Source organism: Dunckerocampus dactyliophorus, chromosome 6 (assembly GCF_027744805.1).
Source record: "Dunckerocampus dactyliophorus isolate RoL2022-P2 chromosome 6, RoL_Ddac_1.1, whole genome shotgun sequence".
Classification (NCBI taxonomy): domain Eukaryota; kingdom Metazoa; phylum Chordata; class Actinopteri; order Syngnathiformes; family Syngnathidae; genus Dunckerocampus; species Dunckerocampus dactyliophorus.
Window position 1 is genome coordinate 322571 of NC_072824.1, and position 72089 is coordinate 394659.

The window sequence follows — 72089 nt, forward strand, 5'->3', positions numbered from 1 at the left end:
CAGGCCAGAAACCTCCCGTTGCCGTGAGCGTGGCTTCTCGGCTTAGTGAGCAAGCCCGAGCTACCATCTTGTGCACACTGAGTTGGATCATGGTGCCTGCCAGTTTGTGTTTGTCAGCATGTTGCCCATAATATCATTTTGCAGAAACATTTTTTACACACGTTTCTCCAGGCCATGGAAGGTTTTTAATGTATCATCCTGTAGACAAATGTAAGGCGGGGTTCTCAACAGGTTTGATTTGATTTGTCTATTTATTTTAACATTCTTCTTTTCCACATTCTTTCCCATCAGGATACCTCTGATATCACAATTCCAAATGTCCAAAAGGAGCAGGAAGAAGAAGAGCTTATTCAATCCTAGCCCCTCTTTGTTTCACATCCAATAGCTAATACATGTCACAGTTGCTGATACATGTGTTCATTTCCCATTCAACATGGTCCCTTTACGAGTTCTGAATATGGTAAAGCAATAGAACAATGTGTTACAAAGAAGGTGAGGTTTGTAAATCTGCCTGGACAAGGTGTCATATGGCTAATTAGCATAACATCTCTCTGCGGTTCATCAATCTTCCTTATATTTTCTCAACATTAACTGCTTGTAGTGTCTTTTGAATTGGGTCGTTTTCATGCATTGTTTGAGTTCTTCACTCAGCCTGTTCCATACGTCGATTCCACAAACAGATATGCTGAAGGTTTTTAGCGTTGTGTGGGCCTGCAAGTGTTTTAAGTCCAATTTTTTCCGAAGATCATATTTCCTCTCTCTTGATGAGATGAATCGTGTTACGTTTCTGGGTTGCTTGTTATTTTTTGCTGTATGCATAATTTCAGCTTTGTGAAAGTTTACCAGATCAACAAATTTGAGTAGTTGTGATTGTAGGAACGGGGGTTTGTATGTTCTCAAGCGCCTTAAGGATGACCCTAATTGATCTTTTTTGTAGTACGGTTAGTGAGTGAAGGCTGCTTTTGTAGTTATTTCCCCATATCGCCGCACAATAAGTTAGATACGGAATACTGGAGTACAAAAGAGTATGGAGTGATTTTTGGTCCAGAACAAATTGTGCCTTATTGAGTATCGAAATGTTTCTTGCCACTTTATGTTGTATATTTTTCATGTAATCTATTATAACACCTAGAAACTTATTTTCATTCACTTTCTCAATGTCCACACCATCTATTTGTATTTGCACACAAGTATCTTTCCTGCTATCACCAAATAGCATTATTTTAGTTTGACTTAGTTTCAGGGATAATCTATTTTTAATCAAACCATCTTTTTAGTATAGTCATTTAATCTGTGATGATTTTTATTAGCCTTTTTGTGCTATCTTCAGAGCAGAATGCGGTTGTGTCGTCTGCAAGTTATACTAACTTCAGGTCTTTTGTGACATTACAGATGTCATTTATGTAAAAGTGAAAGAGTTTTGTCCCCAGTATTGACCCTTGGGGTACACCACATGAGATATTTAAGCATGCAGATGGATATTCTCCTAGCTTCACATATTGCTTTCTCTTTGCTAAGTACACTCAGCAAAAATCTAAACCCAGCACTTTTGTTTTTGTTCCTATTTTTTATGAGATGAACTCAAAGATGTAAAACATTTTCCACATCCACAATATCAGCATTTCTCTCCAATATTGTTGACAAATGTGTCTAAATGTGTGATAGTGAGCACTTCTCCTCTGCTGAGATCATCCATCCCACCTCACAGGTGTGCATATCAGCATGCTGATTAGACACCATGATTAGTGCCCAGGTGGGCGTTAGACTGCCCACAATAAAAGGCCACTCTGAAATGTGCAGTTTGATCACGCAGCACAATGCCACAGATTTGAGGGAGCGTGCAATTGGCTTGCTGACAGCAGGAATGTCAACCAGAGCTGTTGCTCGTGTATTGAATGTTCATTTCTCTACCTTAAGCGTCTCCAAAGGCGTTTCAGAGAATTTGGCAGTACATCCAACCAGCCTCACAACCGCAGACCACGTTTAACCACACCAGCCCAGGACCTCCACATCCAGAATGTTCACCTCCAAGATCATCTGAGACCAGCTACTCGGGCAGCTGCTGAAACAATCGGTTTGCATAACCAAAGAATTTCTCAGGGCAGCTCATCTGCATGCTTGTCATCGTCGTAACAAACTTGAGTGGGCAAATGCTCACATTCGATGGCGTCTGACATGTTGGAGAGCTGTTCCCTTCACGGACGAATCCCGGTTTACACTGTTCAGGGCAGATGGCAGACAGCGTGTGTGGCAACGTGTTGGTGAGCGGTTTTCTGATGTCAATGTTGTGGATGGAGTGGCCCATGGGGGCGATGGGTTTATGATATGGGCAGGCGTCTGTTATGGACGAAGAAGGTGCATTTTATTGATGGCATTTTAAATGCACAGAGATACCGTGACGAAATCCTGAGGCCCATTGTTGTGCCATACATCCAACATCACCTCGTGTTGCAGCAGGATAATGCACGGCCCCATGTTGCAAGGATCTGTACACAATTCTTGGAAGCTGAAAACGTCGCAGTTCTTGCATGGCCAGCATACTCACCGGACATGTCGCCCATTGAGCATGTTTGGGATGCTCTGGATGGGCGTAGACGACAGCGTGTACCAGTTCCCGCCAATATCCAGCAACTTGGCACAGCCATTGAAGAGGAGTGGACCAACATTCCACAGACCACAATCCACAACCTGATCAACTCTATGCCAAGGAGATGTGTTGCACTGCATGAGGCAAATGGTGGTCACAGCAGATATGATATCACAGTTTGTGTGCAGTTAGCGGCTGACACCAAGGATTTCAGAAAAGCAGTCAGTATCTGCTGTGACCACCATTTGCCTCATGCAGTGCAACACATCTCCTTGGCATAGAGTTGATCAGGTTGTGGATTGTGGTCTGTGGAATGTTGGTCCACTCCTCTTCAATGGCTGTGCCAAGTTGCTGGATATTGGCGGGAACTGGTACACGCTGTCGTCTACGCCCATCCAGAGCATCCCAAACATGCTCAATGGGCGACATGTCCGGTGAGTATGCTGGCCATACAAGAACTGGGACGTTTTCAGCTTCCAAGAATTGTGTACAGATCCTTGCTACATGGGGCCGTGCATTATCCTGCTGCAACACGAGGTGATGGATGTCCTGCCAAATTCTCTGAAACGCCTTTGGAGACGGCTTATGGTGGAGAAATGAACATTCAATACACGAGCAACAGCTCTGGTTGCACTAATCGTGGTGTCTAATCAGCATGTTGACATGCACACCTGTGAGGCGGGATGGATGATCTCAGCAAAGGAGAAGTGCTCGCTTTCACACATTTTGACAGATTTGTCAACAATATTTGAGAGAAATGGTGATATTGTGGAAACGAAAGTGTTGTGTTTCTATTTTTGTTGTGTGTATATGTGACAGATTGAATAATAAGCACTATGCGGGTGTAGCAGTCATGTTTAATAATTGCCTTAATACTCATATGGTACCTATTTCATGCTTAAAATGTTGTTAGTTGCAGCAGTAAGAGTACAGTCAAATGTTTTGGCTTAATGTTATTGTAACAGAAAAAGCAATAGTTATTGTAGTACTGGAGGGCTCCAGCAGGGGGCGGTTAGCGCTTTTGGGTCACACTAAGAACACCTCACTTCCTCCTCCTCAGTCATTACAAACGTGGCTTGAGGAAAGATCGTGTCCGTTTGTCCTGGTTCAATAATTCCCCTTTTCAGGGGGCTACATAAACATATCACACAAGTCAATGACAATGCAATTAAACAGTTTATTTTTCATTTTAAACAGTTTAGCAAACAAGAACCGTCTCAGTAAATCCACATTTGTCACATTTTTCAGCCAAATGGACCAGAATGTTCATACAATACTTTTCTACAAGAGAGGATAAATATGATCTCAGGTAAACATGGAAACTAAAACACTCACACGTGACAACAAGGCTGAAAACCCACAGCGTTTCAGTACATCACGTGACACATCACTAGGCCTGTCACGATAACACATTTTGCTGGTCGATCATTGATTTAATCCAAACACATTTTTTCGACCATTGTTTCAATAATTGTCATGAAGTGTAGTACACATTTGAGCCACTAGATGGTAGTCCAGTATAGTGTACGGTGTAGCTGCGTACCACAGATGTCTCCCGTTGAAAATGAATGGGGAATTTGTCAAAGTTCATATTTCTCTCATTTCTCAACCAATTCAGATCACCTCCAAGACTGAATGTTCGAATGGTTGGAGATTTATTTTCTACATAAGTGTTTGGTCTACGCCATACGGTGTGGGCCTTTCTTTGAAGAGTCCCCCAGGTGCCCCTCCAAAGCTGTCAGTCGCTCCTCGGCTGCACGTCGTGATGGGTCAATCGCGAATGAACCGGCTCTTAGAGCCGGATCTTTGAAGTAAACTACAAGAGCCGACTCGCATCGTTGGGAGCCGATTCATTTTTCCTCTTGTTTTTTACTGATACCTCCACCATTTGGTTACCGTTGAGGGTGCTATCATGTTAAGATCATGTTAAGTGGTAGTGTGCTAACGTTAGCGTGTTAGCATTGCAAGCCTGCTAAAATTAGCATTTTATATATATATATATGCCTGTCGCACAAAGTCAGCTGGGATAGGCTCCAGCATGCCCCCGCGACCCTAATGGGGATGAAGCGGTATAGAAAATGGATGGATGGATGGATGTTTCCTTTTATAGTAATTTTTTTTGCTTATTTGACTTTTCCCACCACCAATGTCTTCAGACGTTGCAATCATCTAGTTACTTGACTCGTTTGCCGTTAATAGTAGGAGTGCTGGTGGAGAAATCAAGGCAGGCAGTATTCCGTGAAAGGATGATTATTGTGTGCGCATGAGTCAGTGTCCTTTCTAGCAAACGTGTCAAATGTGTGTGGACATCACCCACTGATGAGCGAGGGTCAGCCTGGCATCAGTCGGTAGCGATGGCAGACCAGCCGGGTGTCCACTCGTCCCGCCCGAGACGTGGAGGTCCAAAACCAAGGCCACGCCCACACCCTCTGCGGCGCCGGTGTTGTGCTGAGTTTTGCACACTCAGTTAAATCCTAAACCGTGTGACGCTGTGCTATTCTTCCGGCACAGTACTTCATGATAACGGAGCGATGGTACGTTTTGTCAGCTTTATGGTAACTATACAGCACCCAAAGCACACAGTATATGAAAGCTTGAATTTCTTGGCTTTATATTTGTTAGATATGTCGAAGCATTTGATTCTAGCATATCCAGAAACGCGGTGAGAGGAGCAGGTTAGACATTCACAATGTAGCTGTGGCACTTTGTTCCACAGTTGTCCCTCGATTTATTTGTTTCTGTAGAACAAATGACAAACTAGAAATGTGCACGTAATTACCTGTTGAGTTTCTGGTCAGCAGCTGGTGAACTTTTACTGCATTACAAATGAAAGGAAGCAAGTGTGACCAAGACACCAGGAAGAGTTGTTAGCAGACAGTGAATGAGGCGTGATGCAACAGTCCTCACCTGTTTCATATTCTTTTGTTGGGCTGACAGACTCCCCACCAGTGCCTTTGTGGAAAATTACAAATAAAGCTGTTGCACTTGATGGCGCTCTGCTCATTCACACATCAACAACCTAATGCCAAAATATTGAAAAAATGTACAAAGCTCATTCATTTATAGAAAAGAGAGGCATGCATGCAGGATTCAGTAGGAAGGATTTTGGACGTGCCGAGATTGGCATGCACCCCTCCTTGGTCAGAGATGACTCCTACATGTGTGTAATTCACACCATGTGCTTCAGAGACACCCACCTCTCACGTAGTTGGCATCATTTCATCTGAAAAGGTCCCAAACAGCAAATAGGAAGGGAAAAATGTTTTATATGAAAACTTTATTACAAAATATATAAATAGTGTTTTCACAGAAGTGTGCTTATTAGTGGTTTTTGAAAATGATATACAATAGATAAATATATATGAATTATAAAAATGTAACTGTTGTGGAATAATAAGCACAACATGTTACGGTAAATAAAGAAGTGCAGGGCGAACACCATCTTGAAATCGGTTGTAAATATTGTATCCAATATACTGTATGATGTGTGCATGAGCTGGATTGATTCCGTCAACATTGAAGGTCTACCTGGAAGAAACCACTACAGTGCTCACTTTCAAAGCAAAGACACCGCATGATGTGCCATCACTCTGAAGTCCATGGGGACACCTTGCAATCCCTCTTCCGCATGAATGCCCTTGAAGAAATGATAAATCTTTGTCTATACCAGTTTTATGTTTGCAACTGCTTTTTTAACTTCGTTACCTTGTTGTTTCCAGGCATCTTTTTATTTTCGTCTGGGATTCTCCGAGTGGATCCACAAACAGCCACGGCCCGCTTTTCATGAGGATAAATAACCTTTGCATTTTGGAAGGTAACAATAATTTGACAACTTCTCCACTACTACCACTGAGTGAGACAATGAAAACAGATGCATTTTTGTTTAAAATGTTTCCTAAACTGTAATCCTAAACTTCATGTCAGTCACCAATTAAGGACTGTTTTGCAGCTTTTCAAAGTGACAGTCAAAGGTTTACCGTTAGCATCCAATGATGATGTTCATTGAAAATCCCCACAATTATCTTGAATTGCATTGGATCCATCTGAAAATCAATCAAAACAAACAACTTGAAGGATAATAAAGTAAAATTTTCACAATGCAAAGCAATGATGGAATCATTACTGAATTAGAAAAAAATGTTCTCTACGAACTTTGAGCTTGGAGGTATTTTTAGTCCAGATGCGTGTCATTTCGTAGCTGTCAGTGACAGCAGCTTGATCCACGTTGTTTTTGTTGTACTGTTGTACTAGCAATGTCAGGTATGCACTGATCACCTTCAAGACAAATAAAGAGCACATGGTATTCCCACACAACACATAAACACGTTTAAACACAAATTTATATCCTCAACGATTAAAATATTGCCCAGTAGTGCCTAGTGAGACCAAGTAATGAAACAACAAATATATGCACACGCACGCATTCTTCCATCAGTACTTTCAATAAATAAATAATGCATCTAAAGTCAGTCATTCAAAAGTAAAGAATTTGACCTTGCTTTCGAGCTCTTGGTCAGGAGCAATCCTTGCAATGTCCCAGCAATACAACCTGTCATTTCCTATTTTCGATCAAATGATGTGGTCACTGGAGTGGCTCCCTGTCCACACCGCTGATCTACAAAAGTGAGAAGTACTAGTTCATCATTGTTACAAGACCCAACATTGATTGAAAAACATTTTAACATCCATGCATACCCAACACACAACACTACATGTATTCATTTTGTTTGTGAAGGCAAAACGTGAAATAAACATACCGGTACATTTTTTTATTTCTGTGTCTGTGTATGTGTCACTTTCTCCTGAGGAGATATTTCCTGCAGTTGGAGAGGCGTTACGTGCAGGTCCTATTGCATCGGGGACAGTGACTGCGGGGACAGTGGCAGCTGGGACGATCACTGAAGGTCTTGTGGCAGCAGGGACAGAGGCACGTGGGACAGTGCCTCCAAGTCCTGTGGCAGTGGAGACAGATGCTACAATTTTGTGGGGAATCCGGGGATTCTGCTGCCTGAAATGTTTCAGGTGGTCAATACTTATTTTTTTACTAACCACTCCAATGGCCCCAAGGAGATCAGCACTGTTGCCATCAATTGAAATGATGGTGAAGGGGCCAAGAAAACTGGACTCCAGCTTCCCACCCTTACGCTGCTGCTTCCTGACATTTTGTCGCCACACTCTGTCACCAGCTGCAAAGCTGACTTTGCTACCTTTCACGTTTATTTTTTGGACTGTTCTCTGCTGTGATCTGGAGACGTTCTCCTTGACAATGGACCTGAGCTCATCAAGCCGCCTAATGTCATCACAAATCGTCTCCTCTCCTATCCTTTCCTCCACACTGCTGTCCAGCTGTAAAATAGACAATTACTCAAGATACACTTTCATGATACAGATATACAGTAATCCCTCGCCACTTCTCACTTCAGTGCTTGGTGGGTTTTTTCAACATATTTATGAAAAAAAACAAAATCATCAAAAACTAAAAATGGAAAAAATACATCCATATCGGCAGCCATATTGCGGGAAAAGGCGTTGTTTCATGTTGCTGTGTGAGAGAGAAGGTTTACCTGTTTACCAGTTTGCCAGACAAAGAGATGAGTTGACTTAGAGGCTTTACATGCATGTACTGTACTGTAATGTACTGTACTATACTGTGCATTTAAGGAAATAAGTGTACTGTTGTAATCTTTGTAAAAATACTGTTTACATATTTGAAACATTCTGGTACCCATATACACATTCATGAAAATCCCTGGGGGGGGTCAAATCCTACTTTTTCATCTTTTGCGGGAGGTTCTGGTCCCCGTTAACCGCGAAAAATGAGGGATTACTGTAACACACAAAACAGACTGGAAATATATGACTTATTTAATTTCATTATGACAACATTCAGTCTTCATAATGCAATAAAACCTAAGACTGTATTTCACGAACCTGAAAGTCCTCAGGAATTTGTGTTGGGTAGCGGGCTTCCCGACCAAACATTAAACAGTAGGGGGAGAACTTTGTTGTTGTCTGTTTTTTGGTTGGCAACCCAAACATCACAGCATCCAAATATTCATCCCACATTTGTGGTTTGGACCCAACCAATTTACAAAGAGCCCTAAAAGGGAAACAAATGATATTGCAAATCTCTTCAACAATATCATTTGTGAAGGACAACTTGGCTGACAAAGTGGCTTTCCTTACTTCTGTATGGTTGCGTTCATGCGCTCCACCAGACCATTGGTTTGAGGGTGGTATGGAGCACATAAGCTTCTTTTTATCCCCTGTATTTTACAGACGTTCTTGTTGATCTGTTAACACATACACAGACTGGTTATTTTAAAGATATGTATTATAATAGTAATAGATTACAATAAGGACATAAGTTCAGTGCGTACCGCATTTACAAACTCACTCCCCTGGTCTGTGAGAATGCGCTTTGGTGCCTCAAACTGATCAATCAATCAAAGTTTATTTATATAGTGCTTTACAATAGCCCACGGGCTCCCAAAGTGCTTCACAATAAGACAAAACATAAGAACACAGCATAAAACATAAACACAAAGTAAACACAGAATAAAAACTCTATAAGAAAATGCTTCAGTGCTGCAGAGTGCTAAAAGCCTTTAAAAGTACATAAAATGGGAGTCAACAAGAACTAAAAATGCATAAAATACAAGACCGCCCTAGTCGGTGTTGAACGCCTGTCTAAAAAAATGAGTTTTCAATTTCGATTTAAAAAGGCCGACTTCAGTAGTGGTGCGAATGTCAGTGGGAAGTTTGTTCCACAGTCTGGGAGCAGCGACGGAGAAACAGCGTTCGCCCCACTGTTTGTATTTTGCCCGTGGGACTTCTAACAGAAGCTGTCCCGAGGAACGGAGGGCCCTGCCGTGATTGCGGATAGTTAAAAGCTCAGACAGGTACGACGGAGCAAGGCCGTTAATGGCATTAAAAACAAATACTAAAATTTTAAAATCGATTCTAAAACGAACTGGAAGCCAGTAGAGTGATGACAGCACCGGGGTGATGTGCTCACGTCTGGGCGTGTTTGTTAAAAACCGGGCAGCAGCGTTCTGGACCAGCTGCAGACGCGAAATTGAGGTCTGGCTCAGGCCAACGTAAAGTGCGTTGCAGTAGTCCAGTCTTGTGCTGATGAAAGCATGGATCGCTTTCTCAAGATCCTGCTGACCTAAAAAAGGCTTCACTTTAGCCAGAAGACGGAGCTGAAAGAAGCTCGTCCTAATGACAGAGCTAATCTGTTTGTCGAATTTAAGTCCACTATCGAATATGACCCCAAGATTTTTGACATCAGGTTTAAAAAAGGGAGCCAGAGAGACGAAATTCGCTGCAACAGTGTGCAATGTTGGTGACATACCAAATAAAATACACTCTGTTTTGCTGTAAAAAGTTCCGATCCAGCCACTGCTTTACGTCAGTAATACAATCGAGCAGTCTAGTGGGAGCAGTATTGTCAGTGGGTCTAATAGGCAGATATATCTGCAGGTCATCAGCATAGAGATGAAAAGACAAATTATGTCTTTCCAAAATTGAACCCAGGGGTAATAAATACAGAGAAAACAGAACAGGGCCAAGGATGGATCCCTGTGGCACCCCGCACGAGAGGGACGCATGGGAGGAGCAGAGGTCACCGATCATAACGGAGAAGTTTCTATTAGCCAGGTATGACCTAAACCACCGGAGAGCAATGCCTTGGATACCGACACAGCGCTCCAGGCGGGATACAAGGACTGCATGGTCAACTGTATCAAAGGCCGCTGTGAGGTCCAGCAGCACCAACACAGCGGGATTCCCAGCATCAACAGACAGGGCAATGTCATTGTGCACCTTTAACAGCGCCGACTCAGTGCTATGTCGGGATCTAAAACCAGACTGGAATTTATCAAGAACAGAGTTCATCTCTAGGAAAGTTTGTAACTGAGTAAAAACAACTTTTTCTAAAACCTTTGAAAGAAAGGGCAAGTGTGAGACAGGCCTAAAATTGGACAGCACAGAGGGGTCGAGATTAGGTTTTTTTAGGAGGGGTCTAACCACAGCATGTTTGAAGGCAGCTGGGACAGATCCTATGTTAAGACAGGTGTTTATAAAAACAAGCAAACTTGACCCAACAGAATTAAAAACCTCTTTTAAAAACTTGGCTGGGATGACATCTAGGGGACAGTTAGTGGGTTTCATGCCACTAACCACCTTGGTAAGAGACACCAGAGAAATGGTCTCAAACCGCTCAAAGACGGCAGTCTGTGCAGGAGGACCATGTACATTCTCAGAAGACATCCCTGAGCTGCTGATGTTCTTCCTGATAGATGCCACTTTGTCAGAGAACAATGAGACAAACTTTTCACATGTTGTAGTGGTGGCATCAGACAGAATAGTGGGGCGTGGATTAATAACAGAGTCAATGGTTTTAAATAAGAGTCTTGGTTGGTGAGAGCTGTTGGTTATAATGGAGGACAGATATTTGGACTTGGCCTCCTTCAGGGCTCTCTGATAGGTGGCCAATCTGTCCCTCAACCAACCCAGGGAAACATGCAATCTGTCTTTTTTCCACCGCCGTTCAGCCTGTCTACATTGTTGTCTGAGCAGCCGGGTGTGGTCATTCAACCAGGGATCAGACTTGGTTTTAGTGTTTTTTTGCCGAAAAGGGGCAGCAGAGTCCAGAATCTCAGTACATGTAGAATGGAAGGTGGAGAGTAGGCTGTCTGGGCAAAGAGGAGGAACCAGCCTAGTGACAGTATGTAGCTGAGAGTCCCTGAAGGCAGCAGCAAACACTCCAGCTGTTAATGGACTGAAGATGCGGCGTCTGAGGGCTGAAGAAACAGGCTTATTGGCAGGTGGGGGGGCAGCAAAGTCAAAGATAATGGGGAGGTGATCAGATATAGCCGTGTCTACAATTTCTCTGAGGGAAACAGGAAGCCCACGAGAGATGACTAGGTCCAGAGTGTGGCCATGGTCATGTGTTGGTGCATTAACAGACTGAGTAAGGCCAAAGGAGTCCAAAAGCTGTTTAAACTCATTAGCCATTTGGTTTGTTGCACAACAAACATGAATATTAAAGTCCCCACAGATCAACAGACTATCAAACTTTGGGATAAAGTCAGACAGAAATTCAGAAAATTCCTGTAGAAAGTCCTTATTAAATTTAGGTGGGCGATAGACTGTGGCGCACAGCACGGGGCGGATGAAGTCGATCACAAACAGCTGCAGCTCAAAGCTAGAATAATTATTCACCGTTATTATTCTGCATCTGAAGCTGTCCTTGAATATAGCAGCCAAGCCGCTGCTGAAGAAGGAACAGCCGGGTGAGAGGAGCTCCGAGAAGGCGCTGTTCTCCCCTGGTTTCAACCAGGTCTCAGTCAGCAGGAGGAAATCCAGGTCATGAGTCATGAAGAAGTCATTCAGAATAAATGTTTTATTCGTAAGAGATCTGATGTTAATCAGCGCGGTATGAACCGAGCGTCCGTCAGCCAGGTGAGGGAGGCGGCTGAGCGAGCGGAGATTCGCCGGCACACAGCCCCGCTGGGAGATCCACACGGGCCGACAACACGGAAGCAGCGCCTCGGTGTCATGGAGGACCGGCCGGAGCCATCGATATCTGAGCTCAGTGGAACCCCGTAGATCGTAGCCTCTGTAGTCAGAGGAGGATCCAGCTGGTTTGCGACAGGTATCGTGACGGGAAGACGCCAAGTAGGATTTCAGCTTGGTAAGCACTCCTCCGCGTCTTCCGCGTTTTCTGCGGCGGTTGTTGCGGGGAAGGCAGCAGGGAAGTCGCAGCAGATGTGGAGGTATGGACGCCAGGAAAGGCGGAGGCGACTTTGAATGTCCACCAAAGTGACATAAAGACACATTCTCCAAAGACTCACGAATATTAAGAAGTGTCAAGCGATCGTACACCTGCAGCGATGAGACACTCCTTATAGCAAACAGCACACACAATATGAACAGCGAAAAAAACAGCAGAGGCAGACGGACAGCCAAACACAGGGGCGCCATCTTTGAGACCAGCTGATGAACAAATGTGATCATTTGTTCAGTAACCTCCTCTGCCCTTTTTGTTTTAAGAGGATAAGCTTGTGGCCATTTGGTGAAATAGTCCACCATCACACACACATATGTATGTATGAGCGCTGGTTGTGGTGGTCAGTTTCCCAATAAGGTGCATACCCACAAGTTCAAAGGGTTGAGTAACCTAAAGAAATAAAACAGTGAAAGAATTATGTAAGGGTCTCAAAATATCTCTAGACTTATCACTTTAACAAACATGAATCTGCTTTGTTCAAGTTTTGGTTTTGTTTTCCTTTTTTAAACAGTTGTATGCCAAAACAACTATCTAGTGAGTATCAAAGTATCCTGCATGATGATGTCAGGGAAGAAAAAGGTGAGGACGTAAATGCAAACTTTTACAAAGTGGGTCAGAGAACCCAGGAGCAGACAGGGGAGGAAAAACTGTTAGACAAAATGGAATTTATTGAAACAAAACCTTGTAATACAAAACCCGAGTAAACCAGACAGAACCAAAGCTAACTCGTACAACCCCATGGACGAATGTAACCAGACATTTATTAGAATTCTTTTTTTCCTAACAGTCAATTACAACGCTGAAGTTAGCTTCCCATTCGGCACTTAAATGTAAACTTAATGTGGAATTGAAGGTGACGTAATTAGCAATGCGAGTGTTTGTCCTGATGGGTTTTTTTCTGACACTTCCTAACGTGAAAACATTTTGGACATTTTAGTTAAGACATTGCCTTTTCCTGACACTCACTATTGTATTTGTCAAACTTTTGATGTGTGAAAATAAAATAGAGGCACATTTAGACATTTTTAGCACCTAGTCCATATTAGACCAGGTCCTCTTTGAAAACCATTCGACCAAGACTTCTCAAATTTGGTACCGTGTGCACACAACTGACTCCTTTTAATATTCTTCAAATAATAGCTGTACATGTTCAATGCCTTCTCATAAATCTATGCACAAATGTCTAAATGTGCCTCTATTGTATTTTCACAAATCAAAAGTTTCACAAATCCAATAGTGAGTGTCACGAAAAGGCAACGTCTTAACTGAAATGTCTACAATATTTTCACATTAGGAAGAGTAACAACAAAAAGACCACCAGTAAAAAAACACTCACATTGCTCATAACGTCGCCTTAAATTCCACCTGCCGAATCAGAAGCTGGTGAATCGGAGGCCAACTTCAGCATCGTCAGTATGTTCTACAAGAGCCAAACACAAAATCCCATTGTAAACGTGCGTGTTCTTACCCGTGTATCTATGTCCTTGGTCATTCCAGGCCAGAAAAAACGTATGCAAATAGCATCCCGTGTTTTTTTCTGGCCAGTGTGAGCTCCTGTGGGGCTAGCATGAAACTCAACAAAAATTGTGTTTGCTTCTTCTGTACCACAAACCACTTTTGTTTTTATTTCTCTGCCAGATCCCTTGGTGTCATACAGTGCTCCACCTACAGGATAAATGATGACATGAATTCATGTATAGAATGCCAGACCTTGAATTCATTTCAAACACTAACACGATGAAGAAGTGTGCTGACATCCAACATCCATCAATGGCATTAAGTAGCCTGATCATGTTTTAAAGCTATGCAGATATATGGATATAGTGGTTGGTCTCATGCTCGACTAAGCCTTACACAACCGTTTAACCTACTTAGTTAAGTTTTAAAAAACTTAAATAATGTCAATTTCTTGTAACATCCCATATTTCTTAAAGCAGAGCATTTTATTTTCACGATAGTTTGACAAACTAAGGGATTCACAAATGATCTCATAAGCCCTGACACATGTTGACGTTAGCCAGTGAACCTTAATTAGCCTACTTTGTCAGGACTGTTGTGAGGAGTCTGGTGTAGCATCCCAAGATGCAGCAGCAAGACAACTCCAGGTAAGAAAAAAGGTCTTCATTCTAACACAAGGCAGTTAAACTAAAAGGAACAAAAACAACGGTGCCAACTAGAGTCCAAGGGCACCGCGATAAAAGGAGTGAGGCAGGTAAGGAAACAAAAGATACCTGAGACACGAGCGGGTTGCCAGATGAGCAGGCGGAAAGTCAAACATGCACAAAACAATGTCTAGGAAGACATAGCAGGAACGGTCCAACACGCGGAATAATCCCACGTCTTCCAGACGCAGCCACAGGGATTAAGTATCTCAGACAATGAGATACAGCTGTGCTCATCAGGCATCTGAATGACACAGAAAGAACGGCAGTAACTGAATCTAGAAATTAACTTAATGAAAGCAAATGATATATCACCGTAGAGCGTGACACTACTTACCTTCAACATGATACTTGGACGCTTTTCTACAAAATTTGGACTTTTGTGGTCTTGTCAGCCCATCTGTGTGTGGTGATATAAGACACGTGCACTGCTTATTGGACTGATCCTCCTTGGTTGCTAGCGCTAGGTGCCGTTCTATAAGAGTGCCTGCTGCTTTGTCGCTTGCCCTTTGACAGACAATTGCTGCATAAAAGGGGTTAATGCCGCTTGCGGACCCATGCCGCGCACAACTAAACTCAAGGTAGGGTTTCCCCTGGTTACGGCGTAGCGCATAGCTTAGCTTAGTTTATAGCCTCTATGCTATGTTTATAGGCTCACGTGTCTGCGCGTCTCTCTCAATGAGCGACAAGCTTGCTGTCAAGTGGTAAGTATGTCCGTCTTCCTGGTGCATGAGCTGTCTATTCCAATTTGATTTATTCCTCCTTTTTTTCTGTTTTTGGTAGACGCTGCCATCTTGCCCGTGTGCAAATTTCCGAGCTGACACATATTGCTTGTTTGTTGTGTCGGTTCTGCATGTCCACCGGTCCCGTCTGCTTGCTGTTAATGCCGCTTTTCTACTGCGGCTACGGCACGCTTGGTAAATGCGAGCGACCCTCCAGTGTCTACAACTAGCTGGGGGCTACGTTTGGGGCTTTCTGCGGGAGCTACCCCACTCCCCCCTACAGAACGCTTTTCCCTCACCAAACGACGAACTGTGCCGCTCGCGTTGACTTGAGTCAAGTCAGAACTGACTGAACTGTTGCTCACAGAAATGTTTATGTTGTAAACATTGTTTTTTCCCAGGAGCTGCGGGTCAAATGATGGTGGTGGTGGTGCTCCTTCTGTGGTGGTAACTTTGTTTGTATATATTTGCAAAGCACTTGTTTCGGTTGATTTTGGTTTTGTAGTGGTTTAGTTGTGTTTTGGTGCTTTATTTAGGTTGCCCCATCCATCCAGCCTAACTCCAGCTCCCTGGCTCTTTGTGGGTGAGTGTATGTGGGTGTGTGCGTGTGAGTTCCTTGGCGCCAAATTTTTAGAAGACAACAAGAGCCAATATTTTAATTAACTTGAAATAAAAGTCTGTTTTAAGAATTTGAAATAAGAATAATACATATTGTAAATGGAGCCAGTGTCTCTGTCGCCTTATTCAAAGTAAGCTTACCTGTGTGCCTTAGTTTCATTATTCCCCTCTTAGGGTGACGTTGTTAAACCCTTTACTACATCAGTCCATACAAACTTTGAACCCTCACCCTCCCCGCCACATGTGTACTTTTTGTGTGTTTTGTACAACAACAAAGCTTCATACAATGAATGAGCTTGGTACATATTTTCAATATTTTGGCATTAGGTTGTTGATGTGTGAATGAGCAGAGCGCCATCAAGTGCAACAGCTTTATTTGTAATTTTCCACAAAGGCACTGGTGGGGAGTCTGTCAGCCCAACAAAAGAATATGAAACAGGTGAGGACTGTTGCATCACGCCTCATTCACTGTCTGCTAACAACTCTTCCTGGTGTCTTGGTCACACTTGCTTCCTTTCATTTGTAATGCAGTAAAAGTTCACCAGCTGCTGACCAGAAACTCAACAGGTAATTACGTGCACATTTCTAGTTTGTCATTTGTTCTACAGAAACAAATAAATCGAGGGACAACTGTGGAACAAAGTGCCACAGCTACATTGTGAATGTCTAACCTGCTCCTCTCACCGCGTTTCTGGATATGCTAGAATCAAATGCTTCGACATATCTAACAAATATAAAGCCAAGAAATTCAAGCTTTCATATACTGTGTGCTTTGGGTGCTGTATAGTTACCATAAAGCTGACAAAACGTACCATCGCTCCGTTATCATGAAGTACTGTGCCGGAAGAATAGCACAGCGTCACACGGTTTAGTTTTCAGCTGAGCGTGTGCGCTCCCACGACCTGCATGCAGATCTCAGCATGGATGCAAAACTCGGCACAACACCGGTCCTGTCTAAGTTCTCCTCGGTGAAATGACTTGAACAGAGTTGCGATCTGGCTGCAGGAATCCACCTGTCTCTCCGCATATTTACTACCCATTGCTTTAGAAGTTGAGCATTGCAGTGTGGAAATCTAAAGGAGAATAAGGGCTCATTTACAACTACTTAGATGAAAAGATGCTTACAGATTTAAAGTATCTATTTTATTAACTATTTTTATTATTTGGAAGCATTTACCAACCTGTGAAATGTAAGTCCCTTCTCGCGATTTTCACGAGTATCATGATTTGGCAATTAATAGCAGCACAAGACGGCATCTCCAACTCCTCTTAGTTGTGAGGCTTTCTTGTTTTGGGTGAAACAACATGGCGACTTCTATACTTCCGGTGGCTTCAAGCCTCCACTGCGCAGCAAGCGATCGGGGCCATTCCAGTTATAGAGTTCAGTGGTATTGATTAGTCGTCCTGGCAGAATGAGACGCCCACGGTCATTCTTTCAAATTTCCATGGTTATGCTTTTGTCATGACCAAATGACAAAACTCAAATGGAAAAAAAAAGACAAATTGGAAAAAGAATATGATTGAATTATTGATTCTTTGTATTTCCACACGTATTCCCTTTTCATTTTGGCACTCCTGTGGTTCCATATGAATCTACTCTACAGATCAATTTGAAGTATTTAGGAGAAGTGGCAGCAACCACTGTTGGAGTTTAAGCGGATGACCTCAGAACGTTGGGATATAAGTTGTCCTGCCAACACACACGTGACTGGCTGGAATGCAGCTGTGCTTTTATTTTGAAAGAAACATTTTTGGTTGCAGAGCACAACATCGCATGAGGAATATTCAAGCTGCGTTGTCGTTGCCTTAAGTGGCTTTCATAGCAAATGGATTGAACAAGTACAGGGAAAGCAGAGCAAAAGAGACAGTTGGAATGAAAATGGCACTTCTGAACGTTTCCATACTGCTTTCAAATCCAGTGGCTTCAGGCAGTATCATGCCGAAAAACAACAAAAAACAAGCCAGGATGAATCAATAGAAATAAGCAAGTAAAAGAAATGAACAATCATGAATGGTTTTTCATGAAGTATCCTGTTCCAAATGCAGACCAACGAGCACGTAGCTCAGCCCTCACATCACACTTCATCCAGGGTTGTTCATCAGGCTATTTTCATTTTTTTTCATGGATGTCAGCCTTGTCAGAGGTTCCGCAACCCGACTAAAGTTCCTAATAAATCCTCGGTAGAAATGAGCAGATGTTTTCATGACGGTATTCCCTTAAACCAGAAGTGTCCACACTCTACCCCAGGGACCATTTGAGATTCATGGATGGATTCTTAGTGGCAGGGGGGGGCAGGATGAGATCTCCCAGCTTCAAGGTGCGGCCTGCAGGCTATTTGTGTACTGGCCCACGACAGAGAGCCATGCTGGTTTGTGTGTTTAATGAGAGTCATTGCATGATAGAGGAAGCAGTTGGTGGCTGGTAAACGTAACTGTGAGCACATATGCTGTAGTAGAAAGGACCAGTGGACCACCTTCTTCTCCTTTCCTGTCTTCAAGGACAACACTACACCAATCCAACTTTGATTAGAGTAGTCAGAGTAGTCATTGTACAGCTTGCATAGCATGGACAATGTGCTGAAAACCAACTGTACTTCTCCGCTCCGGGAGGGGGGGAACCACCCAGAGTTTGTGATGTGATGTGGGAATAAATTCACAAACCACATCAAGTACATTAGAGAGAGATGAAGGTCAAATGAGAAGGTCATACGCACGGTGAGTTGTAGCTAGGCAGATCCATCCCAGCACTTCCTGAACTTTTAACCACCCCGCTGCGCTTGCAGTTTGCGCTGCACCTGCCAGCATCCAGCATCTTTATCTACCTCTGCATGCGCTTTCAAATAGCAACTCACTCCTCTTGACCGCATTAGCGCTCAGGTGATTCTGTTCCTTACTGTTGACACGTGGCCCCGCCCTCTTCAATTAGGAAACAGTGGGCTGGAAAAAGAAGGGAAAATGATAGGATAGGAGGGAGAGAGAGAGAGAGAGGATTAGGCTGCTGTTTTTGGCCCACAGAAATTAACAGCAAACATTTTAAAATCAGCAGTCATTTTGCAAGAATAAAGTAAAACATATGAAGAGAAAAATGGAACGGGAAAACTTTAACGTCATAGTCTTATAAGGAAAAAAATGTTTTTTGTTTTTTTAAATCGTAATCTTATGAGAAACAAAACAAATTAAAGTTGTATTTTTGGAAAAAAATCGGTTGTGGAAAAAGGTCTAATATTATGAGAATAAAGTCAAAATATTTCAGGAAAAAAGTCAAAATTACACAAAGAAATTTGCAACAAGAAACTTGAAATAGCAAAAGAGCAGAAATGGGAAAAAAACGTCATTTTATGAGAATAAAGTCAAAATATTACAAGAAAAAAGTTGTATTCTAACGAGAAAAAGTTGCAATTTTACAAGAATAAACGGGGAATATTATGAGGAAAAACCGTGTCATTTACATGAGAATAAAGTCAGGATATGATGGTAATGAAGTCAGAATTACCAGAAGAAAATTAACCAAAAAACATTTGAAGTAGTTGGAAAATGTAAAAAATGAACGGGGAAAAAAGCAAAGGGTGAAGTTGGTGCTCGTTCCTTTCACACGTCTTGTAAGATGACATCTTATTTACTCAACTGCAGAAAGTAGTAAGGTTGTATTTGTTCCAGTCAGATGAAGGTTCACCTAATAGTGCAATATTAGACAATATCTTTGAAAAGAAGTACATACAGTACATACCTAGTAACAGTCATAGACCTCAGGTCTTTTTGGAACGTTTTGAACAGAATTTGAAATATGGTGACTTAGAAAAGAAAAGCAGCAGAATTGCCAGCTTGAATGAAGTGAAGCCAGCGTTATTAGTGGATGCCTCCAGACCCAGGTCAGTACCACTTGCCAAACGCAGTAGAGGGAGGGAGCAATGTTTCACCCATCTGAGCGTGGATGTTCCTGCATGGATAGGGTAGGATTACATAAACCTATTCCCTGTTGAACATTTCGCTGGCTAAAATCATTCTCAATTCATCAGCTATGAGAACACAAAAACAATTGCTTCTTAGATGTAAAGTACAGTAAGTATTTGGACAATAAATGATTGTTCATTGTTTCCCACCAAAACACTGGATTAGAATGAAAACAATGCAGATGTGGTGATGTCCTGGGTCGGCTTCAGACGGTGGCTTGTCTGGCAGCGCTCGGACATCGCTACAGCGCGCTTCTCCTTCTAAACATTCCAGGCATTCACATGTTCTCACATTCCTCTCTTGTTGAAACCCTCTCAAAGTTCACATTTTGTTAGCAGCGATGCTCGGTGCATGTGGCTGTGAATCTTAAACAAATGGGTCCTCCCGTCGTACCTCATCACTGCAAAGGATGAGAACAACAGCAAGCTAATATACATCAGCAGAAAAAACAGAGGACTAAATCATGTAAAACATGTGAAAATTGTATTTTAAACAAAAAAAAGTGAAATAATAAAACCATAAAAATGAACGATTAATTACGATAACTTTTACACTCGTCACATTTGGCTGAGCGCCACCGATCACTGGTGGAAGTTAGCTACGAATGCTCCAAGCTAGTAGTACAAATGAAAGTCAGGTGTATCTGTGACGATACGTTGGAAGATAAAGTGTTCCCCCAAAAATGAAGCATTTTTTTGGTGTGTAGATGCAAAAAAGATCCAAAAACACTACAGGTAAGGAAATGGCGGCCAAATCTTCAGCTGAGTGCTAATTCTACTTGGTGAATTTCACTTATTGTGGGCTATTTTGGGAACCTATCCTCCACCATCATCTATATGACAGGAGCACTCTTACCACCTGCAAAAATGTCATTGATTGAAGTCTGGCAATAATACTAATACTAATAGTAATACTACTACTACTACTAATAGTAATAATAATAATAGTAATAATAATAATAGTAATAGTAACAATAGTAATAATAATAATAATAATAATACATGTTTGACATGATTACATTGGTTTACAGTTGGAGACCAGTTGGAACACGTCAAGAATGTACATTTTGCACTGATGGATCCTAAGGAGGTTCTAAGTAGAGCTTCAAAATGCCAAAATAACAAGAAATGGGAGTGAGACAAAAAGTAAAAAAAAAAAAGTGTCCCATTTTGTGGGCCATCCCTTTAAACAGGTAGCATCCCTTTTGGAATATTACCTATGGAATATTTGAGTTTTGCCCAATGAATAAGGATAATAAACCAAAACCAATGGGAGAAAGTGCACGACAAAGTAAATGCTAAGCTAATGTTTGTTGTAACAATCCCATCCACCAAACATTTGACCTTCAAAGTCAGCTTATTGTAGAAGACTACGGGTGTCCAAACTTCTCCCCGAAAAATCAAAGGTGTCACGAGACATTCGGTTCATGGCGGGGGACAGCTTCCCAAAATGGCCCGCAATAAGTGAAATCCGTGAAGTAGCCGTGCAATGATTGTATATGTTTTAAGGCTGTAAAAGCCTTTCTCAGACAGGCAATAACATCTTCTCACATTTCGCTCTTGTTGAAACACCCAAAAAAGTTCAAACCTTTAAAAACGTGGAAATGATCTTTCAAAGGTGCACTTATGATAGATGAAAACTTCTCATCTAAACTTCTGTATCGTTTGCAGAAGCTCACACCAACAAACACTTCAAGAAGCATTCATCATAACTTGGAAGTTCATTTTAGCTTTTTCTAGCTACATGATGCATTTTTGCTCTAATAATGATTTGGTGGGAGGGTGAACACGTGGCCTTTTTGCCATTTCTTTGGATGCTTTTGTCATGAAGAAGCAACGTCTGTAAAGGCTGCAGGAGACGGACCGGCGATTGCAACTTTACTCGGTTTTAGTCTGTGCCCCCCCCCCCGGACGCTGCTCCCACCTGAATAGGACAAAAGGAAGCATAAAATGAGAGTCAGGATCAGTGAATAGGAGCCCTGGCTAACTGGCAAGGTGTGCTAAGCCACAGGATTCCAATGATTCATTTGTTTGGTACATAACATCATTTCACTCTTTTGGACCATCCTGTGTGTTCCCTGTCCGTGATACGCATCACCTTTGCTTTTTTACTCATGTACTTGTTCTTCCCAATACACGTTGGGGATCTGTTGTTTCTATTTATTTATTCTTCTTACATTCATGACAACACGGTCTCAAAAAATATTGTTTATTGGCAGAAATGTAGTCTGTTCATCAAGAATTAGGAATTGTAATCTTCATGCGTGTTCAAATCTAATGAAATCCAAAAGTCCCATTTGTTAGTTCTTTGATCAAACGCTACCTGGCGAGGTTCCAATGTATTCTCTTTCCTGCGTTCATGTTGGAACGTTGCAACTTCATTCAGGTAACTTTACAACTATTACCTTGAAAGTTACAACTTCATTCTCCTACTTTTATCTTGGAACATTGCAACTTTGACTTCAGCCCGCTCGGCCGCGAGGCCAAACGCCTTCTCAGACATCCTGAAGAGTCCAGTTGCCAGGTAAGTCGCTGATGGAGGGGGCGCCACTTTGGGAAGGGCCTGGTGATGAGAAGGTTGTCCTGTGAATAAAGTCATAGGGTTGAAATATGAAAGAACCATGTTGAGGGCCATGATACATTTGTCTCATGTTTGGTGCTCATCAACAGGCTACAGTGCAGGGGTGGCCTTTTATTGGCACATGATCACAGTGTCATGTATGAACATTCATGTGAGTGCTAACAGCGCCATCGCCATCATGGAGGTGCTGAGTCTCATCCCAGAAGCTCGGCACTCCGACGCAACAGACGCTGTAGCAGCGTGGCCTTTCCAAAGAAACACGATTCCCTTTTATGACCATGTGTCACGTCCAGGTTCAATGTCACCTTTGTTTTTGTCTGGGCTCAGGGGCAGATCATGCTTCAAAATAAAAGCATGGAGACACATGACGTGCGTCTGCAGGCTAGTGCTGGTGGATGTGGCCTTTTCAATGTGTGCTGACCGAAAACGACCCACATCACCGCAAAGTAGATACACAGTCCTAGAGCTGCACTTCCAAAGACATACCGGACTCAGCCATCCACCTGGAAACATTTGCTGCTTACCGGGGAGACCGTGACCTTCAACTGTCACTGGATGGGTTTGCAGCTGAGTGTGAAGCGGGGCTACACACGTGCACTAAATGTGAGCGTAAGTTCTTCCATTGAATAATACTAATCATACTGAGGGGATCAGCCCCCATCACAGTATTAATCCTAATGAATAGGTTCCTGCATGTGTGTACAGAGCAGACGTCTTCAATGACAAATGGAGCAAGGTTGGTTGATGCATTTTCATCAAGATGGGGCATCCCCACACCACCATCACAATGTCATGAGTGTAATATCTCATAGCCCCACAGTAATTCATTGCACTGTTAAATATGCACATAAAATGGCCCCCGCTCCGAATGCCGCAGCACATGTTGGAATTCATGTTTCCAGCAGCGCTCATGCAGCTGCAGAACATTGTACAAGCTTTACGGTGACTACTCTAAAGTATATCCCTACCTTTGTCTTGTTCACCGCTTCAAATAGTACCTGGGGAAATATATGCCCCCTCACAGTGGCAGCTTTGGAGGAATGGAACACCACTAGAAAGGACATCCTCAAGATGAAACACTCTTAATGCAAAACATCATCAAGAAACGTAGCTATTTGTTCACATGATGACTTTGGTCACATCAGGATGTTGATGGGGCCTTGACTAGCTGCATGATCAAGGCTCTTTTATGGCTTCCACAGGCCTCCACACACATATAGGCTGTGATATGAGCCAATGACAACACAATTGAGCACAAAAATGAAACTATTTATTATTAAGGGATAAAAAATATCTAAACCTATATTTTGACATCGTGGAAAAAAAAGCTCTCCTCCTATTCTGTGTGGAAGTGGTACGTGTTTGGCTTGAGTGGCAGAAGGTGAGAATTCCACATCTGTACAGTGAAAAAGAGCTGAGCTGTGGCCGTCGCTGTGGGTGTGTGGTCAATGTCATGCGAAGGTGAAGCTTCCAACAACCCTCAACACGACTAGAGAAACCCTTTGACATCATACATTACATCATTTGTTTTTGTTTTTTTTAATTAAGCCGGGTTTAACTAAAGCCGGTTTTAGTTAAGACGGGCTTGACCAAGTAAAAACAAGTTCAGCCTGTTCCAGCTCACATCCTACCTGTGGAGCATACCCACTAACAGCATGGACCATCACACCTTCAACAACATGAATGTACCTTTGGCATCTCTGTGTGGAGTTTGCGTGTTCTCCCTGTGGGTTCTCCAGGTACTCCGCTTTCCTGAGGATGGAAGAAAATAGAAAGTGTGCGCTGCAAAATAAGAGAAAAATAAACACCTCACAAACTGCCGACAACTTGCTAAACTCTAATTTTATTCTATATTTTAAAAAAGTTATCTAACGAGAAATGTTAGGAGGAAAAATAAGATCATTTCAGTAGCATAAAGTTGAAATAGTCTGAGTGTTCCTAATGATATGGCCACTGGCTTTTTCAGCCGGACAACGCTGCACTTCACAAAGGACTTGTTCCTGACTCTTTTGGACCATCCTGTGTGTTCCACTTGTACTTTCATTTGCATTGGCTTTCCATGTCCATGATCATTCAAACAAATAAGAGATATCATCACGCTTTTTACATTTTACTGGCAGCTGCCTTATTGATGAAGATCACAAAGATTGGATCAGTTAGACTGGTTTTTCATTATTTTTATTGTCGTTTTTCTTCCTGATCAGACGAAGTGTGAAAAGAAGAAGGGATGTTGTAAAAGTAAGTGTCACATGACTGCAGGTGGATGAAATGCAGAGCCCTAATAATAAGGCTCATTTCACCACGCTCGTGTACGTCACGTTACAGCATCATCTCAAGTACTTCACAACGAACGCTCTTTTTCCTCTTCCACGTGCTTCCAGGTGCTATTCCTTGGAGTCCCCATCCTTCCTTCCTGACATGCCTCCCCCCAACAAAATCAAACGTCCTCGTTTCATATGCACGGTAAAACAGGTAGTAAATTCTTGTTCTGTTCAAGAACGTATAAATACGTCTTTGGTACTCAAAGAGTTATGTATGGATCCATGTCAAGCTACAAAAACCACAAAAACGTGTTCATTCCACAACAGGAGATATGTGATGTTACACATACCGCTATAAAAAATATTTTACAGGAATACAATTCCATCCATCCATCTTTTATGCCGCTTCTCCGCAGTGCTGAATGCAATCATAAGAAAGTGAATCCCTTTCAGTCCCACAATGGGGACAACCACTTTCATAAAAAGGAATAAGTCATGTTAAATGTTCATTTATCCATTTCTTTCATCGTTTATATACGCATTTTGCATTGGATTCTGCAGGTAAGACTAGAATTGGCCATTTTCAGCCTTTGCTCCACTGCAGAGAGGGGGGGCCTGGTAAATGGCTTCTTCATGATGGCGGGTATTGTTCTGAGCCCTTGTGAGCCCACATCGTACAAAAACCCCAAAGCGATATAGTGAGGAAGTGATAATTGAACCTCAATATTGGGAGGTCCGACTGTATTTGTGAAAAAACCGAAGCCAAATTTTGCAAAAACTTCTGACAAAAACCACATCAATCCAATCCAATCCACTGTATTTATATGATGGACTATATAAGCATCAGATGAATACTTGCTTGTGTATGGTACCAGGAAGCATCAGATGCTACGACCACACGTTTATGGAGGTTGCAGTGCACATAGTGAGTCCACACAGAGAAAAAGGGAAATTCACACAGAAAGATCTGAGCAGTGATTCCAAGGACGAGGAGGAGAGTCTGGCCCGCAGTGAGCGTAGCCGCGAAATTCAAAATGCGATTGTGGCGAGGGACGAATGTAGTGTAAATTGAAATAACCTCGATCATCTAGCACGTCAGGGAAGACTACTAATACGGACGATGCAGGAATGCAGGGGGTTTCAAATTTTGACTTTATTCTTTAAAATTACTGCTGATTTTTCCATTTTTGCTGTTGGTGTTTTGGAGGGCGGAGAATTCTTGCCTCTGTTTTTAGTGATCCCTTTGTTTAGTTTTTTTTTTTCCCAAATCCACTCCAGCGTGCACATCAAGCGGAACAGGTTCCTCACATAGCTCGGCCTGATTAAAGAAAGTTGAAGTACTTGAAGTACAATACGTTTTTAAAAAGAGAAATATGAGGGAAAATAACACCATTGTAGTAGCATGAAGTTGAATTATGAAGCTGTTCAGCTGCTGTCTTTGTGGAACTCCTTATTTGGATCCGCTTCAAAAATGCATTGCATCACAGTGAGAGGTGTGTCTGTTATTATGTGCCAAACAGCCCCGGACACACCTCCCTATTTTACTGTTAGTATGATGTTCAGTTCATTTAGAGTTTTGGAAAAATTGCTTGGAGGAGTCTACTTGATTCTAATTTGGCTGATGATATACAGTCAGTTGGGAAACTTTGCTTGTAGGACTGTACACGGTGCTTTTGAGAAAGCCTACAGTGAACAAGGCTGACAGATGATTTCCCTGTTTGCCATCACTGGATGTTTACATGAATCACAAACATATACAAATATAGTGCTAGTGAGCATAAGCACTCATGAAGCCAATGAAGTGACTACAATGTCATGGACACATAAGCACGTGGCCTACTGCAATGTGCTATAAAGCTACAAGCTGCAGTCGGCAGCCTGGAGGGCCTTAAAAGGGGACAAAAATTGAAGAAACATTTTAGATGGTTTAACTTAGTAAATGGAAATCTATGACCCTTCCGTGAATCCTCACCTTACCGTGGTGGAGAGGTTTGTGTGCCCGAGTGATCCTAGGAGCTATGTTGTCTGGGGCTATATGCCCCTGGTAGGGTCTCCCAAAGCAAACAGGTCCTAGGTGACGGGCCAGACCAACAGTGATTCAGAAGACCCTTATGAAGAAACACATGAGGAGAGACCGCACCTCGCCCGGACGTGGGATACCGGGGTCTCATCCTGTAGCCAGGCCTGGTGGTCGGGCTCTCACCCGTGGGGCCCGGCCGGGCTCAGCCCGAAGAAGCCACACCGGATCTCCCCCCGTAGACCCACCACCTGCGGGGGCAAGCATAAGGGTCCGGTGCATTGCACTTTGGGTGGCGGTCAAGGGCGGGCGCCTGGGTGACCTGGTCTTCGACGGCCGAATCTGGTTCTTGGGACATTGAATGTCACTTCTCTGGCGGGGAAGGATCCCAAGCTTGTGAGAGAGGTTGAGACATTCCAACTAGATATAGTCGGACTCACCTCGACCCACAGTTTGGGTTCTGGATCCAAACTCCTCGAGAGGGGCTGGACCTTGTTCTACTCTGGAGTTGCTGCTGGGGAGAGGCGGCGAGCTGGTGTGGGCTTATTAATAGCCCCCCAGCTCGGTGCCTCTGTGTTGGAGTCATCCCCGGTTAACGACAGGGTCAATTCCCTACGCCTTCAGGTTGGGGAAAGGGTCCTGACTGTCAATTGTGCGTACGCACCGAACGGCAGTTTAGTGTACCCAGCCTTCTTAGAGTCCATCAGAGGGGTGCTGGAGAGCACCCCAACTGGTGACTCCGTCGTTTTGCTGTGTGACGTACTGTGTGACGTGGAGGGGCGTGATTGGGAGGAACGGCCTCCCCGATCTGAACCCGTGCGGTGTGATGTTGTTGGATTTCTGTGCGAACCACAGTTTGTCCATCACAAACACCATGTTCCAACATAAGGATGTCCATAAGTGCACATGGCACCAGGACAACCTAGGCCGCAGGTCTATGATCGACTTTGTAGTCGTATCATCAGACCTGGCGGTAAGCCCCGAACCCGATGGTGGACACCAGAGATCGGGGCTGCATACTGTATGTTTGTGATGTTTAATATTGGGTAAAGTCAACCACAGACCTCCACACTATATTTGGGTTCAATCACCTTCATTGGTAATCCACTCAAATCCCACTGATTGCAATTCCAGTGCTCAAACTTGTTCAAATCCACAGAATCCAGCAAACAGGGCCGCCCCTGACCAACCGGGGCCCTCAGCGAAATGTTATTTGGCATTCAAAAAAATGGAAAAAATGTGTCCAGTGTAGACAGAGCCAGAGATTTCTATGTGATGAGTGGCAGTTAGGTGTTTTATTTCAACAACAGACCCACCTTCCAGTGAAGCACCAGTTTCCTCGCATTTTGCCCCCCCCCCCCCGTGCTCTCTCCTGATTGGTGATGTCTGTCAGACGGCATGCTGAAAGCTCACCTTCTGTACCTCCACAAGAGCCTGCCTGCACGTGCACCCCTCTGATTGGTCAGATGTCGCGGGGTGGCAATCATTGTGCAGTTAGTCTCTTTTCTCTCCTCCGTCGTGCCTCACGGTGCAAATGAGTGCCCCCGTTGGAAGATCAAATCAAAGTTTATTTGTAGAGCATTACAACACCCCAATGGTGGCCAAGGTGCTTCACAAGAGTAAAAACAGGTTCTAGCAAATGAGAACACAAAATCAAATCAACAGTGCAAAAAAGGAACAAAAGCAAAAAATACTATCTTGCTGTCACTCAAATCCTTCAAAGGCCTACTGACATTGCGCATGCGCTCTGCACTCCACACCCACTTCACTTCAATGAGTGAATGATGAATAGATCAAGTCACGAAAAGGAACCAATCACTACTTTCCAGTCATGGAACAGGAAGTGACTTCATCAGTTTCAGCATTGAGTGATGACAGCATCCAGTCAAATAAAACACCTTTACCTACAAATGAAACCACTGCAGTCACCATGTCTTTCTTTTACACCTTCATAAAAACCACATGGATTTATTGAACAGAGACACATGCGAAGAATATTACAACACAGTGACTGCATGGAAGTCAGGCGAGTCAAACAGTAGACCGTCAGTGACTCTGCATGTGTCTTTTCAAATTGGACTTCAAAGAAAATGCGTCACCGCAATTTGCACAACTAAACCGTTTTTCTTCTGTGTGCGTCCTCATGTGTGATTTCACCTGTGCCTTAAATGCGAAGCCTTTACCGCAGTCTGAGCAACTGAAAGGTTTTCCTCCTGTGTGTGTTCTCATGTGTACTTGCATGTGTGTCTTTTGAGTGAAGCCTTTACCGCAGTCTGAGCAACTAAAAGCTTTTTCTCCTGTGTGTGTTCTCATGTGTAATTGCATGTGTGTCTTTCGAGTGAACAGTTTACCGCAGTCTGAGCAACTAAAAGGTTTTTCTCCTGTGTGTGTTCTCATGTGTACTTGCATGTGTGTCTTTTGAGTGAAGCCTTTACCGCAGTCTGAGCAACTAAAAGCTTTTTCTCCTGTGTGTGTTCTCATGTGTGATTGCATGCTTGTCTTTCGAGTGAAGAGTTTACCGCAGCCTGAGCAACTAAAAGGTTTTTCTCCTGTGTGTGTTCTCATGTGTACTTGCATGTTTGTCTTTTGAGTGAAGCCTTTACCGCAGTCCGAGCAACTAAAAGGTTTTCCTCCTGTGTGTGTTCTCATGTGTACTTGCATGTTTGTCTTTCGAGTGAAGAGTTTACCGCAGTGTGAGCAACTGAAAGGTTTTCCTCCTGTGTGTGTTCTCATGTGTAATTGCATGTGTGTCTTTCGAGCGAAGCGTTTACCGCAGTCTGAGCAAATAAAAGGTTTTTCTCCTGTGTGTGTTCTCATGTGTAATTGCATGCTTGTCTTTCGAGTGAAGAGTTTACCGCAGTCTGAGCAACTGAAAGGTTTTTCTCCTGTGTGTGTTCTCATGTGTTGAGCCAAATGACTCTTACAAGAAAATCTTTTATGACAAACTGAGCAGTTCAAACGTTTACCTGTTGTCTTTTTAGAGCTTTTAGAGTGTTTGTTGCCGGTGCCAGTCATCATATCACCTTCACTGTCTGTATCGCTGCTCAGAGATTCTCGGTTGTATTCGCTGTCTTCACCTTCAGGAGAGTGTGACGTTGTGTCGTCACTATCGGACAGTGGAGCTAAGAGGTTGTCTGCTTGTGATCCTCCACAGTGGTCTCCATCAGCTTCTGTTGTCATGTGTTGCAGTGAGCTGCTGCATGAAGGCTCCGCCTCGCTCATCTCCTCACTTGGACTATGATGAAGCTGTGAGAGCTCAGGTGGTTTGTCTTCATGGTCACCAGTCAGTGGCAACCTGGCGAGATCAGCCTCCTCTGGCCCTGGAAGATGCTCTCCCTCCTGAGTGATCGAGAGTTCTCCCTCTTCCTCTTTAACATCGGGGGGCTGTGGCTCCTCCTCTTCCTCTTTAATGTGGGGGTGCTCCGGCTCCATTTCTTCCTCTTTAATAAGAGGGGGCTGTGGCTTCTCCGCCTCTTCCTCTTTAATGTGGGGGTGCTCCAGCTCAGTTTCTTCCTCTTTAATAAGAGGGGGGTGTGGCTTCTCCCCCTCTTCCTCTTTAATGTGGGGCTCCATTTCTTCCTCTTTAATAAGAGGGGGCTGTGGCTCCTCCTCCTCTTTAATAGGATGTGTCTCCTCCTGCTCCCAAGTGGAGCTCCCACCCTGTGGCTGAGGGCGACGGTCTCCTTGACGACCAGTCAGCTGCTGGATGTCTGCAGGACACAAAGAGGAATTATTGTGGAAGCTGTTTGTGCACTGTAATAAAAAAAGCTGTACACACGTCGTGGGAGCGAGCACGCTCCGCTAGAACCTAAACTCTTAGACGCCCGTACTATTTTATAAGGCACTGTACTTCTTGATAATGAAGCAATACTTTTTGACGGCTTGATCACATCTACTCTTCAGTGGTGTGGTTATGGTTCCCTAGTCTCATTTGTAAGGCGGTAACAGTCATTTGTCATTGGTTAGAAAATACATACATAAATAGGGGAGCAACTATTTTACAGCGTGCCATAAAAACATTGTCAATTTCTAACCTGCTCCTCTCCCTGGATTTCTGGATAGGTATGCCTGAATCAAATCCTTCAACAAAAAGTCCAGGCTTTCATATACTGTGCACTTTGGGTGTTCCACAGTTACTGATAGTAGTGTCATTCCATGATCATCAAGTACTGTGCCTTAGAAGACAGTACAATGTCTCAAAGTTTAGCTTTTAGCGGAGCGTGCGCTCTCCCACGCTTTCTCATCAGGCTACAACAGGGGTGCAATTCCCTTCCGGGTGGTGTCATTTTAATTTGGTTTGCTTTTTGTTCACGTGTTTTGCACTTCTTGGCCGCCGTAGGTATTGGGTAAGCACCATTTCACAACGCCCAACGACCGGCAGCTCAAGTGTGTGCCACAAAAGTTGTGCAGTGATGGCTGACACAATGAAATGATGCTTTGGAGAGAACAAGCGTTAGACCTGAGAATAGACCATCACTTTACAACAACAACATCTATTCCATTGGAATTTGGGCTAAATGTAGGCCAACTGACGGCCACCTGTAAGAGGGTGTACTGTTGCAGCTTTTCTGTTCAAGCAACACCCAGTCAACAAATGAACATTGTAAGAATGTTATTGGAACCTTCTGACCATGTTCCCCAAATGTTAGTTTGGAATGTTTGCAGAACGTTCACGTGCGAAGGGATACAGCGGGAGACAAACATAACACAGCAATGTTTGAGGTGTGTTTTTTTCGAGAAGGCGTGTTTGTGATGCAATTGGATTCCTCTTTTGAATGCATATTGTTTTGAGAAGCCAAATTCATGACTTTAGTGTCCCCGGCGACTAAGTGGAACTATGTTCCTAGTCACGGAAATCCCACCAGAGCTGGACTCACGGAACGTAGTGGGGGGGGCGGGGGTGGGGTAAACTATGTAGTACACTGTTGATGGGGATGCCAAAAAATCCCAACTATCTCTACAAGTGCAGTTTTCCTTTAACGAGGGACCCAGAGGAACATTTTACTGCTCAAAACTGCTCTTCTACAGCTTCTTCTTGTGTGTCTTCACAGAAGACACATTTGACATTCTCATCTCAGCCTCAGTTTAGTTTCTGTTTTGTCTAAAAATGTTTCTCCTAGGACTTCCGGTAAGATGGTGGCGAGAGCAGACGTGTAGTCGTCGACTCTCCCTGGCCTGGCATCATTCCACCCACCAAAAAGACTTACTTCGATGGCAACAAGATCGATATGGGTGGGGGAAACAAAAGAAGAACCAGGAAAGCAAACTGGGAGCAGAACCGAACCCGTACAGCATCCGGGAAACACACCGAAAGTGGAGCTAGCGAACACGAGGATAACACGGGAAGAATGGATGAGTAGAACCACAATGAGGCTGTGCGAGCTGGGCTGGCCATTATCAGCAAAGATATAAAATACGATCCGATACGATACACACACGCTAAAACAGGAGATGAAGGAAGAAATCGGCGCACTACAGCAGGACATCGAGCGCAAGCTCACAGCTATCCGAAAAGAGCTACATGAACAGAAGGTAACTTTGGCCAGGGCCTTGGAACGCATAGCGGAGCTTGAAGAGTGGAAGACGGGCGCCGGGGAGGCCATGATAGAAATGTTTGAGCAAGCGAGTCAGATGCAAGAAAAGCTGACTGTCCGAGAGGGAAGATCCAGGAGGAACAACATCCGTATCTTCGGCGTCCTGGAAAACGTGGAAGAGGGCCCAGTGGGCAGATTGATTGAACAGAGCTACAGCTACCCGAGGACCTCCAGCTGCATATCCAACGAGCCCACCGAGCCCTCACACAAAAACCCAACCCGGATGCCGCACCTAGATCCATTAGTCAACTTGCAGTCACGTTGCAGATGAAAGAAGTCATTTTGAAGACGGTGTGGAAGAGGAAGGTGCACATGGGAAACAAGCACTTCTTTTTTTAATCACGACTATCCAGCCGTGAAAAAAGGAAGTTGTCCAAAAACCAAAAGCCCATATGAGCATTAAAAAGGCGCTGAAGGAGACAGGAATTGGGTTCCAGACACCATCGACTAGAATCCAAATCCACTGGAGTGATGGAATGAAGACATACGCTTTTTTTATTTATCATTTATCATTTATCCAGTTGGACATATCTAGCTCTTTTATAGAGGTTCCACAATGGGAACCAATTTAAGTCTAGAGAGGAGCCCTCTTAGACATGAGGATTTCTCCTCGCTGATGAATGATGTTATGTTATGGACGGTGGAAGATTTTATGAATTGAGGAAAATGATGTTCAGAACATCAAGAGTGGAATGTGAAAGGGTGATGGGTTTGTGTTGTTCTGAACATTCATTTCCCAGGATACGAATGTGAGAAAGGGTTTGTGTTGTTCTGAACATTCATTTCCCACTGTATCTTGTTATTCTTATCTGCTGACCTTGCCGACCAGGTGCTTGTTATGTACTGAGGAAGACAGGACACTCATATAACCAAACTAGGTTGCCTGGCGCCTGTTTTGTTAAAAACAGTAACTCTGTGTGCGAATGCCTGAGTTTCGGGGCCGGCCACCCCGTTCTCACGCTCGCACGAACAGACTGGCATAAAGAGGGGAGAGCGAAAACACCTAGACGGAGTCTGCTGCGGGTTGTGATCGAACGCCCAGCCGATTGATGCGAACTCTTCCACGGGTGTTGGCTCTCCACCCTGTTGGCGTAGGTAAGTGGCTTTTTCGCTGCAATCATATATCTTGTGTGTTGATGCTTAAATAAATACGCCCTTGTTTAGGCTAAAATACCTTGATGTGTCTGTGTCATTCTGTGTGCCGACTGAACACGATCCTCTAAAAATATTCTAAAACATTTTTGGCGTTGTCGGCAGGATCACGTTCAGCTGCATGCAGAATGGCTTTGTGCTGTATAAGAAAAGTGAAAAATACAGATGTCCTCACCATGGAGAAAGTGTTGTCAGGGTGGGTAGCCCCTGACGAGGTGAAAGGGATAGGCGCCGTCTTACGACAACGCGGGGGACGCCCTGGGCCGTGGGCTGGCGATATCCCTGTAGCAAGCGCGGAGGTGCTGTTACGAATGTTGAACAAGGTTGAATATAACGAGGAGGCCCCCTTGAGGGGAACACAGGAGAGTTTGTGGATCTGTGCAGAGGCATGGAAGGAGCGTAATCTAGCGGTAGCGAAGGCCAACGCTCAGACGGCGCAACAGACCAAGCAGCTGCAGGATAACGAAAAAGAGTTAAGGCGAATGCAGTGCATAATGAATAAGACCGTTATGTGCCTGTCGCAATTGATTCGTGCCGCCCGAAATCGTTCATCCCGTAAAGTTGATGCGAAGCAAGTTCGCTCCTTTGTGGCCGGGATGAGTGAAGATTGGGATCCCGAGGGGTGGGATGGGGACATATGGGGAGATGACCCAGACGAGAGGCTGGGACCTCTCCCCGATCCGCCCCCGGTTCGAAGTATTCATCCATCATTAAAGCAATTTAAAAAAATGCAACCTGTTACACGACGACATCAGGTGCAAGGCATAGCAGATATGAGGCAGATGGTGGACGCACAGGGGCAGCCTGTGATAGGAGCAAACGGGCGGCCTGTGATGGAGCCTGTGCTTGAGATGCAGGAACAACGGTTGATTAAGGAGGACTTTACACAAGATGAGGTGACTCTGATTTTGTCGAGATATAAACAAAGACCAGGAGAGGCGTTGGACACGTGGCTGCTGCGTCTGGCTGACGATGGGGCCGATGCTATAGCTGTGGATTCGGGAGATTGTGTCAAGTTTTCTGGAATGTCGTCCGACCCGTCGGTCAATACAGAATACAGGATAGTGGGACGGCTGATAGGGGATGGAGAAAGTTTGCCACTGTGTTTATTGTATGCTATGGCCGCCCATGAAGTGTACCCCACGCCTGGGGACTGGCCGCTGTTGACTGGTACCTGGCATACCTTGCGGGATGCAGCGCAGCGGATGGTGCGGCTATGTTTGAGGGAGTCAGTGTCACGGGATTCAGACCCTTTTATTAATGACAAGGAAGTGTCTAAGCGGGTTCGGGACGCTATCATACGTGATTCCCCACCGCAATATAGATCCGCGGTGTTAACAGTGTTGCTAGGAGCACAAGACTTGACGTGTGCTGCTGTGCGAATGAGGTTGATGGAGTTAGCAGGACTTGGGGATTGGGGCATGACGGCTTCTGAGCAGAGTAAGCTCCCCCAAACCCGAGAAGAGCGTAAGCCTTTTGTGAAGAAGAGTGGTAGCGGAGCTACCAGGACTGAGATGTGGAAGGCTTTGATTAAAGCGGGAGTACCAGCAGAGGAAATAGATGGCATCCCAACGAATGCGTTAATGGAGAAGTGTAGGCAGAAGGGCATACAAGTGAGGTGTAATATGGCTCCTAGGGTGGATCTGGGTGTGGCAGACTTGGTCACTATGCTGAAGGAAGTGGTCAGGCCACCTCCTACGGCGCCACCCCGTTCAAGAGTGGAGGATCAGTCTGATGATGATTCCTCAGATTCGGGAGAGGAAGAAAGGTATGTTGCTGCCGTGTGCAGAAAGCAGACCAAGAAGCAGAGGAAGAAGGAGAAAAAAAGATAGGCGAAGGCGTGACAGGGATGAAGAATAGGGGGATGGTCAAGCCCTGGTAGTCCAAAATGCGGTGAACTGGTCTACCAGTGATATTAGGCCTCATGTGCAAGTGCAGATATATTGGGACAAGTCTGTGCAAACTGTAACCGCGTTAGTGGACACGGGGTCGGAGGCCTCATTGATTTGTGGGAATCCAGCTAAAATGAAAGGTGCTGAGGTTCCACTGATTGGATTGGGGGGGCAGGCAATCATCGGGAAAAGTGTTTGCCTACCTTTAAAGATTGGAGCCATGCCCATCCGGAAATACAATGTTGTTGTTACTCCTATACAGGAGTGGATTATTGGCATGGACATCCTGGCAGGAATGACTCTGTATTTGTCACAGGGAAAATTCCAGTTTGGAGTATCACCCCAAATTAGGGCAATACTGGTGGGAAGGGCAAAAATGGAACCCTTCCCAATACCGCTGGCCACTGAAGTGGTACATCAAAAGCAGTACCGGCTTCTGGGAGGACATAAAGAAATTTCCAATACGATACAGGAATATCTGGACGCAGGGGTGTTAAAACCCATCACGACTCAATGGAACAATCCGTTGTGGCCGGTGAGAAAGTCCGATGGGACATGGCGTATGACTGTAGATTATCGAAACTTGAACAGATTAACCCCTGCCTTGACATCAGCGGTGCCTGATGCCGTGACAATCATCGAGCGGGTGCAGCATCAACCCGGAACATGGTATGGGGTTATTGATCTCGCAAATGCCTTTTTTACCATTCCTATACCAGAGGATAGGATGGAGCAGTTTGCCTTCCAGTGGGAAGGTCGGCAGTACACGTTCACAAGGCTGCCTCAAGGGTATTTGCACAGTCCCACGATATGTCATCGTATTGTGGCAGAACACTTGGCTCAAATGAAAGTGCCTGATGAAGTGGGCATCTGGCACTACATTGATGACATAATGCTTCAGGGAGCTAGTCAGGAACAGGTTAAGAGTGTGCTTGACCAGCTGATTGCCCACATAAAGACATTTGGATGGGAAATCAATCCAGCAAAGGTGCAGGGACCTTCGCAGACGGTGAAATTTTTGGGCATCCTGTGGAATAAAGGGGAAAGGAAAATGACACAAAAAGCTAAGGATAAGAGCATTAATTTTCCTACCCCACATTCCAAGAAGGATGCGCAAAAATACATTGGATTGTTTGGATTCTGGAGGAATCACATTTCTCATCTGGGTCAGATACTGCAGCCGCTGTATCAGTGTACTCGGAAAAAGGAGGAATTCGTGTGGGGAGATTCCCAACAACAAGCATTTGACATGGCTAAAGAAGCTATTCAGCAGGTTGTCTCGCTAGCCAAAATGCAATCAGGGCCGGTAGAGCTACAAGTATCAGCTATCAATCAGTACGCGAACTGGAGTTTGTGGCAGAAACAAAATCGAGTCAGAAGACCTCTAGGGTTCTGGTCTCGGAAGCTGCCAGATGCAGGAATAAGATACACTCCTTTTGAGAAGCAGCTGTTGGCTTGTTATTGGGCCCTACTAGAAACTGAGGCTCAGACCATCGGACATGAGGTGTGCATGAGGACTCATATACCGATTTTGTCTTGGGTTATGATTAACCCAACCACACATCGTGTGGGGGTGGCCCAGGAAGCCAGTATCATAAAGTGGAAATGGTACGTGGCTGAGCGAGCTAAGCCAGGAGAAAAAGGATTGTCTTTGTTACATGAGCAGGTTGCTGACGTACCGGAGGAGGACGAAATTCAGTTTGAGGTGATGCCGTTAGCGGAGTCACCAGTACGTTTGGGTGTGAGGTGGGATGACTTGATGGAAGCAGATAAGGAGAGGGCATGGTTTACTGATGGCTCATGCCGATACCTAGGAGGGAAGCGAAGGTGGAAGGCCGGGGCCTTTAATCCTCAATTGAGTCAATCCTTAGAGGAGCTAGGGGAGGGGAAAAGCAGTCAGTGGGCAGAGTTAAAAGCAGTCCACATGGTAATTATGCAGAGTGGACCGCAAGGAGTACACCTGTATTCTGATTCGTGGTCGGTGACTCAAGGATTGCTGGCGTGGATGCCCACGTGGCATTCCACTGGTTGGAAAATTCACAACAAGGAAGTCTGGGGAAAAGAGTTGTGGGCTGACATTTGGGAAAAGGCTTTGGAAGTGCCCATTACTGTTGTGCATGTTGATGCTCACACCACGAGGGATGACGCAGAAGCTTTGTATAACAATGCAGCAGATCAGTTAGCAAAAATCATGGTTGTAGAACGACAATCTTCAGTGGGGCTAGCTCGTTGGGCACACGAGAAATCAGGACACTGGGGGTGGCAAGGGACTACCCAGTGGGCGCGAGACAGAGGAATAGATCTGAAAGTTGATGATGTTAAGACTGCCATTGCTGAGTGTGAAACGTGCCAACATCAGAGGAAAGGTGTTCCTCAACATATGCAGGGCCACATCCAAAGGGGAAAACAGGCAGGGCAGATATGGCAGATAGACTACATAGGGCCGTTACCTATGTCAAAGGGATGTCGATATGTGTGTACGGCGGTAGACACATTTTCGGGAGTGTTGGTAGTGCACCCGTGCAAAAATGCTAATCAAAAGTCCACCCTGAAATGTTTGGCTCTAATCCAGAGGTACTATGGCATGCCAGTCCAGATCCAGACGGATAATGGTACCCATTTTACAGGTAAACAGGTAAAGGACTGGGCGAAACATCACCATGTAGAGTGGATATATCACATTCCATACCATCCACAAGCGGCAGGCTTAGTGGAACGTATGAACGGAATTCTGAAGGAAGCATTGCGTAAATTGTCCTCAGATAGGACACTAAACACCTGGAACGACAACCTTAGGGTAGCTGTAGATCAGCTGAATAACAGACCAGTCGGGTCAGGGGTCACTCCTTTAATTAGAATGATTTCAGGGGAAGGGGTCAGGCATACTAACCAAGCAATCAAGATGTGGAAGGTGAAACCAGAGGCGGAGCTGCCAATTCGAGCGACCCCAGGGTCAGCTGGGCTAGATCTCCGCCTCCTGAAAACAGAGACCATACTACCAGATAAGGTCATGGTGATACCCACGGGGTTAGGATTACAGTGTCCGGAGGGAACTTATGGGCACATACTGCCACGTAGTGGGTTGTCTCTCAAAGGGTTAACTATCCAAGCAGGAGTGATTGATTCGGATTACCAAGGCGAATTGTCGGTAGTGTGTCGATTGTTTGCGGAACAACCCCTAGTCCTGGAAAAGGGAAGCAAAATTGCACAATTAGTGATCAAACCTTGTGAGATGGGAAAAGTGCAGGAGACCTCTAAACCTATTGTTATGACATCTCGAGGGGAGGGGGGCTCCGGTTCAACTGATCAAATAGGTGCAAAGATGTGGGTGAAGCAAACACATGGTCCACCCCGTCCAGCCGAGATTATTGCACAAGGAAATGACGCTACGGTGAGCGTCATTTACCGAGGAGAAGAGAAATGGGTCAATGTACCCGTGTCAAAATGTTACTTAAGGGAAGATTAGAAAGTGTAGGATGCTATGTCCAACTGTGCTTCTTTGTGCAGGTAAATGATCAACTGGAAACGCTTTACTGGAGCACCAAGGAGGGCTCGACATCGACAAGATGGCTGGGGACCGCGGACCTGGTGGTGCCGGCTCTTTGGTCACGCGCCTCCTTGCTCTTGGCGTCATGGTGGTCCACTCTTGGGGAACAACCCAAGGCACGACCCGGACTCAGTGGACGCCAGCGGGGACGACCCTGAACATCGTGTGGAAACGCTCGATGGAGGAACGAGTGCAGGACCACGTGAGCTGTCCGGCAGGTCAAGCATGTCTGATGGCCAACATCACCAGTGACTGTAACATCTACGTCTGTTACACATGCCTGGCACAAACTATTCACGTCCGAATGGCCCAAGCTACTCAGAGGACTGTGGTGTCATGGACAATCAAGTTTCCAAATCTCCCAACATGTCATCGACGACGTCGAGAGTGGTATGACACGCTGCTTGGAGGGACTGGAACGGTGTTGGGGGTGTCCAACACCATCGACGGGGAGGTCACGCGTACAGTGCTGTCGACCACTGGACAGTATACATCACGGGCGTTACACCAAGTTGAGGAGTGGTTACCTAACGGGATAGGTACACAATTGAGTAATGTCAATTTATGGACGCATCAGTACAATTGGCAATTGACTATGTTTAACGAAACTTATCGCTCCTTAATAAATCTGACCCAAATTGCCAATTGGACTGCTTGTAATATGCAAATGTTACATGCACACATTCAGAAGGAAAGGTTTATAACTGGAGTTTATACAGGGAATTATCATCAGTGGAGAAATACTTGGAATATTAGTCAAAAACTATGGCTCCAACTATTTCCGGAACAAACTGTTTGCAATAGCACCCAATGCAAAGGTTATTGGTATCAATACAATGTAACTCAAGTGAAAACTGTATGCCAATATAAAGTACTTCCGGTAATATCAATACATGGATATCATTATCTGCATGTGAGTGGAGAGTGGTTTGAAGCCGCAACAAATACGACTTATGACACTGATTTATGTGATAAAACTGATCAAGGGATGGTATGTACTTTACAGATGGGTCACGCTAATCCATGTTTGAGTGATAGTCAGGTAACATTATGTGATTGGAATGTTGAGACACCACGAGACATGCTATGGCAGGTAGGGCCACAATACCTATGCGTAGCTACCATGAGACAACACCCACAGTTACCTTCAGCTCCATTCGTTGGCTGTCTTAATGATGTACACCTGTGGCATTGGAATAATCAAACGTATTATCTCACCAATTACTCCCAGGAGTCCAGATTGTCAGCGGTGCAGTGGGAGGTTTTGCGCCACCCCTGGACTGTGTCTCTGGACCGGTTCAAATGCGCATTGGACCGGTCCACAGAATTGAAGGATCTGATACAAAGACATAGGTACAATGTCACGCGGTTGTGGGTGTCCACATTAATAGCCGGGGATGAAGTGAAACATGTAGCGAGGCTAGTGCAGCAGAGTTCCGCCCATCATTGGTGGGATATTTTATCTGGAATGTCTGTAACTGCCAGGAAAACCATACTGCCACCCTTGTTTATTTTGGCAGGATGCTTAATTATATTAACCTTATGTAACGTATTCACTTGCTTGTATGTTAGACGAGTTAAAAGACAGCTTGAGAGAATAATTTTTAATCAGTGGTAGTATTATGCGAATTGCTGTGTGTGAAAGCGATGCCCCTTTTGGGCTTACCAAAATTGAGGTAATTGTGGAAAGCGGGGGACCGGATATTTGTGTTTGGAATTTTCATGTTGCGGGGAATATGATGTGGGGTGAATTTGTCTGTGACACACGGGCGGATTTACTTGAGAGGGTGCAACACGATCTGGTTAATTGGAATAATTGGGAGGGGAACATGATGAATGATGTTATGTTATGGACGGTGGAAGATTTTATGAATTGAGGAAAATGATGTTCAGAACATCAAGAGTGGAATGTGAAAGGGTGATGGGTTTGTGTTGTTCTGAACATTCATTTCCCAGGATACGAATGTGAGAAAGGGTTTGTGTTGTTCTGAACATTCATTTCCCACTGTATCTTGTTATTGTTATCTGCTGACCTTGCCGACCAGGTGCTTGTTATGTACTGAGGAAGACAGGACACTCATATAACCAAACTAGGTTGCATGGCGCCTGTTTTGTTAAAAACAGTAACTCTGTGTGCGAATGCCTGAGTTTCGGGGCCGGCCACCCCGTTCTCACGCTCGCACGAACAGACTGGCATAAAGAGGGGAGAGCGAAAACACCTAGACGGAGTCTGCTGCGGGTTGTGATCGAACGCTCAGCCGATTGATGCGAACTCTTCCACGGGTGTTGGCTCTCCACCCTGTTGGCGTAGGTAAGAGGCTTTTTCGCTGCAATCATATATCTTGTGTGTTGATGCTTAAATAAATACGCCCTTGTTTAGGCTAAAATACCTTGATGTGTCTGTGTCATTCTGTGTGCCGACTGAACACGATCCTCTAAAAATATTCTAAAACATACACACTACTCAGCGGTACACAAAGTGCACTCAGGAATGGACTATTTCTTCATGAAGATGGAGGACTACTATAGCGTGAAGGAATGTCAGATGTATCTGATCACAAGCCAGTTCATCTGTTCATACATCTTAACAACAGGAAAAGGAAAACAATATGGAGACTTAACTTGGGAATATAAAACAAAGATCAGACAAAGGCTCAAGTAGAAACAGATAAAAAGATACATGGAGGAGAACGACAACGGAGAGGTAGACCAACAATACTCTGGGACGCCATGAAGGCGGTTATCAGAGGGAAATTAATAGCTGAAACAGCACATGCAAAACAGCTTCATGCTAAAGCGTATGGAGTAAACAGTGAGAAATGAAGGGAATTGGAACAGGACTATCAGAGGACACAAGATCCCAAGATATATCAAGAAATGAAAGAGTCCAGGAGTATAATTCATCATATATTACTGGATGAAAGAGAAAAAAGGACCAACTTCTCTAAGCAGGCTATTACCAAGTAGGCCCAAAAGCCACAAAATGATTGGCAAAACGTATACGAAAACAAGAAATCAAAAACAACATGAATAAAATGAAAGAGCCACTCTGAAGACATACTAACCACTCCAGAAGACATTGACAAACTTTTCCAAGAGTACTATCACACAACCTACATCAGCAAAAGGAGAGGAAATGAAGGGTTTTCTGGAGGGGCTACACCTCCCCTCAATAGGGACCAGACAGAATGATAGACTTACGGCCCAAATGACAACAAAGGAGGTGAAAGAGGCAATAAACGCCCTCAAAAATCCTAAGTCACCGGGAAGTGATGTGTTTCCAGCAGAGTGGTATAAGATGTTTCTAGAAGAGCCAACTCCGGTCTTCCTCTCCTCCTTCAATGGGACCCTCCACACCAATAAAATACCTCCCTCATGGGCTGAGGCCATAATGACAGTAATACCAAAACACTGCGCATCGTTTGCATCATAAAAACGCCTCCTCCAAAAAAATCAGAGCTCACAAATGGCCTCCCGCTGCATCCCTGTGCATTGTCACCTGTCCATTCCATCCTGTGTATGTGATGAAGACGCTCACGTCTTCTTCTGCTGTTGAACACACGCAAAACACGATGGCCACGGCGCTCCGCCACGGAAGAAGATGCAAGCGTTCTTGTGTGGAAGAATGGACAGGCGACGGTGTGCAGGGAAACGGCGGGAGGCCATTTGTGAGCTCTGATTTTTTCAAGTAGGCACTTTTGTGATGCAAATGTGTTCCTCTTCTGAACGCATGCTGTTTTGAGAAGCCAAACTCCTTACTTGTGTAACCCAGCCACCACCCACGACTAACTACGTTCTTCATCACCAAAACCCCACCAGAACTGGACTGAGGAGACCAAGTGGGGGGTAAGTCGCTGCTGATGTACTACACTGCTGATGGGGATGTCATACAACTTCATGGCAAAAATTCAATATTATCCCTTCAACAAAAATTCAGGCCACAATTTTGCCTCGGTTTGCGTACATTCCCCAGTTAGCGTCCAATATGTCTTTAAAAACATAAAAGTGATGTTGAAATGAGCAAATAAAACTTATTCTTAGCTGGATTTACTCATATTGGGACATTTTGAGTCTCATAACAAGCTTGTGATTCTCCAAAGTAGTATTTTTACCCTCAGAAGTAGTATTTTATTTCTACCTTCATTCCTCCCAGGAAAAGGTTCCCTCTAAAAACAAGTTTAAAAGAACTTCATGCAAGATATTTTTGCTTTTAATAAGTACAAAATCTGCCAATGGAAGAAGTCAAAATTGTCTTAGTCGGATATTTAGAAATAAGACATTATATTTAAGCTTTAAAACATAAAGTTGATCTTAAAATGAGCCAAGAAAACTCATTCTTATCTATATTTACTAGTATTGTCAAGTTTTGTGTCTCACAGCAATTTTGTGATGCTCAAAGCAGTATTTTACCCTCAGAAGCATTTTTTAACCTTCCTTCCTTCCTTCCTTCCTTGTCACGCTCTTCATCCATCCATCCATTTTCTATACCGCTTCTCATTACGGTCGCGGGGGTATTCTGGAGCCTATCCCAGCTGACTTTGGGCGACAGGTGGGGTACACCCTGGACTGGTGTCCAGCCAATGGCAGGGCACATATAGACAAACACTCACATTCATACCTATGGACAATTTAGAGTCTCCAATGAAGCTAACATGCATGTTTTGGAATGTGGGAGGAAACTGGAGTACCCGGAGAAAACACCCTCTTCACTTTAAATATATTTAATGCATATTTTCATAGTTAGGGCATAAAAAAATGAAATAAGACCCCTAGTCACCTTTACAGCCCTATTATTCATTGTTTACAGCACATTGTGTAACTCTTATGCCACAGGGACTTGAGAAGACTGCTATCTAGCAAGCTACAGAGCTAACCAGTTAGCCTCAAATGTATTTTTTCTCAACTTACGAAACCCAAAAATGACCACTTCCACACAGAATGGGAGGATAACTTTTTTCAGTCTATCATGTGGGACATGCCATGACTTCATGCTTTGCTAAGGTCATGTAATGTAAGATAATGGCTCATCAATGTTTAGTGTCATTACTGCCACCTAGTGACCAGAATACTACATATGGCTTGTATTTCAATACGTTTGACTAATAATAGACCACAGTCTACCACCAGACAGCCATCATTGATTCAATTGCAAGGGACGACTGTATAGACATGTTTACCCAGGCCTGGTGATGTGAAGTCTGCTGATCTGCAGTCATTTGCATAGCTGGGACTGCATGATGTCTAAAAGAAAGGATACACAGCACATCATGAATAATGACATTGAACATGAACGGTGGAAAACAACAATATTTAAGATGACAAATGCATCCCATTCCTTGCTTGCTCGGGCTGCCACTAAAATAAGAAGCATCCAAGTTGTTATGAATGAGCAACATACAGCACGTGTACGGAGCTCCATATAGTTCCTCCCCACCAGAGGTGCTGATCTTTAATTCAAACATGAACCCATTTACGTCTGAGGCCCATTCTTAAACACTTTCTAAATCCTGCCCGAACTTTATTTTAGTGTGGAAAAACTCACTTTCAATGAAATTTCAAGCAGAACAAAAGGTAATCAACCGAACAAAGTTTATTTGCATCGTATTTATCGGTTTTTTTATGTTTCTCTTGGAGATGAATAAAAGTAAGAGCTACTTACCTTACTGCTGCATTAGGCTACATTACACACAGCCATTAGCTCAATGCAGCTAGCTTTCTTGGTTCACCATTACAAATAAACAAACTGCTTTACGGTGGTGCTTGTTACAACAATGCTTGTGTAACTATTACAACCGCTAATAAATATAACTAAATTATTTTCGTTTTAATTTGCGAATCTCGCCAGCAAGTAGCTATTGTTAGCAAGCATGCTAGCGATAAAACCTCCTTCATAAACGTCAATAATACACAAAGTTAACATTTCATGAACGACGACAGCAAGGTGATGGTATCTGAATGGGATCATAAGTTCTATTACATAAACACTTCACTTACCAGTTCGTCTCACACAGTGAAGGACTCTGCCTTTCTGTTCACTTGCCCGCCACTATATTTGAAATCAAGTCCCGTCGGATACGTCGTCTGACTCGTGAGCTAAGGGAACACTAAAATAGCACATCCTACATCGGAATGTATTAATTCTTATTTTTCGTTTTTTCTTCTTCTTTCACCGACAAAGGGAAAGTGCGTTTTCGAAAAGAATTTAAATCATCCGACTCACCGCAAGTCCGTGAATGCATCCAGACTGCGTTCTGACTGCTGATTGGATGAGTAAGGAAAGGGGAGGTAGGCTCGTGTATGCGGTGAGAAAAAAGGTGACCGAGTTTGGAGTTGAGTGTGAAGCAAGTTACTGCACAGTAAAATAAAAGTATAGATGTTCGAGGGCAGAGTAATATGTTTTATAACAAGAAGCGCGCTGTCGCTATGTGTTGGGAGCCCGTAACACGCTAATCGCCGAGGTGGTGACTCCGGGAGAGGCGGATAGTGTTCTGCGGGAGCTGACGGTGTCACCCCGCCTGTGACTGCTGTGAGGCGGGGCACAACAATACGTTTCACTTTTACGTCTACAAATACCAGCCCCTACGTTTGTCGCCAGTCGCTTTTGGGAAAATAAATCACCAGGAGGGTTTGGAAAGTCGCCAGATTTAGCGAGAAAATGGCTAAGTTGGCAACACTGGGCTGCACGTGAGATCGTAAGGACCCCTCCTTACGAAGCCGTTCACAGATGGAGAATATGTGAAAAAAACGCTCATAAAAATATCAGCGTCTATTGTTGAAATTAGAAAACAAAGAAGAAATGATTGAGAAAATGAATGTCTTCCCCTGCAAAGACAGTCAAGGACAGGCTCAATAGAATGGTTGTTGGTGGCAATTTACTTTTACTAAAAGATGGCTAGCATGTCTCGCTAGCATCTAACAAGTTAAGCTACCCTAACAATCTTCATCATTTACTAAGACGACTTTATCAACAAGCTTCATCATTCACCGACAGTAAGAACACTATTCCGAGAAAGTGACACTTACCGGAGCCAAATCCATCTCAGCAGGGCCAGTTTTGGGCCTGTGTCGGTACATTTTCGTTGTTTTCCTCTAGCTGGTACATCGATCACCATTCGAAAGGACCCTGCGTGTGATAGTCTCGTTTTGTGCCTCTTCTTCTTCTTCTTCTTCTTCTTCTTCTTCTTCTTCTTCTGCTTCTTCTTCTGCTTCTTCCTGGCGGATTGCAACCATGACTTTAAAGGTGCATACCGCCACCTACTGTACCAGAGTATGTAACATGGGCCATATATCTTATTTTATACTAATTCAGATAACGAGGAAACTACTTATACTAACAATAATATTAATAATAATACTATAGTAATATATTCTAATAATGAACTACATTCTATTATACCATCCTGTGTCCTTCAAATATTCTATCACCGCCCTCTGTATATGTGTAACCCCCTCCCCACCTGTTCCTAAAATGCCCTCAATGCTCCATTCCCTTCCTACCTTAGTCATCCTTTTACTTAACTTTCCATGTCTTCCCTATATCTCTTGCAGTGTAGTAATATGTGTTCCACCTTCTCTAGGTTTTTGTATCCATACATACTTTCCCTTTACATTTCCCTCCCAAAAACATGGTGTCATTGAACCCGGTGTGATTGAACCTCATCCTAGTTAACACTATTTCCTCTTTTCTGTTTTTCCTCTTCACCCCTTGTGCACTCATACATTTTTGGACTCTATCATATTTCCTTGCGCTACTCCCCTCATCCCACCTGTTTTGCCATTTCTCCATCATTTGTTTTTTGGTTATTGCCTTGTGAGAAAGGGTGATGAGTTTGTGTTGTTCTGAACATTCATTTCCCACTGTATCTTGTTATTGTTATCTGCTGACCTTGCCTACCAGGTGCTTGTTATGTACTGAGGAAGACAGGACACTCATATAACCAAACTAGGTTGCCTGGCGCCTGTTTTGTTAAAAACAGTAACTCTGTGTGCGAATGCCTGAGTTTCGGGGCCGGCCACCCCGTTCTCACGCTCGCACGAACAGACTGGCATAAAGAGGGGTGAGCGAAAACACCTAGACGGAGTCTGCTGCGGGTTGTGATCGAACGCCCAGCCGATTGATGCGAACTCTTCCACGGGTGTTGGCTCTCCACTCTGTTGGCGTAGGTAAGAGGCTTTTTCGCTGCAATCATATATCTTGTGTGTTGATGCTTAAATAAATACGCCCTTGTTTAGGCTAAAATACCTTGATGTGTCTGTGTCATTCTGTGTGCCAACTGAACATGATCCTCTAAAAATATTCTAAAACATGCCTTTACTTCACCTTTACCAGCAGGTACATTTATAATATCATTCCTTCTCATCCCTCATTCCCTTCCACCCCTACATGTGCAGGTACCCAGCAGAACCTTATTTCTATTTTGAACATGCGTCATTGGAACAGGCTTTGATGTATTTCTAATAGTAAATCCTCTCCACTTGATTCCATATGTTGAATACTGTATAAGGCTGCCAGAGTCCACACAACATAGCACCTCTATCTGCTTTGATTTCCTCTATCCATTGCAGGCCAATAATCATTGCCATCATTTCTGCTGTATGAAGGGAAACCTGATCAGGTCATCTTTTTGCAATGCTATAATTCATGGATGGTACGTAGATTCCAATCCCCACCTTCCCTCCTTCACTTTTCCACCCATCTGTAGAAATATCTACATAAACTTGACATAGATGTGATGTTAGAGCAATAGGTCTATAGTTTAGTTCTCAGGATGTTTGGATCCTTACCAGGTTAAGGAATGATTTGAAGACATTGGACTGACCTGAAATCAGTCATGTTTCCAAACCTTTATACGTTGCACTTCAATACATCATGAACATTGGCTGTTATTCCACCATAGCCGGATAACAATTGGGCGCCTCCAGTAAACGTGCCAGTTTTCATTGTGAACTGCAGAGGTGGCCATTATATTCATTCAAGGTCATGTGTGCTCAGAGCCAAGGTCACACTGAGTCATGGAGCTGCTCATTGATTCATTTCAATTTCTTGTTTTGAATTGATTTGTGCAAAAAGCATGGCACACCAGAAGACAAGGAGACACATTTGAACACACATACATCTCTGTGCTTGGGAATAGTTCATAAGAGCATCCCAAAGGAAGGTGTGCCGCACTGTGTGTCTCCTGTGTCCTCGTGGGGGGCACAACAGATGAACTGCTTGGCAACCAATCCAATCAATCAATGAAAAAAGGCACCTACACGAACTAAACACGTGCAAGTGCCTCCCGTACAACATTTCTGTGTTTTATTGTTCCATTTTCATGCAACATCGTTTCCACCTTCTCAATCATTCATGAGTGAGAATCCATTATTTTACAAAAGTACGTGTACATATGTCACATGCTCAAAGTATATTCATCAATAAATCACTCTTTCATCATTTAGTAAAGCGTGTGTGTGCACGTGTGTGTGCACGTGCGCCTGTGTGTCCGTAGCACAGATGCACCAAACCGCCTAAAAAGTGCTTTAAACACCTGCTCAAACACACACATTTCCTTTTTGTCACCCTATGAGGTTAACAACACACGTGTGGCTCATGGCCGCAACAGTAGCCGCTGTTAGGGAAGACTGTGGCTGTTGTGAGATCATTCACACCTGCAATAAAAGCCTAAGTCGTATTGGAAGGAAACAAAAGGTTCGAACAAACGGTAACATTCAAGTTAAGGCTAGGTGTCGTGGTCCTTTCTATGTTGCTGTGTGAAACCAAAGAAATCATTCCAATATTCAAGGGGGGGCACAGACTAAAACCCAATCAAGATTCCTCCAACCTTTAAAGCACGCACACAGCGTTAGTTGGCAACACAGCACTCAGGTCTGTGGTCACGTGCAAGTGAGCAACGTAACACTCACAAGGTGGCTAAGAAATAAACAATACAAGCCAAAAGGCAATACAAGACAAATGCGCCCGCATTGTTTACACACACACTTCATGTTGGAATATTAGGAGGAAAAATAATGTGATTTTAGTTGAAATATTCAATAAAAATATGTGTTTTTTTAAAAGTCATATTATGAGAAAGAAACAAAAGAAAATAAAGTTTCCATTTTTGAAGATAAAAGTGAGTCATCCTTCCCCACTACGTAACCCATAACTTTTATTATGAGATGTTGGAGCTATTTTTTGATGTTATGTGCCCAGGGAGTGCCCCCTTATCATTTATTGTTAGTTTTAAAATGGAGCCGCTGTTACGGTTTGGCGTGTGTTGTCTGGACCCCAGATGCAGAGGCGAGAAGAGGCGCAGGTTTTGCAAGAGTCTTTAATGGACAAAACTTGAACAAAAGGCGATGGTGAAAAAACGTACCATGAAAAAGAAAACACAAGTTACCCTGGCAGAGGCAGGTAGCTGCTGGAGGCAAAAAGCAAACAGGCGAGAACGAGGCTCGGGCGTTTGTGTAGCAGGTACAATAATCCGACGCCTCACAGCTGGCAGCACTGGGCCTAAGTAGGTCGGTGTTAATTGGAGTCAGGTGCGTCCAGCAGCTCCGCCTCCCGCTGGGAGTGTGGGGTCTGAAGAAAGAGGGAAAACAAGGAGAAGGCAGGAACCAGACGAGGACATGGAATGTAACAGTATCCCCCCCTACCAATGGGCGCCGCCTGGCGGCCTACCTGGCTTCTCCGGGAAACGACCGTAAAAGTCCGCCAAGAGAGTGGGGTCTAAGATAAGGGCGCGAGCGATCCAGGAGCGGTCCTCGGGACCATATCCCTCCCAGTCTACCAGGTACTGGAAACCCCTGCCCCTTCTTCTCACGTCTAAAATGGCCTTGACCGTGAATGCTGGGTGACCGTCGACAAGCCTGGGAGGAGGGGGAGGCACCTCGGGAGGGCTCAGGCCGCTGGAGGTGACCGGTTTGAGGAGGGAGACGTGGAACGCCGGGTGGATCCTGAGGGAGTCCGGGAGGCGAAGCACAACGGAGGAGGGATTGATGATACGTTCGATGGTGTATGGGCCAATGTACCTGGGCTGTAACTTCTTGGAATCCGTGTGGAGAGGAAGGTCTTGGGAGGACAGCCAGACCCTTTGTCCAGGTTTATAGTCCGGAGCGACCGTGCGATGCCGATTGGCCAGGCGTTGGTTCCGCTCCGACGTCCGTGCCAACGCTGCCCTGGTGTGGCGCCATGCCTGGCGAGCACGCCGTAGGTGGGACGACACAGACGGAACTGCTGACTCCGACTCCAACGAGGGGAAGGCCGGAGGCTGATATCCATAGGCCCCATGGAACAGGGAGAGGCCGGTGGCAGAACAAACCAGGGTGTTACAGGCGTACTCAATCCAGGGTAGGTGGAGGGCCCAGGAGGCGGGTTGTCGGGAGGCGGGTTGGCACATCGGATGGCGGCCTCCAAGTCCTGATTGGCCCGCTCCGTCTGGCCATTAGTCTGAGGATGGTAACCGGACGACAAGCTGGGCGACGCTCCTAACGCCTTGCAGAAAGCCTTCCACACCGCAGACGAGAACTGTGGCCCCCGGTCAGAGACCACATTGAGGGGAATGCCATGGAGCCGGAACACATGGCGCACTAGCAGGTTTGCCGTCTCGAGGGCAGAGGGGAGCTTGGGAAGGGCGACGAAGTGGGCCAGTTTGGAGAATCGGTCCACCATCGTCAGGATGTGTTGCCGCAGGACGGTGGGAGGCCTGTCACGAAGTCCAGAGCCACGTGAGACCATGGACGGGAGGGAATGGGCAGCGGGCAAAGGAGTCCCGCCGGAGCCTGATGAGACGGCTTGTTCCGGGCACAGATGGGACAGGCTGCCACAAATACTTTTGTGTCCGCACGAAGGGAAGGCCACCAGAACCGCTGCGAGAGAAGGAACATGGTGCGGGACACTCCTGTGTGGCACGCCAACTTAGACTCACGTGCCCAGCGCAGTACCTCCGAGCGCAGTCCCGGGACCACAAACAGGCGCCCGGCAGGGCAGTTCTCTGGGCGGAGGTCGTCCTTGCAGGCCTCTTCAACCCGCCTCTCAACATCCCATTGCAGGGCCCCGAGGATGCGAGACTGGGGCAAAATAGGTTCCTGGCGAGCCTCTTCGGAGGAAGGGGAGTGCAGTCTGGAAAGGGCGTCTGGTTTGCCGTTCTGGGAGCCCGGGCGGAACGTCAGGGTGAAATTGAACCTAGTGAGGAAAAGGGCCCAGCGTGCCTGTCTGGGGTTCAGTCTTTGAGCGGATCGAAGGTAAGCAAGGTTTTTATGGTCCGTATGCACGATGAAGGGGACCTCTGAACCCTCCAGCCAGTGCCTCCACTCCTGCAGCGCCAGGACGACAGCCAATAGTTCCCTGTTGCCAATATCATAGTTCCGCTCAGCGGGGGTCAGGCGGCGTGAGAAGAAAGCGCAGGGGTGCAGCTTATGGTCGGAGGTGGAGCGCTGGGAGAGCACTGCTCCCACACCGGTGTCGGAAGCATCCACCTCGACAAAGAATTGAGAGGCGGGGTCAGGGTGAATGAGCACGGGAGCAGAAGTAAACAGTGTCTTAAGTTTTTCAAAAGCAGAATTGGCGTCTGGGGTCCAGTGAAAAAGTACTTTAGTGGATGTGAGCTTAGTCAGAGGTTCTGCAACTCGACTGAAATTTCTAATAAACCGATGGTAGAAATTAGCGAAGCCCAGGAACCTCTGAAGGTGCTTCCTCGTTGTAGGAGCGGGCCACTCGACCACAGCCTGAATCTTGGCAGGGTCGGCTTGGAGCTGCCCCTTCTCCACAATGAACCCCAGGAAGGAAACAGAGGGAGCGTGAAAAGTGCATTTTTCGGACTTGACAAACAGCCGGTTTATAAGGAGTCTCTGGAGGACTAGCCGGACCTGTTGGATGTGTTCCTCCAGGGTGGCGGAAAAAATTAAAATGTCATCTAAATAAATGAAAACAAAGCGGCCGAGCATATCGCGAAGGATGTCGTCGATAAGACTTTGGAATATAGCAGGGGCATTAGTGAGGCCAAAAGGCATGACGAGGTATTCGAAGTGACCGAGAGGGGTATTAAAAGCGGTTTTCCATTCATCCCCCTCCCGGATCCAAACTAGATGGTAGGCGTTCTGCAGGTTGAGTTTGGTAAAAAATTTTGCGGAGTGGAAAGAGTCAAAGGCGGAGTCTAGTAAAGGGAGAGGATATTTGTTTTTAACTGTGATGTCATTAAGAGCGCGGTAGTCAATGCACGGGCGGAGGGAGTTGTCTTTCTTTTCCACAAAAAAAAAACCCTGCTGCTAAAGTTGAGGAGGATGGGCGTATGAGGCCAGAGGCGAGCGAGGTCGAAATGTACTCTTCCAGAGCCGCCCTCTCTGGTTGGGAAATATTATAAAGGCGTGACACTGGCAGTGCTGCGCCAGGCAGGAGGTCAATGGGGCAGTCGTACGGGCGGTGGGGGGGGAGTAAGCGAGCGCGATCTTTGCTAAACACCTCCCGGAGGTCGTGATAGGCTGTAGGAATTACGGATAGGTCAATAGCTTTGGGGGTGGAGGAATGGGTGGCGGCGAGGCACGGGCGAGCAGCCTTAAGACAATGAATATGACAAAATGCGCTCCAGTTGAGGATAGCGGGTTTAGCCCAATCGATGTGAGGGTTATGCTTGAGAAGCCAGGTTAGACCTAACATGACAGGGGCTGAGCGAGATGGAATAACAAAGAACCTAGCGGATTCAAGGTGATTGCCGGATAAGCGTAGAGAGAGAAAATCAGTCTGATGGGTGACGTCAGCCAGAGGACGCCCATCGAGAGAGCGAACTACTTTAGTGGTGTGCAACGGAGTTACAGGGATAGAAAAGCGTTTAATAAAGGCTTCATCAATGAAGCAGTCGTCCGCCCCAGAGTCAATAAACGCCATGATGTTTATGTCCTTGTCGGACCAGGAGAGCGTACCTGGGAGTTGCAGGCGGCTGGCCGACAGCGTTGATGTAGCGCGGCTGGGTGCAGGGACCGGCGCCGAGGAGCTCCTACGCGGCGGGCTGGCTGCTGGAGAGCGATGGCGGTCCAGACGAACCGGACAGCGGGCGATGGGGTGATCAGCTTGGCCGCAACAGATGCAGAGGTGCAGCTGGTGGCGTCGACTCCTCTCTGCCGGCGTGAGGCGGCTGCCTCCAAGTTGCATGAGTTCGTCGCCCGGGAGAGCGCCGTGTGACTTGGTGTAGAAGTGGCGCACCCCGACATCGTTCGCGGCGTGGGGAAGTGTTGAGGGCGTCCGTCGATGGCCTTTATCCTCCTCTCGGGAGGCGAGGCACTGATCCATACGGACAGCCAGGGAAATGAGGTGGTCCAGGTCCGATGGGGATTCCACAGGGATCATGTGATCCTTGATGGCGTCTGATAGTCCGGAAAAAAAAGCATCCAGAAGTGCCGCGGGGTTCCAGTCACTTTGGGCTGCAAGTGCATGAAAGTCTATGGCGTAGTCCGATACGCTGCGCCGTCCTTGGCGGAGACGAAAGAGTGCACGCGAAGCCTCGCGGCCCGGCGGCGTCCGTTGAAAGACTTGTTCCAGAGTTCGGGAGAAGACGGCATAGGAGGAGCAGACGGGGGATTGGCGCCCCCATTCGGCAGTGGCCCAGGCCGCCGCTCGTCCAGACAGGTGAGAGGTGACAAACCACCCGGGCCCTTTCAGAGCGGAAGGCCCCGGCTTGTAACTCGAAATGCAGTTCACACTGAGTTAGAAAAGAGCGCACGTCACCGGTGTCGCCAGAAAAGCGCTCAGGCCTTGAGAGCAAGAGGCAAATGGAGGGCGAGCCGGCGTCAGGGGCCACGGGAAGGTCGGGGAGCGAAGGGGTCGCGTCGGTTGCAGGAAGGGGTGTGGAGGCGGCGCTGAGCTGAACGGCCGACAGGAGGGCGCTGATCTGGGCCTCGAGGGTTTTCAACCGAGAGTCCTGTCGCTCGGCCATGTTGGTCACACAGGCGCCCAGTGCACCAACCTGCTCTTCCTGCTGACCCATGCGATGCGCAAGGTTGTGGAGTGCTCGCTTGAGAGGGTCGGTCTCTGCGGGGTCCATAATCCTCTGGTCGGATTATTCTGTTACGGTTTGGCGTGTGTTGTCTGGACCCCAGATGCAGAGGCGAGAAGAGGCGCAGGTTTTGCAAGAGTCTTTAATGGACAAAACTTGAACAAAAGGTGATGGTGAAAAAACGTACCATGAAAAAGAAAACACAAGTTACCCTGGCAGAGGCAGGTAGCTGCTGGAGGCAAAAAGCAAACAGGCGAGAACGAGGCTCGGGCGTTTGTGTAGCAGGTACAATAATCCGACGCCTCACAGCTGGCAGCACTGGGCCTAAGTAGGTCAGTGTTAATTGGAGTCAGGTGCGTCCAGCAGCTCTGCCTCCCGCTGGGAGTGTGGGGTCTGAAGAAAGAGGGAAAACAAGGAGAAGGCAGGAACCAGACGAGGACATGGAATGTAACAGCCGCTTCTGTTTCATAACACTTCATCATGCCTTACCAAACTACCTTGGAAAATATTACAAATGAATCTGGGAATCCTACTTTGCGGAAATTCACTTATCACGATGGGGTGTGGAACCAATGAACCACCATGAATGAGGGACGACTGTACATTTCAGTGATAAGAAGAATTCATTGTCTTGAATTGCAATAAATGTCAGGATGTATTTGCTGTCTTCCAGGAGGACAACATCTCATCAATCACGACTGGTTGAATGTTGGCATCATGTGGCAGTGAAGGCCTGACTTGACTGGCTGCATACTGTATATAGGCTATACTGTACATACACTAGATGATATCACATCACGTTCATCAGCTCTTCTAAGTACTCTTCAGCACAACAACAATTACACCTCCAATTAAAAGGCCTCAAACACACACACACACACACACTCGTGGGGCCACATTTGATCTGGAGGAGAAATGTGCAGACCAAAGGTCTTGGGGGGTCATCAGGAACTCTTCATAACATGATTTATGAACTGGTGAATTCATGATTTTTCAACATGGCGGCTGCGGTGGGTGCAGCCGTGCGTGCTGGAGCAGTTGGTTGCTCTCAAACAAAAGCTGAGATTTTTGTTTATAAAACAACAGATGGGAGAACGATCATAGAGGATGAGCTTTTAAACTTTATTGTCATCAAAATGAGAACTTTGTCACAAGATCAAATCGTATTGCTGGTTTCAAGCAACTTCTCATCCGAATGGATTGAAGAGTCCAAACGGCTATTGTTTGAAATGTGCACGACTTCCATACGCTGCATCAGGCACAAAGGCTCACAAAAGGACACAAATAACATCAAAGACTGCCTAAAGGTACTTAATGAATGTGGTGAGAACATCCCAAGGTTCGTATCTCATAACCTGGATGAATTACCACCTGTTGGATTTGGCAACATGGATGCCTCGGCTCTGCTCAGTCGAATGGAGCGGCTGAATCGGGAAGTCTCGAATCTAAGAGCTGCTATGGAGACCCAATTAAACTTGAATGAAAACTTTGGTGCCACTACAGAGGCTATGGATCGCCGTTTGAAAGCTATCATGAACCTCCGCGGTACACCTCAGCGGACGGGTGGAGCGGCGGCACCTGTACTGGCAGAAGCACCAGCTGTGTCGGCTCCAGAGCCGGAGAGAGTGGACGTGTTGCCTCAGTCCCCGGCGTGGAGCACGGTTGTGAAAAAGGGAGCTCGGAGGCCCCCGAGAACCCCAGGAGGAACAGTGCAGCGCAAAGGTGGAATAATGGACACTCGTTGGCACCGCAGCTGAGAACACCATCCCAGTGATTAGAACTAAACTGGTGAGTGTTTTTGCCACTCGGTTCTCTCCAGAGCTTGATGCTGACACCCTGTCTTCCTATCTGGCTGAGAAACTGGGAAGCTGGTGACCTGTCGGAAAATTGACTCCAAACTCAACAGATTCAGTTCATTCCAGGTCACGGTCGAGTGTAACGAAGTGTCAGAAATATACGATCCACAACTTTGGCCAGCGGGGACGTATGTCCGCCGCTATTTCGAGGCTCGCAGACCCAAAGCTAACACTGGCGGCGTGGCACTTGGATCCGAGGGGCAGGCTGAGCTGCGGCGCTCTGATGACCGAGCTGTGAGTACACCTAGTGCTACGGGACAGCAGCTGTGCGTGAGCATGGGACCAATCTGCCCAAGTAAATGAACATTAATGTTGTGTCGTACAACGTGCGCGGATTGCGTGTTGGACATACGGAAGCAGACAAATCCCGTTGCCTTGTGGTGGATAAACTCCAGGCAACGTGTGATGTATTGTGCGTTCAGGAGACCTTTCTATCTAAACAAGACTTGGAAAGACTTAATTCCTGACATGAAAACTTCTATGGGGCAGGTGAATCTACCACTGACTGCAGCACCAAGTTAGTGCGTGGCAGAATATCTGGTGGTGTTGCAGTGTTGTGGCATAACAGATATGATCAATTGATTAAAGTAGTCAGACGTGATGCTGATTGGGCTATAGGAATAGAGTTCAGCTGTGGGGGTAAAACTTTTATTATACTAAACGTATATACACCCTACGAAAGTCCCCACAATGAGGATGAATACCTTAATAAGTTGGCCCATGTTTTATCATATGTTCAGGACAACCCTTCTACTTGTTTCTTCATCGTGGGTGACATGAATGCTGATGTGTCAGATTCAAAATCTACATTTTCTGATCATTTAAAGCGATTCTGCTCCAATAATGGGTTGATTCTGTCCAGTGAAGTACTCTTGCCACTGGATAGCTACACTTACATTAGTGAAGCATGGCACTCAACATCTTGGTTAGACCATGGCATCTGCACTGAAGATGCACATGACTCTATAGAGGCCATCAGGATCAATTAGGAGTTGGCAACATCTGATCATGTACCATTTTCTTTGTCCATAAATATGCGCAATTTACCAGCCCTCTTGCCTGTGAGTGACAACCCAGAAGAAAGGAAAATAAATTGGGCCAATTTGACCGAGCAAGATTTTCATCTCTACAGTACCCAGTCTAATATTTTATTGAGTAAAATTGAATTGCCAAAAAGTACAGTTACATGTCGTGATATGAATTGTAAGAATGTGCAACATGGCCTACAGTTGTGCTCCCTGTATGAGAAAATTGTAAAATCTCTTATTATCTCAAGTAAGTCTCTCAATGGAACCAAAAAATATAAAGCCAGGCCAGGCTGGAATGAATATGCAGAAGAGCTTCATGCTGAGGCCAGACGAGCTTTCAAACTGTGGGTTGAAGCAGGAAAACCTAAACATGGTCCCTTTTTTGACTATAAGAAACAGGCAAATGCAAATTTTAAATATATCCTACGACTTATTAAGACGAATGAAAATACTTTGAGATCAGACTCACTTGCAAAAAAATTACAAAACAATAGTCCTATTGAATTTTGGAAAGAAATCAAAAGATTGAACACTTTTAAAACATCTTTGCCAACAAATATTGGTGGGGCAAACGGACCAGATGAAATTACTCAGTTATGGCAGAAACATGACTATGAGCTGTTTAATTGTGTCAAAAGTAATTCCTTTGTGGTGGACAATGCAGACAAAGATGATGATGTGACTATTTCTGTACAAGAAGTCAATGAGATTGTGATGAAGCTTAGTAATAATAAGGCCTGTGGTGCAGACAAGATATCCACTGAGCATCTAAAATTCACCAGCAGAAAACTTTATCCTCTGTTAGCAATATGTTTTACTGGGTTTTTAATTCATGGTACCTTACCAAAGTCTATACTGTCTGTTATTTTAGTGCCCTTTGTGAAAAATAAAGCTGGAAAAATAAATAGTAAAGATAATTATCGTCCTATAGCTCTGGCAAGTACCTTATCAAAGGTCTTGGAAAAGGCTATGTTGAATAGAATGGAGAAGTTTATCATGACATCTGATAATCAGTTTGGCTTCAAATCCAAGCTTGGCACAGATATGTGCATTTTTGCCTTAAAGGAGATTATGGACCTGTACAACAGGCACAATACTACCATTTTCGTTTGCTTTATTGACGCCTCAAAGGCTTCTGACCACATAAATCATGAAAAGTTATTTCACAAATTGTAAAGTAGGGGTGTCCCAAAATATTTAATAAGAATGTTAGTGTTTTGGTATGCTCAACAGTCTATGTCTGTTAAGTGAGGAAACTTTGTATCATCTTCCTTTCATGTTGGTAACGGCGTGTGACAAGGCAGCATTTTGTCTCCCTGTCTTTTTAACATGTATATGGATGATCTATCTAAGCGGCTGAATGAATGTAGGACTGGCTGCCTGGTTGGTGATACTACCATAAACCACCTGATGTATGCTGACCATTTAGTGATCTTCTGTCCATACAGTGCTGGTCTACAGCAGCTATTAAGGATTTGTTCACAGTATGGCCTAGACTTTGATATTAAATATAATTCAGAAAAGAGCAACATCATGATTGTCAGGAGTAAAGAGGACATGAAATTAACTTTCCCTGACTTCTCACTGGCAGATAACATGTTAAAAGTCTATGATGAGGTGAAATATTTGGGCCATTACATATCCGCTGACCTGACAGATGATAGAGACGTTTATAGACAATGTTGTATGCAATATGCACAAGCTAATATGCTTGTTAGTAAGTTTTCTATGTGCTCAGTATCTGTTAAAACTGCCCTTTTTAAAGCATATAGTACTCCTATGTATACTGCCCACTTGTGGCAGCATTATAAAAAAAGCAGTATACATAAACTTCAGGTGGCATACAATGATGGCATGAGGATGCTGCTTAAGGTGCCCCGCTGGACTAGTGCCAGCCAAATGTTTGTCCAGGCGGCTGTACCAACTTGTGCTGCTGTGTTACGGAACCTCATGTACAGATGTATGTGTAGGCTAACATCCTCTGCAAACAGCATCATATGTGTACTGACCAACCCTGTACAAAGCTCAGTCAGCTTCTTTTCTAGTTTGTGGAAACACTGGCGCCTTCATTTATATAGCAAGAGATAGCCATTTTTAATTGTCTTTTTTTCTTTGTTTGTTTGTTTGTTTTGTTCTGTTTTTATATATATTGTTCTATGGACCATGCATGTGTCTGAAATAAAGTTGATGATGATGATGATGATGTAAGCGGTTGTAGGAGAAAGTGACCAGATCACCATAAGATCCTTCTTTTTTAACAATTCTTAGAAGGGGAACAACATAGTCTCCGATGTGCTTCCACAATATTGGTATAGACGAAAAAATTATATTGACCGCCGTTAATATCGCTGGGATATTTACTCACGGGATTTCCTTCTGTTTTAATCCATTCACCGGGTTCAAAACCGAGCATGTAGGACAGCGGCGCCTCGACCTTGATAGAATATTTACCACTCCCTAATATATAAATTCTTTTGTTTTATAGAATTGTAATAAAAAATTAGATCAATGTTTACTGACTTAAATAAAGCATTTATCTCCATCAGTATTAGATCAATACTGTCATAATGTCCCCTAGGAATTTTCATATACATTGGAGGGTTCGCTGGCTGCAAACCCTGCAATATTTCATAACCATTCTCACCCCCACGTATATTATTCCATGTATGACAGTACATTATTTCAGCTAAAGCGACCTCATAAGCTCCTTCTAGTTCTATAGGTTGTGACAATGTTATCATATAATTTGAGCCGGTTCTGCTCGGGAAAATGTCATTACAGGCATTCGACGGTAGTGTCACGTAGAAAGAGTCTCGCCCTGTCATTATGCTGTTTCCTGGTCTTACTTGTTTATCTTCTTCCTGAGCTCAACGACCTCTTTAGCAGCTAGCCAAGAGTCGAACTGACGAGGCCATCCTTGCCACCGGACTAAAACCATCTTCTGACCATTTTTAATTTTCCGGTCTAAAATTTCTTCTATGCGGAAAAGAGTGTCAGAACCAATTATCACTTTCTGCAGTTCTGGTTCATAGAATGTTCCATTCAGAATTTCACCTCTTATATCCCTTAATTTATAAACAGGAGGGACTCAGGGGATACGTTCGTTCACTATAAAATATTCATCGCTGAATGACTGTTCATACATTTTATCAAATACTCCACGGTATTTTGAAATCCGTACAATGTCTCCTTCTTTGAATTTAAATACGGATGGCTTTGCGCTCAGAGATAGTGTCCCATATAAATTTTCAAACACTTGCGAGGTCTTGCTAGGGGTTACCTCCGCAGGTTTCATTTTTATTCCACTATGATAACTGTTGTTATAGCTATCGAGTAAATCTTGAATTACGTCTATATACCTACGAGTGTTTTTTGCACTGAAGTACCGCCACATTTTTCCCTTCAATGTACGGTGAAATCTTTCCACCACTGATGCTTTCAGTTCACTTCCTGTTGCAAAGTGTTGAATGTTGTACTTCTTCATTAGTTTTTCAAAGAGTCGATTAAAAAATTCTTTCCCTGAATCCGTTTGAATTTTACCACTCTTGTCTAAAACTGAAGCAAAAGCCTTTGCAACTTCAAAGGCTGTCTTGTTTTTCAGTGGTCGTGCATAAGCTTTCTTGGAAAATACATCTATTACTGTAAGCAGGAATTTAAACCGATCATTGTCTTTAGACAGAGCACTCATATCACATAGATCGGCTTGAAATTGATTCAAAGGACGAGGAACAAAAACACGATTTCTAGCATAAGTTTTTTGTGCCGTTTTGTGTAAGGTATATGCATCCTCAGCTGACAACCAGTCTCGCACTTCATCCCCGCTAACTTTTTTCCCGTCTGCTCTTCTACAGCCTTTTGAAGTCTTTCAACTCCACCATAAAATCCAGCTCTTGCAGGATCATAATATATACTCTTCAGCATGCGTTCTGTCTTCTTTGAAGTCATGTCTACTAGTGAACCAAAAAAGATCATACGACAATGTTTTGACTTCGACTTTATTGATTACCACACATGATTAGTGAATACACAGTTAGTGATTACAATACATGTTTTATATTAAATCAAAAAAACACATTTTTTTTTTTCAAAATTGAAGCATGTAAAGCATTTAATACATTTAGCAACTGATCAACATCAACTTTATCTCCATTCTTCAGTTTACACACCGCTACATCGACTACATAAGTATACAAGACGTGCATAAGACTAGAGTTGAGACTACCCATAGAAATATTTCCGATAATGCCTCGTAATGGTGCTTCAAAACCATCGCTGTTTAAGTCTGACCCGAGATACACCAGATTCTGCCAGTGGTCTAAAGCACCCTTATCCCTCACAATGGCCATCACTCTTTCAAAACGCTCCAAGTCTTTTGTATCGACATCCCCGCTTGCCAGATATAACGATGCATCATTGATCCGTTTAGCAATTACATGTTTTAAAAGAAAACTGTCAACTGGTTTAGGGGATGGTTTAAAAGAATAATTTCCCATTTTGATGAATTAAGGATTCCAGAAACCGAGGAAACGCTGCAGCAGATCTTCCCTATCCGTGTCGTCTTCTATGTAGGCGCGCCTGATCTCTGCAACTTTCTCCAGAATGTTTTCTTCAGGCTTCAGATCGTAAAGAAAAGCCTCCGCTGCTCCTTCCACTCTAGCATCCAGTATGTCTAACCCAAGTAATTCCAATGTATACTTGAGAGCTGGAAGAAATTCCCATGTCATCAGATTCTCTGTTAACAGTTTAAAGTTAGTGTTGAAATATCCAGGTTCTGGGGGATAGAGACACGGATGCTGACGTTGAGAAGGGTGATCGACTTCACAGCCGTAATAGTCTTTTTTTATCTGCTTCTGCACCACCACTTGTACGGCGCAAGCCACACACGCCTTTAGAGTGTCTAGAAACCCGCCACTCACCGCTATCGGAGACTGAGGCGCGGGTGAGTCTGGAGGCGTCAGGACCGCGTTGTGTGCTCCTATGGTGTAGACTGGAGCAGGCGCTGGCTCTTCCCCGCTGTCATAATCTCCCCAGTATGGACAGTAGGATGGAGATCCGCATGTTAGCTCGCCATGGCTCTGTCCATTGTCAAGGGATTGGGAAAAACAACCGACTGTATACATCGGTGAGCCTTCTGCCACCTCTCGTTCAGTCACCTTGTGTGGAGAACTGGGGCTGGCTATGGGTCCTCCAGTGATCCGACCAGGGGTGAGCGCTATGTCCCCCTTCATCATGCACGCGTAGGGATCGGTCTGGTACTCATGCGCTTCACATGTCGTGACAAGGGTCGAATCATTCTCCTGATAGCCGTGGAAAAGTGGCCTATACATCTCAGCGTGTCCTGAAGATGTCTGAGAAATGTTTGACAGCCAGTTGAGAAGCTCTTCATCCCGGATTTCATAGCTGCTGCAGCTGGTGCTGCTGCTGCTGACGTTTTTTCCAGCAAGAGAGGCCAGGTCGTTGTCTGAGGAAAAATCAGCCATGATGAAGTAAAGTACTTTCTCTATTCCCACTTCTTCTGTATTTATATTTTAAAACGAGTGGGTGTGTCTGGTAGGCGGGTCTGAGAGGCGTGTCTTGTAGATGGAGGGCCTAGTGGGAGGCGGGTCTGGTAGGAGGGTTCTGGTGGGAGGGGTCTGAGAGGCGGAACTGGGAGGTCTTTGTAGAAGGCGGAGACCCGCATGCGTGATAGAATTACGCGGAATCAGTCTCTAATTCAGAAACATACCCTCTCCCGGCCAATCCATCAGCCTCCAGTTCTCTGTCAAAAACGGGGTTCAGATTTATCCGCCTTTTAGAACTAGTCATCCTCTGTCTTCCAACAGCGCCTTCAGCTCGAGTGGTTAACCTCTTCTCCAGCAGGTCATGCCTCCGCTTCGCACTATTTTGAGTGAAAAACAAACTTATTTCTTTCAAGAGATCACCCAGCTTTGGGAAGTATTCCACCTTGAACGCAAGGTGAATTGGGAAATTCCGCTCTTTCTCCATAACAGTTCTTGGTCTGACACTATTAGCATCAGAGGAGCCATATCTTACCATTAGCCAGATGTGTGATCTCGCACCTGATCACCATTGGATCAATGATACTCAGACTGTTCTCGGGATGCATAAAGAACAGACTAAGCAGAGTATGTTCATTGAACCCGCGCCAACAAGGATTTGTACAAGCTCCGGGATGTTCAGAAAATCTACTCCGACTGGACGGAGTAATCAAATGGAGCTTGAGGGAGCGGAAATCTCTTGCGGTGATATTCATTGACCTTGCCAAGGCCTTTGATACTGTAGCCCACGATCTCATCATTGATGCCCTTCGTCGGAGGGGGGGAGATGAGTTCATGCTGGAGTTACTTAAGGAGCTCGACAAAGGATGCTCGACAAGGGTCGGCACAAGAGAGAACGCAACAGGGCGGATAAGCATCAAAAGCGGTGTCAAACAAGGTGATCCGCTTTCGCCCCTGCTGTTCAATGTCGCAGTGGATCCTCTCCTAGACATGTTGGAACTTCGAGGGTGCGGGATTACGATGGGGAAAGCGTCAATGACATCCCTGGCGTTTGCTGCCATCTTGGAAACCTTTCTGCGGCTTCATCACCAAACCCGACGCTAGAAGACGGCTACTCTGCAGGAATGCAGACTGGCGTCTGGGTGATACCCCCATTCAAATCCTAGATAACGGTGATGAAGCAAAGTACCTGGGAGTTATGATCAACCCCCTTAAAGGTAGTAGGCCACCGGATATCCGCACTGCACTGAACGCAATGGCTCAAAATATCTCGCACGCAAAAATAAAACCCACCCAAAGGGTGTCCATTCTCCGAACATACGCAATTCCCAAATTGCTGTATGGAGCAACGCACGCCAAAATGTCTAAGGCACTATTGGATGGATGTGATAGAGACATCCGCCAATACGTTAAGAGGTGGCTACACCTCCCAGCAGAAACGACCAACAGTCTGATCTACGGGAGGTATAGGGACGGGGGCCTGGGAGTTCAAAGGTTAGGAAGAATGGTACCGGCCCTCCAATGCAAGAATCTGGTGCGCCTCTCACAATCCAGTGAGGAGTGCGTATCAGAGGTTGCTAAGAGGGTGGTCCCTGTCCCTACAATGGTGAACCTGTGGGAAAGGGCCACAGGTTCAAAGCATGCAGGCGAAGGTATAGTTGGGAGCCTGGTCATGCAATCCCTGAATAACAAGACATGGCGTGCTTTGGAGATGGACAAATGGTCTGGGTTAACGACCCAGGGTGTAGGTCAACATATGTTCATCAACGATGCGGTGAGCAATAGTTGGACCAATGACCCCGAAAAGGTCGGCTTCAACCAATCTAACTTCATTCTCGGGCTCAAACTCAGAACTAACAATCTGCCAACCCTGGCTACGACAAGCAGGGGAAGAGTGGGCAGCAGAGACATAACATGCAGACTCTGCAATGCCCATACCGAAACTCTCAGACATCTAGTAGGCAGATGTTCCGCATTAAAGGGCATGCGAATGCACTTCAAATTGATCTGTAGAGTAGATTCATATGGAATCACAGGAGTGAATTTACGTCCTCACCTTTTTCTTCCCTGACATCATCATGCAGGATACTTTGATACTCACTAGATAGTTGTTTTGGCATACAACTGTTTAAAAAAGGAAAACAAAACCAAAACTTGAACAAAGCAGATTCATGTTTGTTAAAGTGATAAGTCTAGAGATATTTTGAGACCCTTACATAATTCTTTCACTGTTTTATTTCTTTAGGTTACTCAACCCTTTGAACTTGTGGGTATGCATCTTATTGGGAAACTGACCACCACAACCAGCGCTCATACATACATATGTGTGTGTGATGGTGGACTATTTCACCAAATGGCCACAAGCTTATCCTCTTAAAACAAAAAGGGCAGAGGAGGTTACTGAACAAATGATCATATTTGTTCATCAGTTTGAGGCACCAAAGCGCATTCTCACAGACCAGGGGAGTGAGTTTGTAAATGCGGTACGCACTGAACTTATGTCCTTATTGTAATCTATTACTATTATAATACATATCTTTAAAATAACCAGTCTGTGTATGTGTTAACAGATCAACAAGAACGTCTGTAAAATACAGGGGATAAAAAGAAGCTTATGTGCTCCATACCACCCTCAAACCAATGGTCTGGTGGAGCGCATGAACGCAACCATACAGAAGTAAGGAAAGCCACTTTGTCAGCCAAGTTGTCCTTCACAAATGATATTGTTGAAGAGATTTGCAATATCATTTGTTTCCCTTTTAGGGCTCTTTGTAAATTGGTTGGGTCCAAACCACAAATGTGGGATGAATATTTGGATGCTGTGATGTTTGGGTTGCCAACCAAAAAACAGACAACAACAAAGTTCTCCCCCTACTGTTTAATGTTTGGTCGGGAAGCCCGCTACCCAACACAAATTCCTGAGGACTTTCAGGTTCGTGAAATACAGTCTTAGGTTTTATTGCATTATGAAGACTGAATGTTGTCATAATGAAATTAAATAAGTCACATATTTCCAGTCTGTTTTGTGTGTTACAGTAATCCCTCATTTTTCGCGGTTAACGGGGACCAGAACCTCCCGCAAAAGATGAAAAAGTAGGATTTGTCCCCCCCGGAATTTTCATGAATGTGTATATGGGTACCAGAATGTTTCAAATATGTAAACAGTATTTTTACAAAGATTACAACAGTACACGTATTTCCTTAAATCTTTAACTGTAAAACCTTATACACTCATTAACATTCATCAACATTGCCTTCTGAGAGAGGCAATGTGTTGGTGGCGGAGGAGTGGCTCTCACTTTACTCGTAGAGGCTTTAGATTCACTCGGATACTCAAGGAGACGAATCACTCCTGGAAGCGCTAGTACTGGCTTGGGGTTCGTCAGGTCCGTCAGCACCTTCTTCAGCCTCTCCATTGTCATCATCGGGCAAGATTTTGTCATAGAGAGCCTTTGCCTTTGTACTGATCATATTAGCGTCCAAACTCACTGACATGCCCATGGCATGTACAGTACAGTACAGTACGGTACAGTATAGTACAGTACGGTACAGTACATGCATGTAAAGCCTCTAAGTCAACTCATCTCTTTGTCTGGCATGCAGGTAAACCTTCTCTCTCACACAGCAACATGAAACAACGCCTTTTTCCGCAATATGGCTGCCGATATGGATGTATTTTTTCCATTTTTAGTTTTTGATGATTTAGTTTTTTTTCATAAATATGTTGAAAAAACCCACCAAGCACTGAAGTGAGAAGTGGCGAGGGATTACTGTATATCTGTATCATGAAAGTGTATCTTGAGTAACTGTCTATTTTACAGCTGGACAGCAGTGTGGAGGAAAGGATAGGAGAGGAGACGATTTGTGATGACATTAGGCGGCTTGATGAGCTCAGGGCCATTGGAGTGGTTAGTAAAAAAAATAAGTATTGACCACCTGAAACATTTCAGGCAGCAGAATCCCCGGATTCCCCACAAAATTGTAGCATCTGTCTCCACTGCCACAGGACTTGGAAGCACTGTCCCAGGTGCCTCTGTCCCTGCTGCCACAAGACCTTCGGTGATTGTCTCGGCCGCCTCTGTCCTCTCCGGCACAAGACCTTCAGTGATCGTCCCAGCTGCCACTGTCCCTGCTGCCTCTGTCCCCGCAGTCACTGTCCCAGATGCAATAGGACCTGCACGTAACGCCTCTCCAACTGCAGGAAATATCTCCTCAGGAGAAAGTGACACATACACAGACACAGAAATAAAAAAATGTACCGGTATGTTTATTTCACGTTTTGCCTTCACAAACAAAATGAATACATGTAGTGTTGTGTGTTGGGTATGCATGGATGTTAAAATGTTTTTCAATCAATGTTGGGTCTTGTAACAATGATGAACTAGTACTTCTCACTTTTGTAGATCAGCGGTGTGGACAGGGAGCCACTCCAGTGACCACATCATTTGATCGAAAATAGGAAATGACAGGTTGTATTGCTGGGACATTGCAAGGATTGCTCCTGACCAAGAGCTCGAAAGCAAGGTCAAATTCTTTACTTTTGAATGACTGACTTTAGATGCATTATTTATTTATTGAAAGTACTGATGGAAGAATGCGTGCGTGTGCATATATTTGTTGTTTCATTACTTGGTCTCACTAGGCACTACTGGGCAATATTTTAATCGTTGAGGATATAAATTTGTGTTTAAACGTGTTTATGTGTTGTGTGGGAATACCATGTGCTCTTTATTTGTCTTGAAGGTGATCAGTGCATACCTGACATTGCTAGTACAACAGTACAACAAAAACAACGTGGATCAAGCTGCTGTCACTGACAGCTACGAAATGACACGCATCTGGACTAAAAATACCTCCAAGCTCAAAGTTCGTAGAGAACATTTTTTTCTAATTCAGTAATGATTCCATCATTGCTTTGCATTGTGAAAATTTTACTTTATTATCCTTCAAGTTGTTTGTTTTGATTGATTTTCAGATGGATCCAATGCAATTCAAGATAATTGTGGGGATTTTCAATGAACATCATCATTGGATGCTAACGGTAAACCTTTGACTGTCACTTTGAAAAGCTGCAAAACAGTCCTTAATTGGTGACTGACATGAAGTTTAGGATTACAGTTTAGGAAACATTTTAAACAAAAATGCATCTGTTTTCATTGTCTCACTCAGTGGTAGTAGTGGAGAAGTTGTCAAATTAATGTTACCTTCCAAAATGCAAAGGTTATTTATCCTCATGAAAAGCGGGCCGTGGCTGTTTGTGGATCCACTCGGAGAATCCCAGACGAAAATAAAAAAGATGCCTGGAAACAACAAGGTAACGAAGTTAAAAAAGCAGTTGCAAACATAAAACTGGTATAGACAAAGATTTATCATTTCTTCAAGGGCATTCATGCGGAAGAGGGATTGCAAGGTGTCCCCATGGACTTCAGAGTGATGGCACATCATGCGGTGTCTTTGCTTTGAAAGTGAGCACTGTAGTGGTTTCTTCCAGGTAGACCTTCAATGTTGACGGAATCAATCCAGCTCATGCACACATCATACAGTATATTGGATACAATATTTACAACCGATTTCAAGATGGTGTTCGCCCTGCACTTCTTTATTTACCGTAACATGTTGTGCTTATTATTCCACAACAGTTACATTTTTATAATTCATATATATTTATCTATTGTATATCATTTTCAAAAACCACTAATAAGCACACTTCTGTTAAAATACTATTTATATATTTTGTAATAAAGTTTTCATATAAAACATTTTTCCCTTCCTATTTGCTGTTTGGGACCTTTTCAGATGAAATGATGCCAACTACGTGAGAGGTGGGTGTCTCTGAAGCACATGGTGTGAATTACACACATGTAGGAGTCATCTCTGACCAAGGAGGGGTGCATGCCAATCTCGGCACGTCCAAAATCCTTCCTACTGAATCCTGCATGCATGCCTCTCTTTTCTATAAATGAATGAGCTTTGTACATTTTTTCAATATTTTGGCATTAGGTTGTTGATGTGTGAATGAGCAGAGCGCCATCAAGTGCAACAGCTTTATTTTTAATTTTCCACAAAGGCACTGGTGGGGAGTCTGTCAGCCCAACAAAAGAATATGAAACAGGTGAGGACTGTTGCATCACGCCTCATTCACTGTCTGCTAACAACTCTTCCTGGTGTCTTGGTCACACTTGCTTCCTTTCATTTGTAATGCAGTAAAAGTTCACCAGCTGTTGACCAGAAACTCAACAGGTAATTACGTGCACATTTCTAGTTTGTCATTTCTTATACAGAAACAAATAAATCGAGGGACAACTGTGGAACAAAGTGCCACAGCTACATTGTGAATGTCTAACCTGCTCCTCTCACCGCGTTTCTGGATATGCTAGAATCAAATGCTTCGACATATCTAACAAATATAAAGCCAAGAAATTCAAGCTTTCATATACTGTGTGCTTTGGGTGCTGTATAGTTACCATAAAGCTGACAAAACGTACCATCGCTCCGTTATCATGAAGTACTGTGCCGGAAGAATAGCACAGCGTCACATGGTTTAGGATTTAGTACTAGTAGTAGTACTTTATTAATCCCACAGCAGGGAAATTCACTTGTTACAGCAGCAAGCAAGATACACAAGTGAAGAATGCATAGTGACATAGTGAATACAAAATGGTTCAGGTGTTGTAGAGCCTGATAGCGGTCGGTATGAAGGACCTGCGGAACCTCTCCTTCTTACACCGTGGGTGTAACAGTCTGCTGCTGAAGGAGCTGCTAAGGGAACCCACAGTGTCATGTAGCGGGTGAGAGGTGTTGTCCATGATGGATGTCAGCTTAGCCAACATCCTTCTCTCCCCCACTTCCTCCACGGAGTCCAGAGGACCGTCCAGGACAGAGCTCGCTCTCCTGATCAGCCTATTGATCCTGCTCCTGTCCCTGTCCGTGCTGCCCCCTCTCCAGCAGCCCACAGCATAGAAGATGGCTGAGGCCACCACAGAGTCATAGAAGGTCCGTAAGAGAGTCCTGCACACACCAAAGGACCTCAGTCTCCTCAGCAGGTGGAGGCGACTCTGGCCCTTCTTGTAGAGGGCGTGGGTGTTGACGGACCAGTCCAGTTTGTTGGTAAGGTGAACACCCAGGAATTTGTAGCTGTTTACCAACTCTATGTCCGCTCCCTGGATGTTCACCGGTGTGAAGTGGGATGTTTTCCTCTGGAAGTTAATGATCATCTCCTTTGTCTTGCTGGTGTTGAGTTGCAGCTGGTTAAGCTCACTCCAGCTGACAAAGTCCCTGATGACCGTCCTGTATTCCAGATCATTCCCCTCTGAAACACAACCAACGATGGCTGTGTCATCGGAGAACTTCTGGATGTGACACTGTGTGGAGTTGTGTGTGAAGTCCGAGGTGTAGAGGGTGAAGAGGAAAGGGGAGAGCACCGTACCCTGAGGGGCACCTGTGCTGCAGAGTACCATGTCAGATACACAGTAACGGAGCCTCACATACTGTGGTCTGTTGGTGAGGTAGTCTATAACCCATGCAGTCAGGTGTTGGTCTACTCCCACACTCTCCATCTTCACTCTGAGCAGTGACGGCTGGATAGTGTTAAAGGCACTGGAGAAGTCAAAAAACATGACCCTCACAGCGCTCCCGCTGTCCTCCAGGTGTAGCAGTGATCTGTGCAGCAGGTAGATCACTGTGTCGTCCACTCCTATCCCAGGCCGGTAAGCAAACTGCAGGGGGTCCAGCTGAGTGCCCACCAGGGGTCGCAGGTGCTGCAGGATAATCCTCTCCATGGTCTTCATCAGGTGAGAGGTCAAGGCAACAGGCCTGAAGTGGTTAGGCTCCTTGGGACGTGGTGTCTTTGGTATCGGGACCACACAGGAGGTCTTCCACAGGGCCGGGACTTTCTCCAGGCTCAGGCTGAGATTGAACAAGTGCCTGAGAACTCCACAGAGCTGGTCAGCACAGTCCTTGATGATTCTTGGGCTAATGCCGTCCGGTCCCGGGGCCTTCCTTGCCTTGATCTTCTTTAGTTGACTTCTCACCTGATCATCAGTTATGGAGAGGGGGGTAGAGGATGGCTGGGATGGGGATGTGGGGGTGAAGAGTGGTGAGTGGGTAGGGGATGGAGGGGGGGCAGACTCAAATCTGTTGAAAAACAGATTGAGCTCATCTGCCCAGATTTTGTCCCCACTGGCTTGGTCTCTCCCCACTCCTTTGCCATGGCCTGTGATGGTCTGCAGGCCTCTCCAGACTTCCCTGGCATTATTCTGCTCCAGCCGCTTCTCCAGTTTCCTCCTGTAGCAGTCCTTCCCCTTCCTGATCTTATGCCGGAGTTCCCCCTGTACTCTGCGCAGCTCCTCCTTGTCCCCCGAGTTGAAGACCCTCTTCTTCTTGTTCAGCAGGGCCTTAATCTCAGAGGTCACCCAAGGTTTGTTGTTGGGAAAACACCGCACCAACTTGGAGGGCACAGTGTTCTCCACACAGAAGTTGATATAGTCTGTGATGCAGTGAGTCATGCTGTCAATGTCACTGCCATGGGGACTACAGAGCGCTTCCCAGTCTGTTGTCTGGAAGCAGTCTCTGAGCCTAGCACTGCTCTCCTCAGACCACTGCTTCACAGGCCTCTTCACAGGGGTTAACTGAGTGTGCGCGCTCCCGCGGCCTGCATGCAGATCTCGGCGTGCATGCAAAACTCAGCACAACACCGGCGCCGCAGAGGGTGTGGCCTTGGTTTTGGACCTCCACGTCTCGGGCGGGACGAGTGGACACCCGGCTGGTCTGCCATCGCTACCGACTGATGCCAGACTGACCCTTGCTCATCAGTGGGTGATGTCCACACACATTTAACACGTTTGCTAGAAAGGACACTGACTCATGCGCACACAATAATCATCCTTTCACGGAATACTGCCTGCCTTGATTTCTCCACCAGCACTCCTACTATTAACGGCAAACGAGTCAAGTAACTAGATGATTGCAACGTCTGAAGACATTGGTGGTGGGAAAAGTCAAATAAGCAAAAAAAATTACTATAAAAGGAAACATCCATCCATCCATCCATTTTCTATACCGCTTCATCCTCATTAGGGTCGCGGGGGCATGCTGGAGCCTATCACAGCTGAGCCTATCACAGCTATCACATGCTAATTTTAGCATGCTTGCAATGCTAACACGCTAACGTTAGCACACTACCACTTAACATGATCTTAACATGATAGCACCCTCAACGGTAACCAAATGGTGGAGGTATCAGTAAAAAACAAGAGGAAAAATGAATCGGCTCCCAACGATGCGAGTCGGCTCTTGTAGTTTACTTCAAAGATCCGGCTCTAAGAGCCGGTTCATTCGCGATTGACCCATCACGACGTGCAGCCGAGGAGCGACTGACAGCTTTGGAGGGGCACCTGGGGGACTCTTCAAAGAAAGGCCCACACCGTATGGCGTAGACCAAACACTTATGTAGAAAATAAATCTCCAACCATTCGAACATTCAGTCTTGGAGGTGATCTGAATTGGTTGAGAAATGAGAGAAATATGAACTTTGACAAATTCCCCATTCATTTTCAACGGGAGACATCTGTGGTACGCAGCTACACCGTACACTATACTGGACTACCATCTAGTGGCTCAAATGTGTACTACACTTCATGACAATTATTGAAACAATGGTCGAAAAAATGTGTTTGGATTAAATCAATGATCGACCAGCAAAATGTGTTATCGTGACAGGCCTAGTGATGTGTCACGTGATGTACTGAAACGCTGTGGGTTTTCAGCCTTGTTGTCACGTGTGAGTGTTTTAGTTTCCATGTTTACCTGAGATCATATTTATCCTCTCTTGTAGAAAAGTATCGTATGAACATTCTGGTCC

The 72089-nt window shown here is 44.9% G+C and overlaps 1 protein-coding gene across 7 annotated transcripts; it reads right to left on the reverse strand.

The window, feature by feature from the left end:
* Positions 1-21797: 21797 nt before the first annotated feature.
* Positions 21798-46052, reverse strand: LOC129183307 (zinc finger protein OZF-like). Of its 7 annotated transcripts, none has more exons than XM_054780405.1 (5): positions 45903-46052; positions 44057-44120; positions 29661-30404; positions 24106-24168; positions 21798-22398 (listed from the first exon to the last, which is right to left on the reverse strand). In XM_054780405.1, the coding sequence occupies exons 1-5, from the start codon at positions 45951-45953 to the stop codon at positions 22331-22333; spliced, it is 990 nt and encodes a 329-aa protein (XP_054636380.1). In that variant the 5' UTR covers positions 45954-46052; the 3' UTR covers positions 21798-22330. The 7 variants fall into 7 exon arrangements, with proteins under 7 accessions (XP_054636380.1, XP_054636378.1, XP_054636379.1 ...); XM_054780403.1 differs by having other exon boundaries at positions 21798-22418; XM_054780404.1 differs by having other exon boundaries at positions 24106-24198.
* Positions 46053-72089: the final 26037 nt, after the last annotated feature.

Coding starts and splice junctions, on each gene's coding strand:
- LOC129183307 (XM_054780400.1), bottom strand. CDS start 45,953: ATGTACCGACACAGGCCCAAAACTGGCCCTGCTGAGATGGATTTGGCT. Junction 44,121..45,902: donor CTGAGATGGATTTGGCTCCG/GTAAGTGTCACT, acceptor CCTTTCTTTTAG/ACATCATGCAGTCCCAGCTA. Junction 30,405..44,056: donor CTTCACATCACCAGGCCTGG/GTAAACATGTCT, acceptor TGTGTCCTGCAG/ACATCCAGCAGCTGACTGGT.